This window comes from Anopheles funestus, unplaced genomic scaffold, assembly GCF_943734845.2.
Source record: "Anopheles funestus unplaced genomic scaffold, idAnoFuneDA-416_04 scaffold_11_ctg1, whole genome shotgun sequence".
Taxonomy (NCBI): Eukaryota; Metazoa; Arthropoda; class Insecta; order Diptera; family Culicidae; genus Anopheles; species Anopheles funestus.
In genome coordinates, this window is record NW_026045231.1 from 250,090 (window position 1) to 322,178 (window position 72,089).

The window sequence follows — 72,089 nt, forward strand, 5'->3', positions numbered from 1 at the left end:
CCAGTACGTTACGGGCGGCCACGAGGAAATAGCTAAAGCAAGGCATAGAATTGTAGCGAAAAATACCTCGGTTTTGTTATTGAAATATAATACTATTTTATTTAAATATCTCACGGGAAAATCCTGCAACTATTAGCCCAAAGTGAGGTCAACATATTGTAATCGGTGGTTTGTAAATAAATAATGATTTTAATACAAATAAATGAAGAAAAGTGAATGCGCTTTTGCACGCTACGACCACCGCGTACGCTGCGGACGCGTTGCTTTCCACATGGACTCATTCACCGGCATTAAACATTCACCCGCAAGGATCGTGCAAGCGCCCGTACACTGCGAGGGCTAGCGTTGCTTTCCACATGGACGCCGTGAGGATCCCACATGGATTCCGACAGGATTCCACATGGACTCGAAAGCTTCCATATTCATCCGCCAGGATCGTGCATGCGCCCGTACGCTGCGAGCAATCCCGATGCGTTCCACATGGATTCCACATCGACCCGCGTCACGCCCTTAGGATCGTGCAGGCGCTCGTACGCTGTGTACACACATGGTGTCTTTGAATGTGTTAGTGTGTATCGATGCGCGATCCCAACGCGCATTCTCGCTTTAGCAGGATGATCGTTAGTGAGGTAGAGGGAGAAAGGGCTAATTGGGATCGACAGCGTACCGTGTATATGCGTATGTGCACGTTTTTTATCTCACTTCGCCTGTAGGCCAGAACATAGCGGCAATAGTATTAATTAGCAGGCGTGGTTGAATTGCACATTGGGATTAGCCGAGACACCTTAGCCAAGACACCTTAGCCAAGACACCTTAGCCAAGACACATAAGCCAAGACACCTTAGCCAAGACACATTAGCCGAGACACATTAGCCAAGACACCTTAGCCAAGACACCTTAGCCAAGACACCTTTGCCGAGACACATTAGCCAAGACACCTTAGCCAAGACACATTAGCCAAGACACATTAGCCAAGACACCTTAGCCAAGACACCTTAGCCAAGACACCTTAGCCAAGACACCTTAGCCGAGACACATTAGCCAAGACGCCTTAGCCAAGAATCATTAGCCAAGACACCTTAGCCAAGACACCTTAGCCAAGACACATTAGCCGAGACACATTAGCCAAGACACCTTAGCCAAGACACATTAGCCAAGACACCTTAGCTAAGACACATTACCCAAGACACATTAGCCGAGACTCCTTAGCCAAGACACCTTAGCCAAAACACCTTAGCCAAGACACCTTAGCCGAGACACATTAGCCGAGACACCTTCGCCAAGACACCTTAGCCAAGACACCTTAGCCAAGACACCTTAGCCAAGACACCTTAGCCAAGACACATTAGCCAAGACACATTAGCCGAGACACATTAGCCAAGACACCTTAGCCAAGACACCTTAGCCGAGACACCTTAGCCAAGACACCTTAGCCAAGACACATTAGCCGAGACACATTAGCCAAGACACATTAGCCGAGACACATTAGCCAAGACACCTTAGCCAAGACACCTTAGCCAAGACACCTAAGCAAAGAAACCTTAACCAAGACACCTTAGCCAAGACACCTTAGCCAAGACACATTAGCCAAAACACCTTAGCCGAGACACATTAGCCGAGACACCTTAGCCAAGACACCTTAGCCAAGACACATTAGCCGAGACACATTAGCCAAGACACCTTAGCCAAGACACATTAGCCAAGACACCTTAGCCAAGACACCTTAGCCAAGACACATTAGCTAAGACACATTAGCCAAGACACATTAGCCGAGACACATTAGCCAAGACACCTTAGCCAAGACACATTAGCCAAGACACATTAGCCAAGACACCTTAGCCAAGACACATTAGCCAAGGCACCTTAGCCAAGACAACTTGGCCAAGACACCTTAGCCAAGACACCTTAGTCAAGACACCTTAGCCAAGACACACTAGCCAAGGCACATTAGCCGAGACACATTAGCCAAGACACATTAGCCGAGACACCTTAGCCAAGACACCTTAGCCAAGACACCTTAGCTAAGACACATTAGCCGAGACACATTAGCCAAGACACCTTAGCCAAGACACATCAGCCAAGACACATTAGCCGAGACACCTTCGCCAAGACACCTTAGCCAAGACACCTTAGCCAAGACACATTAGCCAAGACACGCTAGCCGAGACACATTAGCCAAGACACCTTAGCCAAGACACATTAGCCGAGACACATAAGCCAAGACACCTTAGCCAAGACACCTTAGCCAAGACACATTAGCCAAGACACCTTAGCCAAGACACCTTAGCCAAGACACCTTAGCCAAGACACCTTAGCCAAGACACCTTAGCCAAGACACCTTAGCCAAGACACCTTAGCCAAGACACATCAGCCAAGACACATTAGCCGAGACACATTAGCCAAGACACATTAGCCAAGACACCTTAGCCAAGACACATTAGCCAAAACACTTTAGCCGAGACACATTAGCCAAGACACCTTAGCCAAGACACATTAGCCAAGACACCTTAGCCAAGACACATTAGCCAAGACACCTTAGCCAAGACACCTTAGCCAAGACACCTTAGCCAAGACACCTTAGCCAAGACACCTTAGCCAAGACACATTAGCCGAGACACATTAGCCAAGACACCTTAGCCAAGACACCTTAGCCAAGACACATTAGCCAAGACACATTAGCCAAGACACATTAGCCAAGACACATTAGCCGAGACACATTAGCCAAGACACATTAGCCAAGACACCTTAGCCAAGACACCTTAGCCAAGACACCTTAGCCAAGACACATAAGCCAAGACACATTAGCCAAAACACATTAGCCAAGACACCTTAGCCAAGACACATTAGCCAAGACACATTAGCCGAGACACATTAGCCAAGACACCTTAGCCAAGACACCTTAGCCAAGACACCTTAGCCAAGACTCCTTAGCCAAGACACCTTAGCCAAGACACATTAGCCGAGACACATAAGCCAAGACACATTAGCTTATACAGATTAGCCAAGACACCTAAGCCAAGACACCTTAGCCAAGACACCTTAGCCAAGACACCTTAGCCAAGACACATTAGCCAAGACACCTTAGCCGAGATACATTAGCCAAGACACCTTAGCCAAGACACCTTAGCCAAGACACCTTAGCCAAGACACATTAGCCGAGACACATAAGCCAAGACACATTAGCTAATACAGATTAGCCAAGACACCTAAGCCAAGACACCTTAGCCAAGACACCTTAGCCAAGACACCTTAGCCAAGACACATTAGCCAAGACACATTAGCCAAGACACCTTAGCCGAGACACCTTAGCCAAGACACCTTAGCCAAGACACTTTAGCCAAGACACATTAGCCAAGACACATTAGCCAAGACACCTTAGCCAAGACACCTTAGCCAAGACACTTTAGCCAAGACACCTTAGCCAAGACACATTAGCCAAGACACATTAGCCGAGACACATTAGCCAAGACACCTTAGCCAAGACACCTTAGCCAAGACACCTTAGCCAAGACACCTTAGCCAAGACACCTTAGCCAAGACACATTAGCCGAGACACATTAGCCAAGACACATTAGCCAATACAGATTAGCTAAGACACCTAAGCTAAGACACCTTAGCCAAGACACCTTAGCCAAGACACATTAGCCAAGACACCTTAGCCGAGATACATTAGCCAAGACACTTTAGCCAAGACACCTTAGCCAAGACACATTAGGCAAGACACATTAGCCGAGACACATTAGCCAAGACACCTTAGCCGAGACACCTTAGCCAAGACACCTTAGCCAAGACACTTTAGCCAAGACACATTAGCCGAGACACATTAGTCAAGACACCTTAGCCAAGACACCTTAGCCAAGACACTTTAGCCGAGACACTTTAGCCAAGACACATTAGCCAAGACACATTAGCCGAGACACATTAGCCAAGACACCTTAGCCAAGACACATTAGCCAAGACACCTTAGCCAAGACACATTAGCCAAGACACATTAGCCAAGACACCTTAGCCAAGACACCTTAGCCAAGACACCTAAGCCAAGACACCTTAGCCAAGACACCTTAAGAAAGACACATTAGCCAAGACACCTTAGCCAAGACACATTAGCCAAGACACATTAGCCGAGACACATTAGCCAAGACACCTTAGCCAAGACACCTTAGCCAAGACACATTAGCCAAGACACATTAGCCAAGACACATTAGCCAAGACACATTAGCCAAGACACCTTAGCCAAGACACCTTAGCCAAGACACCTTAGCCAAGACATCTTAGCCAAGACACCTTAGCCAAGACACCTTAGCCAAGACACATTAGCCAAGACACCTTAGCCAAGACACATTAGCCAAGACACCTTAGCCAAGACACATTAGCCAAGACACATTAGCCGAGACACTTTAGCCAAGACACCTTAGCCAAGACACCTTAGCCAAGACACCTTAGCCAAGACACATTAGCCAAGACACATTAGCCAAGACACCTTAGCCAAGACACATTAGCCAAGACACCTTAGCCAAGACACCTTAGCCAAGACACATTAGCCAAGACACATTAGCCGAGACACATTAGCCAAGACACCTTAGCCAAGACACCTTAGCCAAGACACATTAGCCAAGACACCTTAGCCAAGACACCTTAGCCAAGACACATTAGCCAAGATACCTTAGCCAAGACACATTAGCCAAGACACATTAGCCGAGACACATTAGCCAAGACACCTTAGCCAAGACACCTTAGCCAAGACACCTTAGCCAAGACACCTTAGCCAAGACACATTAGCCAAGACACCTTAGCCAAGACACCTTAGCCAAGACACCTTAGCCAAGACACATCAGCCAAGACACATTAGCCGAGACACATTAGCCAAGACACATTAGCCAAGACACATTAGCCGAGACACCTTAGCCAAGACACCTTAGCCAAGACACATTAGCCAAGACACCTTAGCCAAGACACCTTAGCCAAGACACATTAGCCAAGGCACATTAGCCGAGACACCTTAGCCAAGACACATTAGCCGAGACACATTAGCCAAGACACATTAGCCAATACAGATTAGCTAAGACACCTAAGCTAAGACACCTTAGCCAAGACACCTTAGCCAAGACACATTAGCCAAGACACCTTAGCCGAGATACATTAGCCAAGACACTTTAGCCAAGACACCTTAGCCAAGACACATTAGGCAAGACACATTAGCCGAGACACATTAGCCAAGACTCCTTAGCCGAGACACCTTAGCCAAGACACATTAGCCAAAACACTTTAGCCGAGACACATTAGCCAAGACACCTTAGCCAAGACACCTTAGCCAAGACACATTAGCCAAGACACCTTAGCCAAGACACATTAGCCAAGACACATTAGCCGAGACACATTAGCCAAGACACATTAGCCAAGACACCTTAGCCAAGACACATTAGCCAAAACACTTTAGCCGAGACACATTAGCCAAGACACCTTAGCCAAGACACATTAGCCAAGACACCTTAGCCAAGACACATTAGCCAAGACACCTTAGCCAAGACACCTTAGCCAAGACACCTTAGCCAAGACACCTTAGCCAAGACACCTTAGCCAAGACACATTAGCCGAGACACATAAGCCAAGACACATTAGCTTATACAGATTAGCCAAGACACCTAAGCCAAGACACCTTAGCCAAGACACCTTAGCCAAGACACCTTAGCCAAGACACATTAGCCAAGACACCTTAGCCGAGATACATTAGCCAAGACACCTTAGCCAAGACACCTTAGCCAAGACACCTTAGCCAAGACACATTAGCCGAGACTCATAAGCCAAGACACATTAGCTAATACAGATTAGCCAAGACACCTTAGCCAAGACACCTTAGCCAAGACACATAAGCCAAGACACCTTAGCCAAGACACCTTAGCCAAGACACGCTAGCCGAGACACATTAGCCAAGACACCTTAGCCAAGACACATTAGCCAAGACACCTTAGCCAAGACACATTAGCCAAGACACATCCCAGTCATGCAAAAGCGAGTTCATGCGGTCGAGTTTCTTTTGTTCTCATGGTCCCTAACGGGTCTGTTCGGAATCCACCGCGGAGTCCCGGAGGAAGACATTTAGCGACCACACGCACACACTCAAACCGGGTTGGTATATAAAGCCCCGCGTAGCCACGCCCGCTTCAGTCGCCCGCGAGCGTTCGTAGCGTGTGGACCTACGCCGGATTTTAGCAAAAAAAATGAATGAATTCCAGAAAATAAAAACGCCATGGGGGTTCCTCAAATTCACTCTCTCGTGAGAGCGTGAGAGAATCTTTTTTCCCCATACAACTTCCTTGGAGCTTTTGCTGAAATGATAGAGAACATTGGATTAGAAATTGGTGTAGAAGAAAGTCATGCTTACATTTGCGCCATCCGACCAGTCGTCGAGGGGGTACGTTGTGTACCGTATATAAATGAAGCTGAATGGGAATGGATTTCACTGCACGTATGATGCAAAAAATAATTCTTTCGTGCTTTTAGATATTTTTGGGGAAAAATATTGCATGACAGGTTTGTTTTCTACCATACGGCCGTTCCGATAAAAAATATTAGGCGCTGTTTGGACCTTTTTAACTACCTTCAAGGTGTGGTTTTTTGGAAAATTTCTTTAAACACACAGAAATACGAGGTAGCTGCTACACGTGCTAATTTTTTCCCATGAGCATTCACACAGACGACAGGTAACTAGCACTGTTCGTTGTCGCTACGCGCCTATACATGCGGAAGGTGTTACTGGTTGTTGTAGCCAGGTAATGAACACAGGATGCTATGTAGGTGCGACTAGGGGAAACCGAATACCTCTGGTGAGAATTGAGTCATACCACAAAGCATTGCTTGGCCAAGAAATGCTTACCGGCTAAACATAGGTAAAGAATATGAATGTAAAAGGATGCGTCGATTAGGTGTCGCACGATGGGACTACAGGCAGTGAACGATCAATTTAAAAGCTGTTCAGAAGTCCTAAATTTTTCATAACAGTTGTTCATAAGTAGGTCAACACTGTCCTTTACACTTTTATCCAAATCGTATGTTTGAATGAATTTAAAAATTAAATTTGTGACGCTGAAGCAATCCCCGATATATTTAATCAAAATAACATAGTTAATCATTTGTATAAAAATCTATAAAAATCTTTGAAAGATGCAAAATGTTATTCTTTACAACTTTGTAGAACATCATTTTCGTCTAGCTCTTCAACTTTTTTAGTTATTCGATAAAAACCAAAGCCAGTACGTTACGGGCGGCCACGAGGAAATAGCTAAAGCAAGGCATAGAATTGTAGCGAAAAATACCTCGGTTTTGTAATTGAAATATAATACTATTTTATTTAAATATCTCACGGGAAAATCCTGCAACTATTAGCCCAAAGTAAGGTCAACATATTGTAATCGGTGGTTTGTAAATAAATAATGATTTTAATACAAATAAATGAAGAAAAGTGAATGCGCTTTTGCACGCTACGACCACCGCGTACGCTGCGGACGCGTTGCTTTCCACATGGACTCATTCACCGGCATTAAACATTCACCCGCAAGGATCGTGCAAGCGCCCGTACACTGCGAGGGCTAGCGTTGCTTTCCACATGGACGCCGTGAGGATCCCACATGGATTCCGACAGGATTCCACATGGACTCGAAAGCTTCCATATTCATCCGCCAGGATCGTGCATGCGCCCGTACGCTGCGAGCAATCCCGATGCGTTCCACATGGATTCCACATCGACCCGCGTCACGCCCCTAGGATCGTGCAGGCGCTCGTACGCTGTGTACACACATGGTGTCTTTGAATGTGTTAGTGTGTATCGATGCGCGATCCCAACGCGCATTCTCGCTTTAGCAGGATGATCGTTAGTGAGGTAGAGGGAGAAAGGGCTAATTGGGATCGACAGCGTACCGTGTATATGCGTATGTGCACGTTTTTTATCTCACTTCGCCTGTAGGCCAGAACATAGCGGCAATAGTATTAATTAGCAGGCGTGGTTGAATTGCACATTGGGATTAGCCGAGACACCTTAGCCAAGACACCTTAGCCAAGACACCTTAGCCAAGACACATTAGCCAAGACACCTTAGCCAAGACACATTAGCCGAGACACATTAGCCAAGACACCTTAGCCAAGACACCTTAGCCAAGACACCTTTGCCGAGACACATTAGCCAAGACACCTTAGCCAAGACACATTAGCCAAGACACATTAGCCAAGACACCTTAGCCAAGACACCTTAGCCAAGACACCTTAGCCGAGACACATTAGCCAAGACGCCTTAGCCAAGAATCATTAGCCAAGACACCTTAGCCAAGACACCTTAGCCAAGACACATTAGCCGAGACACATTAGCCAAGACACCTTAGCCAAGACACATTAGCCAAGACACATTAGCTAAGACACATTACCCAAGACAAATTAGCCGAGACTCCTTAGCCAAGACACCTTAGCCAAAACACCTTAGCCAAGACACCTTAGCCGAGACACATTAGCCGAACACCTTCGCCAAGACACCTTAGCCAAGACACCTTAGCCAAGACACCTTAGCCAAGACACCTTAGCCAAGACACATAAGCCAAGACACATTAGCCGAGACACATTAGCCAAGACACCTTAGCCAAGACACCTTAGCCGAGACACCTTAGCCAAGACACCTTAGCCAAGACACATTAGCCGAGACACATTAGCCAAGACACATTAGCCGAGACACATTAGCCAAGACACCTTAGCCAAGACACCTTAGCCAAGACACCTAAGCAAAGAAACCTTAACCAAGACACCTTAGCCAAGACACCTTAGCCAAGACACATTAGCCAAAACACCTTAGCCGAGACACATTAGCCGAGACACCTTAGCCAAGACACCTTAGCCAAGACACATTAGCCGAGACACATTAGCCAAGACACCTTAGCCAAGACACATTAGCCAAGACACCTTAGCCAAGACACCTTAGCCAAGACACATTAGCCAAGACACATTAGCCAAGACACCTTAGCCAAGACATCTTGGCCAAGACACCTTAGCCAAGACACCTTAGCCAAGAAACATAAGCAAAGACACATTAGCCAAGACACATTAGCCGAGACACATTACCCGAGACACCTTAGCCAAGACACATTAGCCAAGACACATTAGCCAAGACACATTAGCCAAGACACCTTAGCCAAGACACCTTAGCCAAGACACCTTAGCCAAGGCACATTAGCCGAGACACCTTAGCCAAGACACATTAGCCGAGACACCTTAGCCAAGACACCTTAGCCAAGACACCTTAGCTAAGACACATTAGCCAAGACACATTAGCCGAGACACATTAGCCAAGACACCTTAGCCAAGACACATTAGCCAAGACACATTAGCCAAGACACCTTAGCCAAGACACATTAGCCAAGACACCTTAGCCAAGACAACTTGGCCAAGACACCTTAGCCAAGACACCTTAGTCAAGACACCTTAGCCAAGACACACTAGCCAAGGCACATTAGCCGAGACACATTAGCCAAGACACATTAGCCGAGACACCTTAGCCAAGACACCTTAGCCAAGACACCTTAGCTAAGACACATTAGCCGAGACACATTAGCCAAGACACCTTAGCCAAGACACATCAGCCAAGACACATTAGCCGAGACACATTAGCCAAGACACATTAGCCAAGACACCTTAGCCAAGACACATTAGCCAAGACACGCTAGCCGAGACACATTAGCCAAGACACCTTAGCCAAGACACATTAGCCGAGACACATAAGCCAAGACACCTTAGCCAAGACACCTTAGCCAAGACACATTAGCCAAGACACCTTAGCCAAGACACCTTAGCCAAGACACCTTAGCCAAGACACCTTAGCCAAGACACCTTAGCCAAGACACATCAGCCAAGACACATTAGCCGAGACACATTAGCCAAGACACATTAGCCAAGACACCTTAGCCAAGACACCTTAGCCAAAACACTTTAGCCGAGACACATTAGCCAAGACACCTTAGCCAAGACACATTAGCCAAGACACCTTAGCCAAGACACATTAGCCAAGACACCTTAGCCAAGACACATTAGCCGAGACACATAAGCCAAGACACATTAGCTAATACAGATTAGCCAAGACACCTAAGCCAAGACACCTTAGCCAAGACACCTTCGCCAAGACACCTTAGCCAAGACACATTAGCCAAGACACATTAGCCAAGACACCTTAGCCAAGACACCTTAGCCAAGACACATTAGCCAAGACACATTAGCCAAGACACCTTAGCCGAGACACCTTAGCCAAGACACCTTAGCCAAGACACTTTAGCCAAGACACATTAGCCGAGACACATTAGTCAAGACACCTTAGCCAAGACACCTTAGCCAAGACACTTTAGCCGAGACACTTTAGCCAAGACACATTAGCCAAGACACATTAGCCGAGACACATTAGCCAAGACACCTTAGCCAAGACACATTAGCCAAGACACCTTAGCCAAGACACCTTAGCCAAGACACATTAGCCAAGACACATTAGCCAAGACACCTTAGCCGAGACACCTTAGCCAAGACACCTTAGCCAAGACACTTTAGCCAAGACACATTAGCCAAGACACATTAGCCAAGACACCTTAGCCAAGACACCTTAGCCAAGACACATTAGCCAAGACACATTAGCCAAGACACCTTAGCCAAGACACATTAGCCGAGACACATTAGCCAAGACACCTTAGCCAAGACACCTTAGCCAAGACACCTTAGCCAAGACACCTTAGCCAAGACACATTAGCCGAGACACATTAGCCAAGACACATTAGCCAATACAGATTAGCTAAGACACCTAAGCTAAGACACCTTAGCCAAGACACCTTAGCCAAGACACATTAGCCAAGACACCTTAGCCGAGATACATTAGCCAAGACACTTTAGCCAAGACACATTAGCCAAGACACATTAGGCAAGACACATTAGCCGAGACAGATTAGCCAAGACACCTTAGCCGAGACACCTTAGCCAAGACACCTTAGCCAAGACACTTTAGCCAAGACACATTAGCCGAGACACATTAGTCAAGACACCTTAGCCAAGACACCTTAGCCAAGACACTTTAGCCGAGACACTTTAGCCAAGACACATTAGCCAAGACACATTAGCCGAGACACATTAGCCAAGACACCTTAGCCAAGACACATTAGCCAAGACACCTTAGCCAAGACACATTAGCCAAGACACATTAGCCAAGACACCTTAGCCAAGACACCTTAGCCAAGACACATTAGCCGAGACACATTAGCCAAGACACCTAAGCCAAGACACCTTAGCCAAGACACCTTAGCCAAGACACATTAGCCAAGACACCTTAGCCAAGACACATTAGCCAAGACACATTAGCCGAGACACATTAGCCAAGACACCTTAGCCAAGACACCTTAGCCAAGACACATTAGCCAAGACACATTAGCCAAGACACCTTAGCCAAGACACATTAGCCAAGACACCTTAGCCAAGACATCTTAGCCAAGACACCTTAGCCAAGACACCTTAGCCAAGACACATTAGCCAAGACACCTTAGCCAAGACACATTAGCCAAGACACCTTAGCCAAGACACATTAGCCAAGACACATTAGCCGAGACACTTTAGCCAAGACACCTTAGCCGAGACACCTTAGCCAAGACACCTTAGCCAAGACACATTAGTCAAGACACATTAGCCAAGACACCTTAGCCAAGACACATTAGCCAAGACACCTTAGCCAAGACACCTTAGCCAAGACACATTAGCCAAGACACATTAGCCGAGACACATTAGCCAAGACACCTTAGCCAAGACACCTTAGCCAAGACACATTAGCCAAGACACCTTAGCCAAGACACCTTAGCCAAGACACATTAGCCAAGATACCTTAGCCAAGACACATTAGCCAAGACACATTAGCCGAGACACATTAGCCAAGACACCTTAGCCAAGACACCTTAGCCAAGACACCTTAGCCAAGACACCTTAGCCAAGACACATTAGCCAAGACACCTTAGCCAAGACACCTTAGCCAAGACACCTTTGCCAAGACACATCAGCCAAGACACATTAGCCGAGACACATTAGCCAAGACACATTAGCCAAGACACCTTAGCCAAGACACATTAGCCAAGACACACTAGCCGAGACACATTAGCCAAGACACCTTAGCCAAGACACATTAGCCAAGACACCTTAGCCAAGACACATTAGCCGAGACACCTTAGCCAAGACACATTAGCCAATACAGATTAGCTAAGACACCTAAGCTAAGACACCTTAGCCAAGACACCTTAGCCAAGACACATTAGCCAAGACACATTAGCCAAGACACCTTAGCCAAGACACATTAGCCAAGACACCTTAGCCAAGACACCTTAGCCAAGACACATTAGCCGAGACACATTAGCCAAGACACCTTAGCCAAGACACCTTAGCCAAGACACCTTAGCCAAGACACCTTAGCCAAGACACATTAGCCAAGACACCTTAGCCAAGACACCTTAGCCGAGACACATTAGCCAAGACACCTTAGCCAAGACACATTAGCCAAGACACATTAGCCGAGACACATTAGCCAAGACACCTTAGCCAAGACACCTTAGCCAAGACACATTAGCCGAGACACATTAGCCAAGACACCTTAGCCAAGACACCTTAGCCAAGACACCTTAGCCAAGACACCTTAGCCAAGACACATTAGCCAAGACACCTTAGCCAAGACACCTTAGCCTAGACACATTAGCCAAGACACCTTAGCCAAGACACCTTAGCCGAGACACATTAGCCAAGACACCTTAGCCAATACACCTTAGCCAAGACACCTTAGCCAAGACACATAAGCAAAGACACATAAGCCAAGACACATTAGCCGAGACACATTAGCCAGGACACCTTAGCCAAGACACATTAGCCGAGACACATTAGCCAAGACACCTTAGCCAAGACACCTTAGCCAAGACACATTAGCCAAGGCACATTAGCCGAGACACATTAGCTGAGACACATTAGCCAAGACACCTTAGCCAAGACACATTAGCCGAGACACATTAGCCAAGACACCTTAGCCAAGACACCTTAGACAAGACACATTAGCCGAGACACATTAGCCAAGACACCTTAGCCAAGACACATTAGCCAAGACACATTAGCCAAGACACATTAGCCGAGACACCTTAGCCAAGACACCTTAGCCAAGACACATTAGCCGAGACACATTAGCCAAGACACCTTAGCCAAGACACATTAACCAAGACACATTAACCAAGACACTTTAGCCAAGACACATTAGCCAAGACACATTAGCCAAGACACATTAGCCAAGACACCTTAGCCAAGACACCTTAGCCGAGACACATTAGCCAAGACACCTTAGCCAGGACACCTTAGCCAAGACACCTTAGCCAAGACACATTACCCAAGACACCTTAGCCAAGACACCTTTGCCAAGATACATTAGCCGAGACACATTAGCCAAGACACCTAAGTCAAGACACCTTAGCCAAGACACCTTAGCCAAGACACATTAGCCAAGACACCTTAGCCAAGACACCTTAGCCAAGACACCTTAGCCAAGACACCTTAGCCAAGACACATTAGCCGAGACACATTAGCTAAGACACCTTAAACAAGATATGTACATTAGCCAAGACACCTTAGCCAAGACACCTTAGCCAAGACACCTTAGCCAAGACACCTTAGCCAAGACACCTTAGCCGAGACACCTTAGCCAAGACACCTTAGCCAAGACACATTAGCCGAGACACATTAGCCAAGACACCTTAGCCAAGACACCTTAGCCAAAACACCTTAGCCAAGACACATTAGCCAAGACACCTTAGCCAAGACACATTAGCCAAGACACCTTAGCCGAGACACATTAGCCAAGACACCTTAGCCAAGACACCTTAGCCAAGACACCTTAGCCAAGACACATAAGCCAAGACACCTTAGCCAAGACACCTTAGCCAAGACACCTTAGCCAAGACACCTTAGCCAAGACACCTTAGCCAAGACACCTTAGCCAAGACACATTAGCCGAGACACATTAGCCAAGACACTTTAGCCAAGACACCTTAGCCAAGACACATTAGCCAAGACACCTTAGCCAAGACACATTAGCCAAGACACATAAGCCAAGACACATTAGCCAAGACACCTTAGCCAAGACACCTTAGCCAAGACACCTTAGCCAAGACACCTTAGCCGAGACACCTTAGCCAAGACACATTAGCCAAGACACCTTAGCCAAGACACCTTAGCCAAGACACCTTAGCCAAGACACATAAGCCAAGACACCTTAGCCAAGACACATTAGCCAAGACACATTAGCCGAGACACATTAGCCAAGACACCTTAGCCAAGACACCTTAGCCAAGACACCTTAGCCAAGACACATAAGCCAAGACACCTTAGCCAAGACACCTTAGCCAAGACACATTAGCCAAGACACCTTAGCCAAGACACATTAGCCAAGACACATAAGCCGAGACACATTAGCCAAGACACCTTAGCCAAGACACCTTAGCCAAGACACCTTAGCCAAGACACCTTAGCCAAGACACCTTAGCCAAGACACATTAGCCAAGACACCTTAGCCAAGACACCTTAGCCAAGACACCTTAGCCAAGACACATTAGCCAAGACACATTAGCCAAGACACCTTAGCCAAGACACATTAGCCAAGACACCTTAGCCAAGACACCTTAGCCAAGACACCTTAGCCAAGACACATTAGCCAAGACACCTTAGCCAAGACACCTTAGCCAAGACACATTAGCCGAGACACATAAGCCAAGACACATTAGCAAAGACACCTTAGCCAAGACACCTTAGCCAAGACACATTAGCCGTGACTAATAAGCCAAGACACCTTAGCCAAGACACCTTAGCCAAGACACCTTAGCCAAGACACATTAGCCAAGACACCTTAGCCAAGACACCTTAGCCAAGACACATTAGCCAAGACACCATAGCCAAGACACATTAGCCGAGACACATTAGCCAAGACACTTTAGCCAAGACACATAAGCCAAGACACATTAGCCAAGACTCCTAAGCCAAGACACCTTAGCCAAGACACCTTAGCCAAGACACATTAGCCAAGACACCTTAGCCAAGACACATAAGCTAAGGCACATTAGCCAAGACACCTTAGCCGAGACACATAAGCCAAGACACCTTAGCCAAGACACATTAGCCAAGACACATTAGCCAAGACACATAAGCCAAGACACCTTAGCCAAGGCACCTTAGTTAAGACACATAAGCCAAGACACCTTAGCCAAGAAACCTTAGCCAAGACACATTAGCCGAGACACATTAGCCAAGACACATTAGCCAAGACACATTAGCCAAGACGCCTTAGCCAAGACACCTTAGCCAAGACACATTAGCCGAGACACATTAGCCAAGACACCTTAGCCAAGACACATTAGCCAAGACACATTAGCCGAGACACATTAGCCAAGACACCTTAACCAAGACACATTAGCCGAGACACATTAGCCAAGACACCTTAGCCAAGACACCTTAGCCAAGACACATTAGCCAAGACACCTTAGCCGAGACACATTAGCCAAGACACCTTAGCCAAGACACCTTAGCCAAGACACATAAGCCAAGACACATTAGCCAAGACACATTAGCCGAGACACATTAGCCAAGACACCTTAGCCAAGACACATTAGCCAAGACACATTAGCCAAGACACTTTAGCCGAGACACTTTAGCCAAGACACCTTAGCCGAGACACATTAGCCAAGACACCTTAGCCAAGACACCTTAGCCAAGACACATAAGCCAAGACACATTAGCCAAGACACATTAGCCGAGACACATTAGCCAAGACACCTTAGCCAAGACACATTAGCCAAGACACATTAGCCAAGACACTTTAGATGAGACACTTTAGCCAAGACACCTTAGCCAAGACACATTAGCCAAGACACTTTAGCCGAGACACCTTAGCCAAGACACATTAGCCAAGACACCTTAGCCAAGAGAAAGGAGATGTGGCGCTCTTATCCGAACCATATCGAATTCCAAGAGGGTGCAGCAACTGGGCATTCGATCCCTCTGGCACTGCCGCAGTCTGGGCGTGCGGAGCGTTACCGATCCAAAGTTTAGTTTCCTGCTGCTTCGACGGCTTCGTTATCGCGACAGTAAATAACGTCACCTTCTGTAGCTGCTACGCTCCGCTTAGCTGGGATGATGAAAAGTTTGCACAGATGCTAAGTAGGCTGACAGATGAACTAGGTGACTTGAAACCGGTAGTAGTTGCTGGAGATTTCAACGCTTGGGCCACTGAATGGGGCAGTAAGCTAACAAACAACAGGGGAAATGCGGTTTTGGAGTTCCTAGCGAGGTTCGACCTGGTGGTCGCAAATGTGGGCTCCACTCCAACCGTCGAGAGAAATGACAGAACATCTGTTATAGATGTGACGTTCTGTAGCCCGTCTCTGGCAAGCGCGATGAACTGGAGAGTGAGCGATGCATTCACTCTTAGTGACCACAGGGTGATACGCTACAAGGCCGTTAGCCAGCGCGCCATATGCGCGCGGTTCACGTGGTTTACCACATGGAAAAGGCATCATTTTGATGATGCCAAATTCCACGACGCCCTGCGCATGGGTGGTTTTGCAGACTGTACCTCGGCCGCTGATATCGTCTCTGCAGCTACCACAGCCTGTGATGCCACCATGCCGCGGAAAATACCAGGATCGCGTCAGAAACGGTCAGCTTACTGGTGGAATAGCACCATTGCTAGATTGCGTGCCCGTTGCATCGAAGCTCGAAGGATATTGCAACGCTCAACCACGACGTTACGCAGAGAAGAGTTGAAAGCTGTCTACATCTCTTCTAGGTCGAACCTTAAGCGTGAGATCAAGTCCAGCAAGCGACGGTGTTTTAATGCTCTTTGTGAAGAGGCAAATAGCAATCCCTTCGGGGCGTACCGTCAATTATTGGGCAAGCTTTCGGGACACGATCTCCCCCGAGAAAGATGTCCCCATAAACTAAAAAGCATAGTTGAAGAGCTCTTTCCCTGCCACGAGAAACCGATCTTGAGTGAAACCTTTCGTTCTCCAGAAGTGATTCCCGATTCGGTAACCATCGACGAAATATTGAAGGCAACGGATAGGCTGAAACTGGGCAAGGCTCCTGGCCCCGATGGTATTCCGGTCGAAGCGACCGTGGCCGCTATCAAAGTACATCCAGAAGTTTTCCGGAACGTTTTCCAACGTTGCTTCAATACTGGCCACTTCCCCTCGGTGTGGAAGAGACAGAGGCTCGTCCTCCTCCCGAAACCCGGGAAACCACCTGGTGCCTCGTCGGCGCTAAGGCCATTAGGGGTTATTGACAGCTTCGCTAAAGTATTAGAGATACTGATACTAAACCGCTTAGTGGTCCTCACGGAAGGAAGCAGTGGTCTGTCGGACAGGCAGTTTGGGTTCCGGAAGAAGCGGTCTACTGGAGACGCGGTTGCTGCAGTGCTGGAGAGGGCGCGCAACGCTTTCGCGAGGAAGCGAACGGGAAATCGCTACTGCGCAGTTATCACGCTAGACGTGAAGAACACGTTTAACAGCGCCAGTTGGGAAGCCATAGCACTCGCTCTGGACAACATGATGGTACCCCCGTACCTCTGCAGGCTGCTCAGGAGCTATCTAGAGCAACGAGTGCTTATGTACGACACCGAACGAGGCATTCAGTCAATGGACATCAAGGCTGGAGTTCCACAAGGTTCGATCCTCGGTCCAACTTTGTGGAACGTAATGTACGACGGAGTTCTGCGCCTCAAACTACCTCCAGGAGCGGAGTTGACTGGTTTCGCCGATGATATCGCTTTAACGGTCCTTGGCGAATCTATAGAAGAGATCGAGTTCCTCGCCTCCGACTCTGTAGGTATAGTAGAGTCATGGATGCGAAGCGTTAAACTAGGCATTGCGCATAACAAGACGGAGTTCCTGTTGATCAGCAGCCATAAGGTGATTAAAACAGCGCGCTTTCGCGTGGGCACGGAGCTCATTGCTTCCGTACGGCAACTGAAGTACCTGGGAGTGGTCATCGACGATCGTCTTAGCTTCCGGAAGCATCTCGAGTACGCCTGCAGCAATGCCACCAAGGCTGCAAATACGTTGATGTCGATCATGCCAAACACTGGTGGTCCCAAGAGTAGTAGCAGACGACTTCTCGCCGATGTAGCTACTACACGCCTGAGATACAATGCCGGAAACTGGGCGCATATTCTGGCGGTTAAGGCGAATCAGCGTGTTGTAAATAGGGTGTACCGGTTGCTAGCGCTGAGAGTGATCTGCGCCTATAGGACAACTTCGTACTCGGCGGCATGTGTGGTGGCTAATATGATGCCTATTTGCATCATCTTGGCAGAAGACTGTGAGTGTTCCGGAGGTAGCGGCATTATCGGAGCGAGAATGTCCAGGTCCTCCGCTAGGACTATATCCAGGGCGAAGTGGCAGGCAGAATGGGACCTCTCCACCAAAGGACGTTGGACACATGCACTAATCCCGAACTTAGCGGTATGGATTGATAGGAAGCATGGAGAAGTGAATTTCTTTGTGACCCAATTCCTTACTGGCCATGGGTGCTTCAGGAGTTACCTTCACAAGTACCAGCACACGAGTTCCTCGAGGTGCCCAGTATGCGTGACCGTAGATGAAACAGCCGAACACGTGCTCTTCCACTGCCCAAGATTTGTCGACGAACGGCATGAAGCCAGTGAAAAGTGTGGTTCAACAATCAACAAAGGCAACCTGGTCGAGCTAATGATCGAGGACTGCAGAAAGTGGGATGCCGTGGCATTAGCTATGCGATTGATCGCCACAAAACTTCAGCACGCCTGGAGGGTGGACCAAAGACTTGGCCGAGTGTGAAGGGAGTTACGTTTTGCTTCACGTGCTTTATGTGTCAGTGTGTGTTTGAGTGTCGGTGAGTACTTGTGGATACTGCAAGTCTTGAACTGAACCCTGAATGTACGTCTCGTCCCGTTGAATAGTCTATGGTGTTAAGTTAAAGAGTGGACTAAGTCCATTGTAGAGCCCCACCCGTGAAGTTATACCGCGAGGTGATCCCGTGGGTGGTGGCAGCAACACTACGTGGCCAAGGAGAGTTTTTTTACTGGGTAAAAATCCCATGTCACCGTTGGTGGTGTCTAAGAAGATTTTATCTCTCCTTGAAAAAAAAAAAAAAAAAAACCTTAGCCAAGACACATTAGCCAAGACACATTAGCCGAGACACATTAGCCAAAACACCTTAGCCAAGACACCTCAGCCAAGACACCTTAGCCAAGAAACATTAGCCAAGACACATTAGCCGAGACATCTTAGCCAAGACACCTTAGCCAAGACACCTTAGCCAAGACACATTAGCCAAGACACCTAAGCCAAGACACCTTAGCCAAGACACCTTAGCCAAGACACCTTAGCCAAGACACATTAGCCAAGACACCGTAGCCAAGACACATAAGCCAAGACACCTTAGCCAAGACACATTAGCCAAGACACCTTAGCCAAAACACCTTAGCCAAGACACCTTAACCAAGACACCTTAGCCAAGACACCTTAGCCAAGACACATTAGCCAAAACACATAAGAAAAGACACATCAGCCAAGACACCTTAGCCAAGACACCTTAGCCAAGACACCTTAGCCAAGACACATAAGCTAAGGCACATTAGCCAAGACACCTTAGCCAAGACACATTAGCCAAGACACCTTAGCCAAGACACATTAGCCAAGACACATTAGCCGAGACACATTATCCAAGACACCTTAGCCAGGACACCTTAGTTAAGACACCTTAGCCAAGAAACATTAGCCAAGACACATTAGCCGAGACACATTAGCCAAGACACATTAGCCGAGACACATTAGCCAAGACACCTTAGCCAAGACACCTTAGCCAAGACACATTAGCCGAGACACATTAGCCGAGACACCTTAGCCAAGACACATTAGCCAAGACACATTAGCCAAGACACATTAGCCAAGACACATTAGCCAAGACACATAAGCCGAGACACCTTAGCCAAGACACATTAGCCAAGACACCTTAGCTAAGACACCTTAGCCAAGACACCTTAGCCAAGACACATTAGCCAAGACACCTTAGCCAAGACACCTTAGCCAAGACACCTTAGCCAAGACACCTTAGCCAAGATACATTAGCCAAGACACATTAGCCAAGACACATTAGCCGAGACACATTAGCCAAGACACCTTAGCTAAGACACCTTAGCCAAGACACCTTAGCCAAGACACCTTAGCCAAGACACCTTAGCCAAGACACCTCAGCCAAGACACCTTAGCCAAGACACCTTAGCCAAGACACCTTAGCCAAGACACATTATCCAAGACACATTAGCCAAGACACATTAGCCAAGACACATTAGCCAAGACACCTTAGCCAAGACACCTTAGCCAAGACACCTTAGCCAAGACACATAAGCCAAGACACCTTAGCCAAGACAACTTGGTCAAGACACCTTAGCCAAGACACCTTAGCCAAGACACATAAGTCAAGACACATTAGCCAAGACACATAAGCCGAGACACATTAGCCGAGACACCTTAGCCAAGACACCTTAGCCAAGACACCTTAGCCAAGACACATTAGCCGAGATACATTAGCCAAGACACATTAGCCAAGACACCTTAGCCAAGACACCTTAGCCAAAACACCTTAGCCAAGACACCTTAGCCAAGACACATTAGCCAAGACACATTAGCCAAGACACCTTAGCCGAGACACATTAGCCAAGACACCTTAGCCAAGACACCTTAGCCAAGACACATTAGCCAAGACACATTAGCCGAGACACATTAGCCAAGACACATTAGCCGAGACACCTTAGCCAAGACACCTTAGCCAAGACACTTTAGCCAAGACACATTAGCCAAGACACATAAGCTAAGACACATAAGCCAAGACACATTAGCCAAGACACATTAGCCGAGACACATTAGCCAAGACACCTTAGCCAAGACACCTGAGCTAAGACACCTTAGCCAAGACACCTTAGCCAAGACACCTTAGCCAAGACACCTTAGCCAAGACACATTAGCCAAGACACCTTAGCCAAGACACCTTAGCTAAGACACCTTAGCCAAGACACCTTAGCCAAGACACCTTAGCCAAGACACCTTAGCCAAGACACCTCAGCCAAGACACCTTAGCCAAGACACCTTAGCCAAGACACCTTAGCCAAGACACATTATCCAAGACACATTAGCCAAGACACATTAGCCAAGACACATTAGCCAAGACACCTTAGCCAAGACACCTTAGCCAAGACACCTTAGCCAAGACACATTAGCCAAGACACCTTAGCCAAGACAACTTGGCCAAGATACCTTAGCCAAGACACCTTAGCCAAGACACATAAGTCAAGACACATTAGCCAAGACACATAAGCCGAGACACATTAGCCGAGACACCTTAGCCAAGACACCTTAGCCAAGACACATTAGCCAAGACACATTAGCCGAGACACCGTAGCCAAGACACATTAGCCAAGACACCTTAGCCAAAACACCTTAGCCAAGACACCTTAGCCAAGACACATTAGCCAAGACACATTAGCCAAGACACCTTAGCCGAGACACATTAGCCAAGACACTTTAGCCAAGACACCTTAGCCAAGACACATTAGCCAAGACACATTAGCCGAGACACATTAGCCAAGACACATTAGCCGAGACACCTTAGCCAAGACACCTTAGCCAAGACACTTTAGCCAAGACACATTAGCCAAGACACATAAGCCAAGACACATAAGCCAAGACACATTAGCCAAGACACATTAGCCGAGACACATTAGCCAAGACACCTTAGCCAAGACACCTTAGCTAAGACACCTTAGCCAAGACACCTTAGCCAAGACACCTTAGCCAAGACACATTAGCCAAGACACATTAGCCAAGACACATTAGCCAAGACACCTTAGCCAAGACACCTTAGCCAAGACACATTAGCCGAGACACCTTAGCCGAGACACATTAGCCAAGACACCTTAGCCAAGAATCATAAGCCAAAACACCTTAGCCAAGACACCTTAGCCAAGACACATTAGCCAAGACACATTAGCCAAGACACCTTAGCCAAGACACATTAGTCAAGACACATTAGCCGAGACACATTAGCCAAGACACCTTAGCCAAGACACATTAGCCAAGACACATTAGCCGAGACACATTAGCCAAGACACCTTAGACAAGACACCTTAGCCGAGACACATTAGCCAAGACACCTTAGCCAAGACACCTTAGCCAAGACACCTTAGCCAAGACACATTAGCCAAGACACCTTAGCCAAGACACCTTAGCCAAGACACATTAGCCAAGACACCTTAGCCAAGACACATTAGCCAAGACACATTAGCCGAGACACCTTAGCCAAGACACCTTAGCCAAGACACCTTAGCCAAGACACCTTAGCCAAGACACCTTAGCCAAGACACATTAGCCGAGACACATTAGCCAAGACACCTTAGCCAAGACACCTTAGCCAAGACACCTTTGCCGAGACACATTAGCCAAGACACCTTAGCCAAGACACATTAGCCAAGACACATTAGCCAAGACACCTTAGCCAAGACACCTTAGCCAAGACACCTTAGCCAAGACACCTTAGCCGAGACACATTAGCCAAGACGCCTTAGCCAAGAATCATTAGCCAAGACACCTTAGCCAAGACACCTTAGCCAAGACACATTAGCCGAGACACATTAGCCAAGACACCTTAGCCAAGACACATTAGCCAAGACACCTTAGCTAAGACACATTACCCAAGACACATTAGCCGAGACTCCTTAGCCAAGACACCTTAGCCAAAACACCTTAGCCAAGACACCTTAGCCGAGACACATTAGCCGAGACACCTTAGCCAAGACACATTAGCCAAGACACCTTAGCCGAGACACATTAGCCAAGACACCTTAGCCAAGACACCTTAGCCAAGACACCTAAGCAAAGAAACCTTAGCCAAGACACCTTAGCCAAGACACATTAGCCAAGACACATTAGCCGAGACACATTAACCAAGACACCTTAGCCAAGAATCATTAGCCAAGACACATTAGCCAAGACACCTTAGCCAAGACAGATTAGCCAAGACACATTAGCCGAGACACATTAGCCAAGACACATTAGCCAAGACACCTTAGCCAAGACACCTTAGCCAAGACACCTTAGCCAAGACACCTTAGCCGAGACACATTAGCCAAGACACATTAGCCAAGACACCTTAGCCAAGACACCTTAGCCAAGACACATTAGCCAAGACACCTAAGCTAAGACACCTTAGCCAAGACACCTTAGCCAAGACACATTAGCCAAGACACCTTAGCCAAGACACCTTAGCCAAGACACATTAGCCGAGACACATTAGCCAAGACACATTAGCCAAGTCACATTAGCCAAGACACCTTAGCCAAGACACCTTAGCCAAGACACCTTAGCCAAGACACATTAGCCAAGACACATTAGCCGAGACACCTTAGCCAAGACACCTTAGCCAAGACACCTTAGCCAAGACACCTTAGCCAAGACACATTAGCCGAGACACCTTAGCCAAGACACATTAGCCAAGACACATTAGCCGAAACACATTAGCCAAGACACCTTAGCCAAGACACATTAGCCAAGACACATTAGCCAAGACACATTAGCCAAGACACATTAGCCAAGACACATTAGCCGAGACACATTAGCCAAGACACATTAGCCAAGACACATTAGCCGAGACACATTAGCCAAGACACATTAGCCAAGACACATTAGCCAAGACACCTTAGCCAAGACACATTAGCCGAGACACATTAGCCAAGACACCTCAGCCAAGACACCTTAGCCAAGACACCTTAGCCAAGACACCTTAGCCAAGACACATTAGCCGAGACACCTTAGCCAAGACACATTAGCCAAGACACATTAGCCGAAACACATTAGCCAAGACACCTTAGCCAAGACACATTAGCCAAGACACATTAGCCAAGACACATTAGCCAAGACACATTAGCCAATACACATTAGCCGAGACACATTAGCCAAGACACATTAGCCAAGACACATTAGCCGAGACACATTAGCCAAGACACCTTAGCCAAGACACATTAGCCAAGACACCTTAGCCAAGACACATTAGCCAAGACACCTTAGCCAAGACACATTAGCCAAGACACATTAGCCGAGACAAATTAGCCAAGACACCTTAACCAAGACACATTAGCCAAGACACATTAGCCAAGACACATTAGCCGAGACACATTAGCCAAGAAACCTAAGCCAAGACACATTAGCCGAGACACATTAGCCAAGACACCTCAGCCAAGACACATTAGCCGAGACACATTAGCCAAGACACATTAGCCAAGACACCTTAGCCAAGACACATTAGCCAAGACACATTAGCCGAGACACATTAGCCAAGACACCTTAGCCAAGACACCTTAGCCAAGACACCTTAGCCAAAACACATTAGCCGAGACACATTAGCCAAGACACATTAGCCAAGACACATTAGCCAAGACACCTTAGCCAAGACACCTTAGCCAAGACACCTTAGCCAAGACACATTAGCCAAGACACATTAGCCGAGACACCTTAGCCAAGACACATTAGCCAAGACACCTTAGCCAAGACACATTAACCGAGACACATTAGCCAAGACACCTTAGCCAAGACACCTTAGCCAAGACACCTTAGCCAAGACACATTAGCCGAGACACATTAGCCAAGACACCTCAGCCAAGACACCTTAGCCAAGACACCTTAGCCAAGACACCTTAGCCAAGACACATTAGCCGAGACTCCTTAGCCAAGACACATTAGCCAAGACACATTAGCCGAAACACATTAGCCAAGACACCTTAGCCAAGACACATTAGCCAAGACACATTAGCCAAGACACATTAGCCAAGACACATTAGCCAAGACACATTAGCCGAGACACATTAGCCAAGACACATTAGCCAAGACACATTAGCCGAGACACATTAGCCAAGACACCTTAGCCAAGACACATTAGCCAAGACACCTTAGCCAAGACACATTAGCCAAGACACCTTAGCCAAGACACATTAGCCAAGACACATTAGCCGAGACAAATTAGCCAAGACACCTTAACCAAGACACATTAGCCAAGACACATTAGCCAAGACACATTAGCCGAGACACATTAGCCAAGAAACCTAAGCCAAGACACATTAGCCGAGACACATTAGCCAAGACACCTCAGCCAAGACACATTAGCCGAGACACATTAGCCAAGACACATTAGCCAAGACACCTTAGCCAAGACACATTAGCCAAGACACATTAGCCGAGACACATTAGCCAAGACACCTTAGCCAAGACACCTTAGCCAAGACACCTTAGCCAAAACACATTAGCCGAGACACATTAGCCAAGACACCTTAGCCAAGACACCTTAGCCAAGACACCTTAGCCAAGCCACATTAGCCAAGACACCTTAGCCAAGACACCTTAGCCAAGACACCTTAGCCAAGACACCTTAACAAGACACATTAGCCGAGACACCTTAGCCAAGACACATTAGCCGAGACACCTTAGCCAAGACACATTAGCCAGGACACCTCAGCCAAGACACATTAGCCAAGACACATTAGCCGAGACACATTAGCCAAGACACCTTAGCCAAGACACATTAGCCAAGACACCTTAGCCAAGACACATTAGCCAAGACACATTAGCCGAGACACCTTAGCCAAGACACCTTAGCCAAGACACATTAGCTGAGACACATTAGCCAAGACACCTTAGCCAAGACACATTAGCCAAGACACCTTAGCCAAGACACATTAGCCAAGACACCTTAGCCAAGACACATTAGCCAAGACACATTAGCCGAGACACATTAGCCAAGACACATTAGCCGAGACACCTTAGCCAAGACACATTAGCCAAGACACCTTAGCCAAGACACATTAGCCAAGACACATTAGCCGAGACACATTAGCCAAGACACATTAGCCGAGACACATTAGCCAAAACACATTAGCCAAGACACATTAGCCGAGACACCTTAGCCAAGACACCTTAGCCAAGACACATTAGCCAAGACACATTAGCCGAAACACATTAGCCAAGACACCTTAGCCAAGACACATTAGCCAAGACACCTTAGCCAAGACACATTAGCCAAGACACATTAGCCGAGACACATTAGCCAAGACACTTTAGCCGAGACACTTTAGCCAAGACACATTAGCCAAGACACATTAGCCGAGACACATTAATCAAGACACCTTAGCCAAGACACATTAGCCAAGACACATTAGCCGAGACACATAAGCCAAGACACCTTAGCCAAGACACCTTAGCCAAGACACATTAGCCTAGACACATTAGCCAAGACACATTAGCCAAGACACATTAGCCGAGACACATTAGCCAAGACACCTTAGCCAAGACACATTAGCCGAGACACATTAGCCAAGACACATTAGCCAAGACACCTTAGCCAAGACACCTTAGCCAAGACACCTTAGCCAAGACACATTAGCCAAGACACCTTAGCCAAGACACCTTAGCCAAGACACCTTAGCCAAGACACATTAGCCGAGACACATTAGCCAAGACACCTTAGCAAAGACACCTTAGCCAAGACACCTTAGCCAAGACACATTAGCCGAGACACATTAGCCAAGACACCTTAGCCAAGACACCTTAGCCAAGACACCTTAGCCAAGCCACATTAGCCAAGACACATTAGCCAAGACACCTTAGCCAAGACACCTTAGCCAAGACAACTTAGCCAAGACACCTTAGCCAAGACACCTTAGCCAAGACACCTTAGCCAAGAAACATTAGCCAAGACACATTAGCCGATACACATTAGCCGAGACACCTTAGCCAAGACACATTAGCCAAGACACATTAGCCAAGACACCTTAGCCAAGACACCTTAGCCAAGACACCTTAGCCAAGACACCTTAGCCAAAATACCTTAGCCAAGACACATTAGCCAAGACACCTTAGCCAAGACACCTTAGCCAAGACACCTTAGCCAAGACACCTTAGCCAAGAAACCTTAGCCAAGACACATTAGCCAAGACACCTTAGCCAAGACACCTTAGCCAAGACACATTAGCCAAGACACATTAGCCAAGACACATTAGCCGAGACACATTAGCCAAGACACATTAGCCAAGACACCTTAGCCAAGACACCTTAGCCAAGACACATTAGCCAAGACACCTTAGCCAAGACACCTTAGCCAAGACACCTTAGCCAAGACACCTTAGCCAAGACACCTTAGCCAAAACACCTTAGCCAAGACACATTAGCCGAGACACATTAATCAAGACACCTTAGCCAAGACACATTAGCCAAGACACATTAGCCGAGACACATTAGCCAAGACACCTTAGCCAAGACACATTAGCCAAGACACATTAGCCAAGACACATTAGCCGAGACACATTGGCCAAGACACCTTATCCAAGACACCTTAGCCAAGACACCTTAGCCAAGACACCTTAGCCAAGACACATTAGCCAAGACACCTTAGCCAAGACACCTTAGCCAAGACACCTTAGCCAAGAAACCTTAGCCAAGACACATTAGCCAAGACACCTTAGCCAAGACACCTTAGCCAAGACACATTAGCCAAGACACATTAGCCAAGACACATTAGCTGAGACACATTAGCCAAGACACATTAGCCAAGACACCTTAGCCAAGACACATTAGCCAAGACACATTAGCCAAGACACCTTAGCCAAGACACATTAGCCAAGACACCTTAGCCAAGACACATTAGCCAAGACACCTTAGTTAAGACACCTTAGCCAAGACGCATAAGCTAAGGCACATTAGCCAAGACACATTAGCCGGGACACATTAGCCAAGACACCTTAGCCAAGACACATTAGCCAAGACACATTAGCCGAGACACATTAGCCAAGACACCTTAGCCAAGACACCTTAGCCAAGACACCTTAGCCAAGACACCTTAGCCAAGACACCTTAGCTAAGACACATTAGCCGAGACACTTTAGCCAAGACACCTTACCCAAGACACATTAGCCAAGACACTTTAGCCGAGACACTTTAGCCAAGACACATTAGCCAAGACACATTAGCCGAGACACATTAGCCAAGACACCTTAGCCAAGACACATTAGCCAAGACACTTTAGCCGAGACACTTTAGCCAAGACACATTAGCCAAGACACATTAGCCAAGACACCTTAGCCAAGACAAATTAGCCAAGACACATTAGCCGAGACACCTAAGCCAAGACACCTTAGCCAAGACACCTTAGCCAAGACACCTTAGCCAAGACACCTTAGCCAAGACACATTAGCCAAGACACCTTAGCCAAGACACCTTAGCCAAGACACATTAGCCGAGACACCTTAGCCAAGACACCTTAGCCAAGACACCTCAGCCAAGACACATTAGCCAAGACACCTCAGCCAAGACACATTAGCCAAGACACCTTAGCCAAGACACATTAGCCAAGACACATAAGCCGAGACACATAAGCCAAGACACCTTAGCCAAGACACATTAGCCAAGACACATTAGCCAAGACACCTTAGCCAAGACACATTAGCCAAGACACCTTAGCCAAGACAACTTGGCCAAGACACCTTAGCCAAGACACCTTAGCCAAGACACATAAGCCAAGACACATTAGCCAAGACACATTAGCCGAGACACATTAGCCAAGACACCTTAGCCAAGACACCTTAGCCAAGACACATTAGCCAAGACACCTTAGCCAAGACACCTTAGCCAAGACACCTTAGCCAAGACACCTTAGCCAAGACACATTAGCCAAGACACATTAGCCGAGACACATTAGCCAAGACACATTAGCCAAGACACATTAGCCAAGACACCTTAGCCAAGACACCTTAGCCAAGACACCTTAGCCAAGACACCTTAGCCAAGACACCTTAGCCAAGACACACTAGCCAAGACACCTTAGCCGAGACACCTTAGCCAAGACACATTAGCCAAGACACATTAGCCGAGACACCTTAGCCAAGACACCTTAGCCAAGACACATTAGCCAAGACACCTTAGCCAAGACACCTTAGCCAAGACACATTAGCCAAGACACCTTAGCCAAGACACCTTAGCCAAGACACCTTAGCCAAGACACATTAGCCGAGACACATTAGCCAAGACACCTTAGCCAAGACACCTCAGCCAAGACACCTTAGCCAAGACACCTTAGCCAAGACACCTTAGCCAAGACACATTAGCCAAGACACATTAGCCAAGACACCTTAGCCAAGACACATTAGCCAAGACACCTTAGCCAAGACAACTTGGCCAAGACACCTTATCCAAGACACATTAGCCGAGACACTTTAGCCAAGACACCTTAGCCAAGACACATAAGCCGAGACACATTAGCCAAGACACATTAGCCGAGACACCTTAGCCAAGACACCTTAGCCAAGACACATAAGCCGAGACACATTAGCCAAGACACCTTAGCCAAGACACATTAGCCAAGACACATTAGCCAAGACACCTTAGCCAAGACACATTAGCCAAGACACCTTAGCCAAGACAACTTGGCCAAGACACCTTAGCCAAGACACCTTAGCCAAGACACATTAGCCAAGACACATTAGCCAAGACACCTTAGCCAAGACACATTAGCCAAGACACATTAGCCGAGACACATTAGCCAAGACACCTTAGCCAAGACACATTAGCCAAGACACCTTAGCCAAGACACCTTAGCCAAGACACCTTAGCCAAGACACCTTAGCCAAGACACATTAGCCAAGACACCTTAGCCAAGACACCTTAGCCAAGACACCTTAGCCAAGACACATTAGCCAAGACACATTAGCCAAGACACCTTAGCCGAGACACATTAGCCAAGACACATTAGCCAAGACACCTTAGCCAAGACACCTTAGCCAAGACACCTTAGCCAAGACACGTAAGCCAAGACACATTAGCCGAGACACATTAGCCAAGACACATTAGCCAAGACACCTTAGCCAAGACACATTAGCCAAGACACCTTAGCCAAGACACATCAGCCAAGACACATTAGCCGAGACACATTAGCCAAGACACATTAGCCAAGACACCTTAGCCAAGACACATTAGCCAAGACACACTAGCCGAGACACATTAGCCAAGACACCTTAGCCAAGACACATTAGCCGAGACACATAAGCCAAGACACCTTAGCCAAGACACCTTAGCCAAGACACATTAGCCAAGACACCTTAGCCAAGACACCTTAGCCAAGACACCTTAGCCAAGACACCTTAGCCAAGACACCTTAGCCAAGACACATCAGCCAAGACACATTAGCCGAGACACATTAGCCAAGACACATTAGCCAAGACACATTAGCCAAGACACTTTAGCCAAGACACTTTAGCCAAGACACATTAGCCAAGACACATTAGCCGAGACACATTAGCCAAGACACCTTAGCCAAGACACATTAGCCAAGACACATTAGCCAAAACATATTAGCCAAGACACCTTAGCCAAGACACATTAGCCAAGACACCTTAGCCAAGACACCTTAGTCAAGACACCTTAGCCAAGACACACTAGCCAAGACACCTTAGCCAAGACACCTTAGCCAAGACACCTTAGCCAAGACACATTAGCCAAAACACATTAGCCGAGACACATTAGCCAAGACACCTTAGCCAAGACACATTAGCCAAGACACATTAGCCAAGACACCTAAGCCAAGACACCTTAGCCAAGACACCTTAGCCAAGACACATTAGCCAAGACACATTAGCCAAGACACCTTAGCCAAGACACCTTAGCCAAGACACCTTAGCCAAGACACCTTAGCCAAGACACATTAGCCAAGACACCTTAGCCAAGACACATTAGCCAAGACACCTTAGCCAAGACACCTTAGCCAAGACACATTAGCTAAGACACATTAGCCGAGACACATTAGCCAAGACACCTTAGCCAAGATACATTAGCCAAGACACTTTAGCCGAGACACTTTAGCCGAGACACATTAGCCAAGACACATTAGCCAAGACACATTAGCCAAGACACCTTAGCCAAGACACATTAGCCAAGACACACTAGCCGAGACACATTAGCCAAGACACCTTAGCCAAGACACATTAGCCGAGACACATAAGCCAAGACACCTTAGCCAAGACACCTTAGCCAAGACACATTAGCCAAGACACCTTAGCCAAGACACCTTAGCCAAGACACCTTAGCCAAGACACCTTAGCCAAGACACCTTAGCCAAGACACATCAGCCAAGACACATTAGCCGAGACACATTAGCCAAGACACATTAGCCAAGACACATTAGCCAAGACACTTTAGCCAAGACACTTTAGCCAAGACACATTAGCCAAGACACATTAGCCGAGACACATTAGCCAAGACACCTTAGCCAAGACACATTAGCCAAGACACATTAGCCAAAACATATTAGCCAAGACACCTTAGCCAAGACACATTAGCCAAGACACCTTAGCCAAGACACCTTAGTCAAGACACCTTAGCCAAGACACACTAGCCAAGACACCTTAGCCAAGACACCTTAGCCAAGACACATTAGCCAAAACACATTAGCCGAGACACATTAGCCAAGACACCTTAGCCAAGACACATTAGCCAAGACACATTAGCCAAGACACCTAAGCCAAGACACCTTAGCCAAGACACCTTAGCCAAGACACATTAGCCAAGACACATTAGCCAAGACACCTTAGCCGAGACACATTAGCCAAGACACCTTAGCCAAGACACATTAGCCAAGACACATTAGCCGAGACACATTAGCCAAGACACCTTAGCCAAGATACATTAGCCAAGACACTTTAGCCGAGACACTTTAGCCGAGACACATTAGCCAAGACACATTAGCCGAGACACATTAGCCAAGACACCGTAGCCAAGACACCTTAGCCAAGACACCTTAGCCAAGACACATTAGCCAAGACACATTAGCCAAGACACCTTAGCCGAGACACATTAGCCAAGACACCTTAGCCAAGACACATTAGCCAAGACACATTAGCCGAGACACATTAGCCAAGACACCTTAGCCAAGACACCTTAGCCAAGACACCTTAGCCAAGACACCTTAGCCAAGACACCTTAGCCAAGACACATTAGCCAAGACACATTAGCCAAGACACATTAGCCAATACAGATTAGCCAAGACACCTAAGCCAAGACACCTTAGCCAAGACACCTTAGCCAAGACACATTAGCCAAGACACCTTAGCCAAGACACATTAGCCAAGACACCTTAGCCAAGACACCTTAGCCAAGACACCTTAGCCAAGACACATTAGCCAAGACACCTTAGCCAAGACACCGTAGCCAAGACACCTTAGCCAAGACACCTTAGCCAAGACACATTAGCCAAGACACATTAGCCAAGACACCTTAGCCGAGACACATTAGCCAAGACACCTTAGCCAAGACACATTAGCCAAGACACATTAGCCGAGACACATTAGCCAAGACACCTTAGCCAAGACACCTTAGCCAAGACACCTTAGCCAAGACACCTTAGCCAAGACACCTTAGACAAGACACCTTAGCCAAGACACATTAGCCAAGAAACATTAGCCGAGACGCATTAGCCAAGACACATTAGCCAAGACACCTTAGCCAAGACACCTTAGCCAAGACACCTTAGCCAAGACACATTAGCCAAGACACCTTAGCCAAGACACATTAGCCAAGACACATTAGCCGAGACACATTAGCCAAGACACCTTAGCCAAGACACCTTAGTCAAGACACCTTAGCCAAGACACATTAGCCAAGACACCTTAGCCAAGACACCTTAGCCAAGACACCTTAGCCAAGACACCTTAGCCAAGACACATTAGCCAAGACACATTAGCCAAGACACCTTAGCCAAGACACCTTAGCCAAGACACATTAGCCAAGACACATTAGCCAAGACACCTTAGCCAAGACACATTAGCCAAGACACATTAGCCGAGACACATTAGCCAAGACACCTTAGCCAAGACACATTAGCCAAGACACATTTGCCGAGACACATTAGCCAAGACACCTTAGCCAAGACACCTTAGTCAAGACACCTTAGCCAAGACACATTAGCCAAGACACCTTAGCCAAGACACCTTAGCCAAGACACATTAGCCAAGACACATTAGCCAAGACACCTTAGCCAAGACACATTAGCCAAGACACATTAGCCAAGACACCTTAGCCTAGACACATTAGCCAAGACACATTAGCCGAGACACATTAGCCAAGACACCTTAGCCAAGACACCTTAGTCAAGACACCTTAGCCAAGACACATTAGCCAAGACACCTTAGCCAAGATACCTTAGCCAAGACACCTTAGCCAAGACACCTTAGCCAAGACACATTAGCCAAGACACATTAGCCAAGACACCTTAGCCAAGACACCTTCGCCAAGACACATTAGCCAAGACACATTAGCCAAGACACCTTAGCCAAGACACATTAGCCAAGACACATTAGCCGAGACACATTAGCCGAGACACATTAGCCAAGACACCTTAGCCAAGACACCTTAGCCAAGACACCTTAGCCAAGACACCTTAGCCAAGACACATTAGCCGAGACACATTAGCCAAGACACATTAGCCGAGACACATTAGCCAAGACACATTAGCCAATACAGATTAGCCAAGACACCTAAGCCAAGACCCCTTAGCCAAGACACCTTAGCCAAGACACCTTAGCCAAGACACATTAGCCAAGACACCTTAGCCGAGATACATTAGCCAAGACACTTTAGCCAAGACACCTTAGCCAAGACACCTTAGCCAAGACACATAAGCCGAGACACATTAGCCAAGACACCTTAGCCAAGACACCTTAGCCAAGACACCTTAGCCAAGACACCTTAGCCAAGACACCTTAGCCAAGACACCTTAGCCAAGACACATTAACCAAGACACATTAGCCAAGACACATTAGCCAAGACACATTAGCCGAGACACATTAGCCAAGACACCTTAGCCAAGACACATTAGCCAAGACACCTTAGCCAAGACACCTTAGCCAAGACACATTAGCCAAGACTAGTGATGTGCGGGTCGACCCGAACCTACCGGGTCGGAGCCATCCATAAGCGACCCGAACCTATTCGGGTCGACCCGTAGATACAAGTAGGTTCAGTAGGTGCAACGATTCCGGTAGGTGCAAGCTACCATAAGCGACTCCGACCCGTGGGTGCAGCGAGTTCGGGTCGGGCTCGGGTCGAAGTAGGTTCAGTAGGTCCAGTAGGTGCGACGATTCCGATAGGTGCAAGCTACCATAAGCGACTCCGTCCCGTGGGTGCAGCGAGTTCGGGTCGGGCTCGGGTCGGACTCGGGTCGAAGTAGGTTCTTCGATTCCGGTGCGTTAACACTAGAACCGCTGATGGGACTTTTTTGCCCCATCGCACTCGAAAAAGGTCGCTGTGTTTTGAATTGTTTTAATATTCATTGAGTTACTAATAAAGCTGAATTATTCCTAATTATGATGCTTAGTAATTATTTAACCACCAAAAACCCTTAGATAATGATAATCTAATGATGTCTAGATAATGATGTCTAAGTATGTATACATAACGTATGGGACAAAATTGTTCCATATGGCGGTTGAAAAGTCCGGCGGTTCTAGTGTTAAGCAAAGCAAACTATATGTCAAACCAAAAAAACATTTTTTCTTATATTTGTCGGTTTAGAGCAGTATGTTTTAAAAATGATATTATGTTATGTAAAATAATAGAATAGTTATAATAATAATAATAATAATAATAATAATAATAATAATAAATAAATAAAACAACAATAGACAAAATAATAGAATCGTCTGTATGAAAATCCATCGTTGAGATGGCAACGTTTTTATTATTGGCAATTTTTTATTGTGATGTTTTTATTAGTATTTCAGTAGGCAGGCGTATTTGATGTAATTTTTTATCTTTTTATTTTTCTCTATCAATGCTCTCCCTGCTTTCTACTATTCCGTTGTTGACTACGTTTTCGAAAGGTTTTTGACCCTGGCGTGAATACAAAGAAAAACAAAGAGCAAATTCTTATAAGAACGTCTCAATTTGTCCTCCTGTATTTGTTGTTTCCTTTCGTATACTCATCCATGGGATGTTTAGTCTTCCTTTATTTCTTCCTTCCTTCTACCTTGTTCGCTAGGAGCTAGATAACGTTCTTCCACGAAGGGTTTACTTCAACTAACTTGGAGAAGTTACTTTGCCTTCCTTATATACGAAAATTTGATGTCGATGCGCGTTGAAAACTGATGCTAGCGAAAAACACGATTTGTGTAGCAAAAATTTGTATAAAAGGAGGATGTTGACGTCATTTCGGGTAATAGCAAACATACTTTAAACCGTGTAGCACCAACATCAAATATACAGTCTAATGTTGTAGTGTAAATACGGGTACAAAAAAGTGTTTGAAAATACTACTGAAACTAGTGAAAGCTTTCTGAAATCAATAAGTTTGAAAACGTGAATCTCGTGATTATTCGTGACATCGCTAGTGTTGAAATTAACTATCCAGTGTTAGATAATTTTGAGGTAAGTTTGATTTTAAATCCAGTTGTTCCTCCTGATTTCAATCATGACTTCAAACAATTAATTTTTCATTGTTTCATATAATTCATTCTAGATCTACATATTAAACATCAAGCTCACATTTGCGTCAGTTAAACGGCACTTACTGACGATGCCTCCTACAACAAGTGATGTATGGCAACATTTTGAGAGAGCACAGAATACAGCTGAGTGCAGATATTGCCATGTGGTATTATCATACCGCGGCGGATCAACTTCCAATTTAAAGCGCCATATTGAAAGGAAGCATGTAACGGTACCAATGAACAGAACAGAAGCATTGGGTAACAACGTGGAAAATTCAAACAACATACCATCGGCTACATCTGGAGAATATGGTGGCATACATCGTTACTTCGCAAGCAGCAGGCCTCTAACCGCCGAGGTGAAGCGTGACTTAGACGAAACGCTGTTAATAATGATTTGTAAGGAATACTACCCGTACAGCATAGTCGAAGATAAGTATTTTAAACTTTTCGTAAAAAAATTGTATCCTGCGTATGATTTGCCAAGCAGAAAATGTTTAACAAACGCGTTATTACCAACAATTTATGAAAAAACTTTGCTTTCCGTAAAAAATAACCTCATTCAGGCCAAAGCTGTTTCTCTTACAGCTGATGGATGGAGCAATGTAAACCAAGTTAGTTTTTTTGCAATTACCGCTCACTATATTGACGAGAATTTTCAATTAAGAACGTATTTATTAGAATGTTCAGAATTTACCACATCACATACGGCTCAAAACATAGCAGTTTGGATTAAAAAAGTAACAGAGAAATTCAATATTCAAAACAAAATAGTATGTTTAGTTACAGACAACGCTTCCAACATGAAGAAAGCCGCTTCAGAATTAGAATTGCCTCACTTTTCTTGTTTTGCACATTCGTTAAATTTAGTCGTACAAGACGCCATTGAAAATAGCATAAAGAGCACAATAGATGAAGTTAGACGAATTACAACTCATTTCAAACATAGCGCTTTAGCATCACAAAAATTGCATGAAATACAACTAAATTTAAAATTACCTGAATTAAAATTAAAGCAAGACGTTGCAACCCGGTGGAATTCCACTTTTGATATGTTAGAGCGATTCCTTAAAAATAAAATTCCACTTGTTTCATGTTTGGCAAGTTTGAAGTTCCAATCTAGTCTTAGAGACAATGATTGGTTGATGATGGAACAGGCAATATCAGTTCTACAATTTTTTGATTTAGCGACGAAGGAGGTAATGAGCGAACGAAGCGTTTCCCTTTATAAAGTGGGCATTATTATTAGAACTCTTAGTTTTGAAATGGCCAGAGCAGTAGAAGAAACAAATTTAAGAACAGAAGTAGCTAAACTAGTTAGGATTTTAGATTCTAATTTACGAGAAAGATTTGTTAATTATAACAACACATTAGTAGATGAAGCTATAATCCTTGATCCAAGGTTTAAGGAAAAACAATTTTTAGGTGAAAAATATGATGCGACAATTGCTTCTCTCAAACAGAAGCTAGTACCAGAAAACTCTGTACAAAACGAACCTTTAAGGGCTAATAATGAAGATAAATTTAAAGGATTACTGTGGCGTAAATGGCGCGAGCTAGAAAGTAATAGGGAAACAACAATAAGTGAACAAACGACTGCTGTTGTCGAAATAGATCGTTATCTACAAGAAAAGGCAATGAATAGCATGGATGATCCGCTCATCTGGTGGAAAACTAAGCATAGTTTGTATCCCCAGCTGTACAAGATTGTACAAAAAACATTGTGCATACCTGCTACATCAGTGCCTTGTGAGCGCGTATTTTCTAAAGCAGGAGGAATTATAACGGAAAAGCGAAACAAATTGCTACCTAAAAAACTAAATGAAATGCTGTTTATCAAACAAAATTTATAATTTAAAGCTTAGTACTATAAACAATATAAAAATGTGAACTAAAACTAACTATGAACTTTTGTTATGAGTTACAACTAATTTTTAATTGAAGGGATTTTTCGTATAATCATTACAAATAAATCTGTGAATTATAATAAACTATGAATGAATTGTTCCTTTGTTGTCCGCTTGCATCACACAACTTTTCACCTACTGGCTCGGGTGAGTAAAAGAAACCAAAAATGATCAACCAATTATACAAATATTATGACAATCCCCAATGCGTATCCTTGAAAGTAAACCCTGCCCATTTTATTTCATTTGTCGGTACGGTAGAAATAACTATATATTTCATTTATTTACTGTATTTATTCATTTGTAAATTTTAGCACTGAAGATAACGCATACCAATAATTCGTACGAAGAAAAGCTTACAATAGAATGAAACACCAAAATATTGAAGGTTCATCATTCCATTTATATGACTGATATCAGTTTAAAATCTTAAGAAAGCCCTAAAACCTCGCGGCCATGGCAGTTGAGACTTTTTCTCAAACTTCTTCAGTCACTCAAAAAGAGTCTCTAAATCAAAATACCCTTGGCTCTTTGGGGTTTTTCTCAAATTTGGTCTCACAAACCAACATTCATGCTCATGGTCATATTGCTTTTCTTTTTGTCAACGACGACAAACAGTGTGTGACTAATGTTATTTATTTCATGTAGTTGTAATTTTTGTTTAATAGACTTTCATGTTCAATTGAATAGAAAATAATAATAGTATTTCTGTTTTAAACGTATACACACTTGTGTCACACATTGTTCAATAATAGTATAATTTATCTTTACAGTTATGTGAGTTTGAATGCTTCAATATGAATGTATAATACCAATGACACACGCAAAGTGTACTTTAATTTAAAGTGCATAGTGTACTTTAAAACGGTAATCTGTCAATGTGTAAAAAAAAACCCTATTTAACCCACCGGAATCGAAGAACCTACTTCGACCCGAGTCCGACCCGAACTCGCTGCACCCACGGGTCGGAGTCGCTTATGGTAGCTTGCACATACCGGAATCGTCGCACCTACTTCGACCCGAGTCCGACCCGAACTCGCTGCACCCACGGGTCGGAGTCGCTTATGGTAGCTTGCACCTATCGGAATCGTCGCACCTACTGGACCTACTGAACCTATTTCGACCCGAGTCCGACCCGAACTCGCTGCACCCACGGGTCGGAGTCGCTTATGGTAGCTTGCACCTACCGCAATCGTTGCACCTACTGAACCTACTTGTATCTACGGGTCGACCCGAACCCACTGCACCCACGGGTCGGAATCGATTCCGATTGGCCCGCACCCGACTCCGGGTCGGGTCATGAAATGAATCGTATGGCACATCACTAGCCAAGACACATTAGCCAAGACACATTAGCCGAGACACATTAGCCAAGACACCTTAGCCAAGACACATTAGCCAAGAAACATTAGCCGAGACACATTAGCCAAGACACATTAGCCAAGACACATTAGCCAAGACACCTTAGCCAAGACACATAAGCCAAGACACATTAGCCAAAACACATTAGCCAAGACACCTTAGCAAAGACACCTTAGCCAAGACACCTTAGCCAAGAAACATTAGCCGAGACACATTAGCCAAGACACATTAGCCAAGACACATTAGCCAAGACACCTTAGCCAAGACACCTTAGCCAAGACACATTAGCCAAGACACATTAGCCGAGACACATTAGCCAAGACACATTAGCCAAGACACCTTAGCCAAGACACCTTAGCCAAGACACCTTAGCCAAGACACCTTAGCCAAGACACATAAGCCAAGACACATTAGCCAAAACACATTAGCCAAGACACCTTAGCCAAGACACATTAGCCAAAACACATTAGCCAAGACACATAAGCCAAGACACATTAGCCAAAACACATTAGCCAAGACACCTTAGCAAAGACACCTTAGCCAAGACACCTTAGCCAAGACACATTAGCCGAGACACATTAGCCAAGACACATTAGCCAAGACACCTTAGCCAAGACACCTTAGCCAAGACACCTTAGCCAAGACACCTTAGCCAAGACACATAAGCCAAGACACATTAGCCAAAACACATTAGCCAAGACACCTTAGCAAAGACACCTTAGCCAAGACACATTAGCCAAGAAACATTAGCCGAGACACATTAGCCAAGACACCTTAGCCAAGACACCTTAGCCAAGACACCTTAGCCAAGACACATTAGCCAAGACACATTAGCCAAGACACCTTAGCCAAGACACCTTTGCCAAGACTCCATAGCCAAGACACCTTAGCCAAGACACATTAGCCAAGACACATTAGCCAAGACACATTAGCCGAGACACATTAGCCAAGACACATTAGCCAAGACACCTTAGCCAAGACACCTTAGCCGAGACACATTAGCCAAGACACCTTAGCCAAGAAACCTTAGCCAAGACACCTTAGCCAAGACACATTAGCCAAGACACCTTAGCCAAGACACATAAGCCGAGACACATTAGCCAAGACACCTTAGCCAAGATACATTAGCCAAGACACATTAGCCAAGACACAAAAGCCAAGACACCTTAGCCAAGACACCTTAGCCAAGACACATTAGCCAAGACACATTAGCCTAGACACCTTAGCCAAGACACATTAACCAAGACACATTAGCTGAGACACATTAGCCAAGACACATTAGCCAAGACACATTAGCCAAGACACCTTAGCCAAGACACATTAGCCAAGAAACATTAGCCGAGACACATTAGCCAAGACACATTAGCCAAGACACATTAGCCAAGACACCTTAGCCAAGACACATAAGCCAAGACACATTAGCCAAAACACATTAGCCAAGACACCTTAGCAAAGACACCTTAGCCAAGACACCTTAGCCAAGAAACATTAGCCGAGACACATTAGCCAAGACACATTAGCCAAGACACATTAGCCAAGACACCTTAGCCAAGACACCTTAGCCAAGACACATTAGCCAAGACACATTAGCCGAGACACATTAGCCAAGACACATTAGCCAAGACACCTTAGCCAAGACACCTTAGCCAAGACACCTTAGCCAAGACACCTTAGCCAAGACACATAAGCCAAGACACATTAGCCAAAACACATTAGCCAAGACACCTTAGCCAAGACACATTAGCCAAAACACATTAGCCAAGACACATAAGCCAAGACACATTAGCCAAAACACATTAGCCAAGACACCTTAGCAAAGACACCTTAGCCAAGACACCTTAGCCAAGACACATTAGCCGAGACACATTAGCCAAGACACATTAGCCAAGACACCTTAGCCAAGACACCTTAGCCAAGACACCTTAGCCAAGACACCTTAGCCAAGACACATAAGCCAAGACACATTAGCCAAAACACATTAGCCAAGACACCTTAGCAAAGACACCTTAGCCAAGACACATTAGCCAAGAAACATTAGCCGAGACACATTAGCCAAGACACATTAGCCAAGACACATTAGCCAAGACACCTTAGCCAAGACACATAAGCCAAGACACATTAGCCAAAACACATTAGCCAAGACACCTTAGCAAAGACACCTTAGCCAAGACACATTAGCCAAGAAACATTAGCCGAGACACATTAGCCAAGACACATTAGCCAAGACACATTAGCCAAGACACCTTAGCCAAGACACCTTAGCCAAGACACCTTATCCAAGACACCTTAGCCAAGACACATTAGCTGAGACACATTAGCCAAGACACATTAGCCGAGACACATTAGCCAAGACACCTTAGCCAAGACACCTTAGCCAAGACACATTAGCCAAGACACATTAGCCAAGACACCTTAGCCAAGACACTTTAGCCAAGACACCTTAGCCAAGACACATTAGCCAAGACACCTTAGCCAAGACACCTTAGCCAAGACACCTTAGCCAAGACACCTTAGCCAAGACACCTTAGCCAAGACACCTTAGCTAAGACACATTAGCCGAGACACATTAGCCAAGACACATTAGCCAAGACACCTTAGCCAAGACACCTTAGCCAAGACACCTTAGCCAAGACACATAAGCCAAGACACATTAGCCGAGACACATTAGCCAAGACACATTAGCCAAGACACCTTAGCCAAGACACATTAGCCAAGACACCTTAGCCAAGACACATCAGCCAAGACACATTAGCCGAGACACATTAGCCAAGACACATTAGCCAAGACACCTTAGCCAAGACACATAAGCCAAGACACATTAGCCAAAACACATTAGCCAAGACACCTTAGCCAAGACACATTAGCCAAGACACATTAGCCGAGACACATTAGCCAAGACACCTTAGCCAAGACACCTTAGCCAAGACACCTTAGCCAAGACTCCTTAGCCAAGACACCTTAGCCAAGACACATTAGCCGAGACACATAAGCCAAGACACATTAGCTAATACAGATTAGCCAAGACACCTTAGCCAAGACACCTTAGCCAAGACACCTTAGCCAAGACACCTTAGCCAAGACACCTTAGCCAAGACACGCTAGCCGAGACACATTAGCCAAGACACCTTAGCCAAGACACCTTAGCCAAGACACCTTAGCCAAGACACATTAGCCAAGACACATCCCAGTCATGCAAAAGCGAGTTCATGCGGTCGAGTTTCTTTTGTTCTCATGGTCCCTAACGGGTCTGTTCGGAATCCACCGCGGAGTCCCGGAGGAAGACATTTAGCGACCACACGCACACACTCAAACCGGGTTGGTATATAAAGCCCCGCGTAGCCACGCCCGCTTCAGTCGCCCGCGAGCGTTCGTAGCGTGTGGACCTACGCCGGATTTTAGCAAAAAAAATGAATGAATTCCAGAAAATAAAAACGCCAGGGGGGTTCCTCAAATTCACTCTCTCGTGAGAGCGTGAGAGAATCTTTTTTCCCCATACAACTTCCTTGGAGCTTTTGCTGAAATGATAGAGAACAGTGGATTAGAAATTGGTGTAGAAGAAAGTCATGCTTACATTTGCGCCATCCGACCAGTCGTCGAGGGGGTACGTTGTGTACCGTATATAAATGAAGCTGAATGGGAATGGATTTCACTGCACGTATGATGCAAAAAATAATTCTTTCGTGCTTTTAGATATTTTTGGGGAAAAATATTGCATGACAGGTTTGTTTTCTACCATACGGCCGTTCCGATAAAAAATATTAGGCGCTGTTTGGACCTTTTTAACTACCTTCAAGGTGTGGTTTTTTGGAAAATTTCTTTAAACACACAGAAATACGAGGTAGCTGCTACACGTGCTAATTTTTTCCCATGAGCATTCACACAGACGACAGGTAACTAGCACTGTTCGTTGTCGCTACGCGCCTATACATGCGGAAGGTGTTACTGGTTGTTGTAGCCAGGTAATGAACACAGGATGCTATGTAGGTGCGACTAGGGGAAACCGAATACCTCTGGTGAGAATTGAGTCATACCACAAAGCATTGCTTGGCCAAGAAATGCTTACCGGCTAAACATAGGTAAAGAATATGAATGTAAAAGGATGCGTCGATTAGGTGTCGCACGATGGGACTACAGGCAGTGAACGATCAATTTAAAAGCTGTTCAGAAGTCCTAAATTTTTCATAACAGTTGTTCATAAGTAGGTCAACACTGTCCTTTACACTTTTATCCAAATCGTATGTTTGAATGAATTTAAAAATTAAATTTGTGACGCTGAAGCAATCCCCGATATATTTAATCAAAATAACATGGTTAATCATTTGTATAAAAATCTATAAAAATCTTTGAAAGATGCAAAATGTTATTCTTTACAACTTTGTAGAACATCATTTTCGTCTAGCTCTTCAACTTTTTTAGTTATTCGATAAAAACCAAAGCCAGTACGTTACGGGCGGCCACGAGGAAATAGCTAAAGCAAGGCATAGAATTGTAGCGAAAAATACCTCGGTTTTGTAATTGAAATATAATACTATTTTATTTAAATATCTCACGGGAAAATCCTGCAACTATTAGCCCAAAGTGAGGTCAACATATTGTAATCGGTGGTTTGTAAATAAATAATGATTTTAATACAAATAAATGAAGAAAAGTGAATGCGCTTTTGCACGCTACGACCACCGCGTACGCTGCGGACGCGTTGCTTTCCACATGGACTCATTCACCGGCATTAAACATTCACCCGCAAGGATCGTGCAAGCGCCCGTACACTGCGAGGGCTAGCGTTGCTTTCCACATGGACGCCGTGAGGATCCCACATGGATTCCGACAGGATTCCACATGGACTCGAAAGCTTCCATATTCATCCGCCAGGATCGTGCATGCGCCCGTACGCTGCGAGCAATCCCGATGCGTTCCACATGGATTCCACATCGACCCGCGTCACGCCCCTAGGATCGTGCAGGCGCTCGTACGCTGTGTACACACATGGTGTCTTTGAATGTGTTAGTGTGTATCGATGCGCGATCCCAACGCGCATTCTCGCTTTAGCAGGATGATCGTTAGTGAGGTAGAGGGAGAAAGGGCTAATTGGGATCGACAGCGTACCGTGTATATGCGTATGTGCACGTTTTTTATCTCACTTCGCCTGTAGGCCAGAACATAGCGGCAATAGTATTAATTAGCAGGCGTGGTTGAATTGCACATTGGGATTAGCCGAGACACCTTAGCCAAGACACCTTAGCCAAGACACCTTAGCCAAGACACATTAGCCAAGACACCTTAGCCAAGACACATTAGCCGAGACACATTAGCCAAGACACCTTAGCCAAGACACCTTAGCCAAGACACCTTTGCCGAGACACATTAGCCAAGACACCTTAGCCAAGACACATTAGCCAAGACACATTAGCCAAGACACCTTAGCCAAGACACCTTAGCCAAGACACATTAGCCAAGACACCTTAGCCAAGACACCTTAGCCAAGACACCTTAGCCAAAGCACATTAGCCGAGACACCTTAGCCAAGACACCTTAGCCGAGACAACTTAGCCAAGACACCTTAGCCAAGACACCTTAGCTAAGACACATTAGCCAAGACACATTAGCCGAGACACATTAGCCAAGACACATTAGCCAAGACACCTTAGCCAAGACACCTTAGCCAAGGCACATTAGCCGAGACACCTTAGCCAAGACACATTAGCCGAGACACCTTAGCAAAGACACCTTAGCCAAGACACCTTAGCTAAGACACATTAGCCAAGACACATTAGCCGAGACACATTAGCCAAGACACCTTAGCCAAGACACATTAGCCAAGACACATTAGCCAAGACACCTTAGCCAAGACACATTAGCCAAGACACCTTAGCCAAGACATCTTGGCCAAGACACCTTAGCCAAGACACCTTAGCCAAGAAACATAAGCCAAGACACATTAGCCAAGACACATTAGCCGAGACACATTAGCCGAGACACCTTAGCCAAGACACCCTAGCCAAGACACATTAGCCAAGACACCTTAGCCAAGACACCTTAGCCAAGACACCTTAGCCAAGGCACATTAGCCGAGACACCTTAGCCAAGACACATTAGCCGAGACACCTTAGCCAAGACACCTTAGCCAAGACACCTTAGCTAAGACACATTAGCCAAGACACATTAGCCGAGACACATTAGCCAAGACACCTTAGCCAAGACACATTAGCCAAGACACATTAGCCAAGACACCTTAGCCAAGACACATTAGCCAAGACACCTTAGCCAAGACAACTTGGCCAAGACACCTTAGCCAAGACACCTTAGTCAAAACACCTTAGCCAAGACACACTAGCCAAGGCACATTAGCCGAGACACATTAGCCAAGACACATTAGCCGAGACACCTTAGCCAAGACACCTTAGCCAAGACACCTTAGCTAAGACACATTAGCCGAGACACATTAGCCAAGACACCTTAGCCAAGACACATCAGCCAAGACACATTAGCCGAGACACATCAGCCAAGACACATTAGCCAAGACACCTTAGCCAAGACACATTAGCCAAGACACGCTAGCCGAGACACATTAGCCAAGACACCTTAGCCAAGACACATTAGCCGAGACACATAAGCCAAGACACCTTAGCCAAGACACCTTAGCCAAGACACATTAGCCAAGACACCTTAGCCAAGACACCTTAGCCAAGACACCTTAGCCAAGACACCTTAGCCAAGACACCTTAGCCAAGACACATCAGCCAAGACACATTAGCCGAGACACATTAGCCAAGACACATTAGCCAAGACACCTTAGCCAAGACACATTAGCCAAAACACTTTAGCCGAGACACATTAGCCAAGACACCTTAGCCAAGACACATTAGCCAAGACACCTTAGCCAAGACACATTAGCCAAGACACCTTAGCCAAGACACCTTAGCCAAGACACCTTAGCCAAGACACCTTAGCCAAGACACATTAGCCGAGACACATTAGCCAAGACACCTTAGCCAAGACACCTTAGCCAAGACACCTAAGCCAAGACACATTAGCCAAGACACATTAGCCAAGACACATTAGCCGAGACACATTAGCCAAGACACATTAGCCAAGACACCTTAGCCAAGACACCTTAGCCAAGACACCTTAGCCAAGACACATAAGCCAAGACACATTAGCCAAAACACATTAGCCAAGACACCTTAGCCAAGACACATTAGCCAAGACACATTAGCCGAGACACATTAGCCGAGACACCATAGCCAAGACACCTTAGCCAAGACACCTTAGCCAAGACTCCTTAGCCAAGACACCTTAGCCAAGACACATTAGCCGAGACACATAAGCCAAGACACATTAGCTTATACAGATTAGCCAAGACACCTAACCCAAGACACCTTAGCCAAGACACCTTAGCCAAGACACCTTAGCCAAGACACATTAGCCAAGACACCTTAGCCGAGATACATTAGCCAAGTTACCTTAGCCAAGACACCTTAGCCAAGACACCTTAGCCAAGACACATTAGCCGAGACACATAAGCCAAGACACATTAGCTAATACAGATTAGCCAAGACACCTAAGCCAAGACACCTTAGCCAAGACACCTTAGCCAAGACACCTTAGCCAAGACACATTAGCCAAGACACATTAGCCAAGACACCTTAGCCGAGACACCTTAGCCAAGACACCTTAGCCAAGGCACTTTAGCCAAGACACATTAGCCAAGACACATTAGCCAAGACACCTTAGCCAAGACACATTAGCCAAGACACATTAGCCAAGACACCTTAGCCGAGACACCTTAGCCAAGACACCTTAGCCAAGACACTTTAGCCAAGACACATTAGCCAAGACACATTAGCCAAGACACCTTAGCCAAGACACCTTAGCCAAGACACTTTAGCCAAGACACCTTAGCCAAGACACATTAGCCAAGACACATTAGCCGAGACACATTAGCCAAGACACCTTAGCCAAGACACCTTAGCCAAGACACCTTAGCCAAGACACCTTAGCCAAGACACCTTAGCCAAGACACATTAGCCGAGACACATTAGCCAAGACACATTAGCCAATACAGATTAGCTAAGACACCTAAGCTAAGACACCTTAGCCAAGACACCTTAGCCAAGACACATTAGCCAAGACACCTTAGCCGAGATACATTAGCCAAGACACTTTAGCCAAGACACCTTAGCCAAGACACATTAGGCAAGACACATTAGCCAAGACACATTAGCCAAGACACCTTAGCCGAGACACCTTAGCCAAGACACCTTAGCCAAGACACCTTAGCCAAGACACATTAGCCGAGACACATTAGTCAAGACACCTTAGCCAAGACACCTTAGCCAAGACACTTTAGCCGAGACACTTTAGCCAAGACACATTAGCCAAGACACATTAGCCGAGACACATTAGCCAAGACACCTTAGCCAAGACACATTAGCCAAGACACCTTAGCCAAGACACATTAGCCAAGACACATTAGCCAAGACACCTTAGCCAAGACACCTTAGCCAAGACACATTAGCCAAGACACATTAGCCAAGACACCTAAGCCAAGACACCTTAGCCAAGACACCTTAGCCAAGACACATTAGCCAAGACACCTTAGCCAAGACACATTAGCCAAGACACCTTAGCCGAGACACATTAGCCAAGACACCTTAGCCAAGACACCTTAGCCAAGACACATTAGCCAAGACACATTAGCCAAGACACATTAGCCAAGACACCTTAGCCAAGACACCTTAGCCAAGACATCTTAGCCAAGACACCTTAGCCAAGACACCTTAGCCAAGACACATTAGCCAAGACACCTTAGCCAAGACACATTAGCCAAGACACCTTAGCCAAGACACATTAGCCAAGACACATTAGCCGAGACACTTTAGCCAAGACACCTTAGCCAAGACACCTTAGCCAAGACACCTTAGAAAAGACACATTAGCCAAGACACATTAGCCAAGACACCTTAGCCAAGACACATTAGCCAAGACACCTTAGCCAAGACACCTTAGCCAAGACACATTAGCCAAGACACATTAGCCGAGACACATTAGCCAAGACACCTTAGCCAAGACACCTTAGCCAAGACACATTAGCCAAGACACCTTAGCCAAGACACCTTAGCCAAGACACATTAGCTAAGATACCTTAGCCAAGACACATTAGCCAAGACACATTAGCCGAGACACATTAGCCAAGACACCTTAGCCAAGACACCTTAGCCAAGACACCTTAGCCAAGACACCTTAGCCAAGACACATTAGCCAAGACACCTTAGCCAAGACACCTTAGCCAAGACACCTTAGCCAAGACACATCAGCCAAGACACATTAGCCGAGACACATTAGCCAAGACACATTAGCCAAGACACATTAGCCGAGACACCTTAGCCAAGACACCTTAGCCAAGACACATTAGCCAAGACACCTTAGCCAAGACACCTTAGCCAAGACACCTTAGCCAAGGCACATTAGCCGAGACACCTTAGCCAAGACACATTAGCCGAGACACATTAGCCAAGACACATTAGCCAATACAGATTAGCTAAGACACCTAAGCTAAGACACCTTAGCCAAGACACCTTAGCCAAGACACATTAGCCAAGACACCTTAGCCGAGATACATTAGCCAAGACACTTTAGCCAAGACACCTTAGCCAAGACACATTAGGCAAGACACATTAGCCGAGACACATTAGCCAAGACACCTTAGCCGAGACACCTTAGCCAAGACACATTAGCCAAAACACTTTAGCCGAGACACATTAGCCAAGACACCTTAGCCAAGACACCTTAGCCAAGACACATTAGCCAAGACACCTTAGCCAAGACACATTAGCCAAGACACATTAGCCGAGACACATTAGCCAAGACACATTAGCCAAGACACCTTAGCCAAGACACATTAGCCAAAACACTTTAGCCGAGACACATTAGCCAAGACACCTTAGCCAAGACACATTAGCCAAGACACCTTAGCCAAGACACATTAGCCAAGACACCTTAGCCAAGACACCTTAGCCAAGACACCTTAGCCAAGACACCTTAGCCAAGACACCTTAGCCAAGACACCTTAGCCAAGACACATTAGCCGAGACACATAAGCCAAGACACATTAGCTTATACAGATTAGCCAAGACACCTAAGCCAAGACACCTTAGCCAAGACACCTTAGCCAAGACACCTTAGCCAAGACACATTAGCCAAGACACCTTAGCCGAGATACATTAGCCAAGACACCTTAGCCAAGACACCTTAGCCAAGACACCTTAGCCAAGACACATTAGCCGAGACACATAAGCCAAGACACATTAGCTAATACAGATTAGCCAAGACACCTTAGCCAAGACACCTTAGCCAAGACACATAAGCCAAGACACCTTAGCCAAGACACATTAGCCAAGACACCTTAGCCGAGACACATTAGCCAAGACACCTTAGCCAAGACACATTAGCCGAGACACATGAGCCAAGACACATTAGCCAAGACACATCCCAGTCATGCAAAAGCGAGTTCATGCGGTCGAGTTTCTTTTGTTCTCATGGTCCCTAACGGGTCTGTTCGGAATCCACCGCGGAGTCCCGGAGGAAGACATTTAGCGACCACACGCACACACTCAAACCGGGTTGGTATATAAAGCCCCGCGTAGCCACGCCCGCTTCAGTCGCCCGCGAGCGTTCGTAGCGTGTGGACCTACGCCGGATTTTAGCAAAAAAAATTAATGAATTCCAGAAAATAAAAACGCCAGGGGGGTTCCTCAAATTCACTCTCTCGTGAGAGCGTGAGAGAATCTTTTTTCCCCATACAACTTCCTTGGAGCTTTTGCTGAAATGATAGAGAACATTGGATTAGAAATTGGTGTAGAAGAAAGTCATGCTTACATTTGCGCCATCCGACCAGTCGTCGAGGGGGTATGTTGTGTACCGTATATAAATGAAGCTGAATGGGAATGGATTTCACTGCACGTATGATGCAAAAAATAATTCTTTCGTGCTTTTAGATATTTTTGGGGAAAAATATTGCATGACAGGTTTGTTTTCTACCATACGGCCGTTCCGATAAAAAATATTAGGCGCTGTTTGGACCTTTTTAACTACCTTCAAGGTGTGGTTTTTTGGAAAATTTCTTTAAACACACAGAAATACGAGGTAGCTGCTACACGTGCTAATTTTTTCCCATGAGCATTCACACAGACGACAGGTAACTAGCACTGTTCGTTGTCGCTACGCGCCTATACATGCGGAAGGTGTTACTGGTTGTTGTAGCCAGGTAATGAACACAGGATGCTATGTAGGTGCGACTAGGGGAAACCGAATACCTCTGGTGAGAATTGAGTCATACCACAAAGCATTGCTTGGCCAAGAAATGCTTACCGGCTAAACATAGGTAAAGAATATGAATGTAAAAGGATGCGTCGATTAGGTGTCGCACGATGGGACTACAGGCAGTGAACGATCAATTTAAAAGCTGTTCAGAAGTCCTAAATTTTTCATAACAGTTGTTCATAAGTAGGTCAACACTGTCCTTTACACTTTTATCCAAATCGTATGTTTGAATGAATTTAAAAATTAAATTTGTGACGCTGAAGCAATCCCCGATATATTTAATCAAAATAACATGGTTAATCATTTGTATAAAAATCTATAAAAATCTTTGAAAGATGCAAAATGTTATTCTTTACAACTTTGTAGAACATCATTTTCGTCTAGCTCTTCAACTTTTTTAGTTATTCGATAAAAACCAAAGCCAGTACGTTACGGGCGGCCACGAGGAAATAGCTAAAGCAAGGCATAGAATTGTAGCGAAAAATACCTCGGTTTTGTAATTGAAATATAATACTATTTTATTTAAATATCTCACGGGAAAATCCTGCAACTATTAGCCCAAAGTGAGGTCAACATATTGTAATCGGTGGTTTGTAAATAAATAATGATTTTAATACAAATAAATGAAGAAAAGTGAATGCGCTTTTGCACGCTACGACCACCGCGTACGCTGCGGACGCGTTGCTTTCCACATGGACTCATTCACCGGCATTAAACATTCACCCGCAAGGATCGTGCAAGCGCCCGTACACTGCGAGGGCTAGCGTTGCTTTCCACATGGACGCCGTGAGGATCCCACATGGATTCCGACAGGATTCCACATGGACTCGAAAGCTTCCATATTCATCCGCCAGGATCGTGCATGCGCCCGTACGCTGCGAGCAATCCCGATGCGTTCCACATGGATTCCACATCGACCCGCGTCACGCCCCTAGGATCGTGCAGGCGCTCGTACGCTGTGTACACACATGGTGTCTTTGAATGTGTTAGTGTGTATCGATGCGCGATCCCAACGCGCATTCTCGCTTTAGCAGGATGATCGTTAGTGAGGTAGAGGGAGAAAGGGCTAATTGGGATCGACAGCGTACCGTGTATATGCGTATGTGCACGTTTTTTATCTCACTTCGCCTGTAGGCCAGAACATAGCGGCAATAGTATTAATTAGCAGGCGTGGTTGAATTGCACATTGGGATTAGCCGAGACACCTTAGCCAAGACACCTTAGCCAAGACACCTAAGCCAAGACACATAAGCCAAGACACCTTAGCCAAGACACATTAGCCGAGACACATTAGCCAAGACACCTTAGCCAAGACACCTTAGCCAAGACACCTTTGCCGAGACACATTAGCCAAGACACCTTAGCCAAGACACATTAGCCAAGACACATTAGCCAAGACACCTTAGCCAAGACACCTTAGCCAAGACACCTTAGCCGAGACACATTAGCCAAGACGCCTTAGCCAAGAATCATTAGCCAAGACACCTTAGCCAAGACACCTTAGCCAAGACACATTAGCCGAGACACATTAGCCAAGACACCTTAGCCAAGACACATTAGCCAAGACACCTTAGCTAAGACACATTACCCAAGACACATTAGCCGAGACTCCTTAGCCAAGACACCTTAGCCAAAACACCTTAGCCAAGACACCTTAGCCGAGACACATTAGCCGAGACACCTTCGCCAAGACACCTTAGCCAAGACACCTTAGCCAAGACACCTTAGCCAAGACACCTTAGCCAAGACACATTAGCCAAGACACATTAGCCGAGACACATTAGCCAAGACACCTTAGCCAAGACACCTTAGCCGAGACACCTTAGCCAAGACACCTTAGCCAAGACACATTAGCCGAGACACATTAGCCAAGACACATTAGCCGAGACACATTAGCCAAGACACCTTAGCCAAGACACCTTAGCCAAGACACCTAAGCAAAGAAACCTTAACCAAGACACCTTAGCCAAGACACCTTAGCCAAGACACATTAGCCAAAACACCTTAGCCGAGACACATTAGCCGAGACACCTTAGCCAAGACACCTTAGCCAAGACACATTAGCCGAGACACATTAGCCAAGACACCTTAGCCAAGACACATTAGCCAAGACACCTTAGCCAAGACACCTTAGCCAAGACACATTAGCCAAGACACATTAGCCAAGACACCTTAGCCAAGACATCTTGGCCAAGACACCTTAGCCAAGACACCTTAGCCAAGACACATTAGCCAAGACACATTAGCCAAGACACCTTAGCCAAGACACATTAGCCAAGACACCTTAGCCAAGACAACTTGGCCAAGACACCTTAGCCAAGACACCTTAGTCAAGACACCTTAGCCAAGACACACTAGCCAAGGCACATTAGCCGAGACACATTAGCCAAGACACATTAGCCGAGACACCTTAGCCAAGACACCTTAGCCAAGACACCTTAGCTAAGACACATTAGCCGAGACACATTAGCCAAGACACCTTAGCCAAGACACATCAGCCAAGACACATTAGCCGAGACACCTTCGCCAAGACACCTTAGCCAAGACACCTTAGCCAAGACACATTAGCCAAGACACGCTAGCCGAGACACATTAGCCAAGACACCTTAGCCAAGACACATTAGCCGAGACACATAAGCCAAGACACCTTAGCCAAGACACCTTAGCCAAGACACATTAGCCAAGACACCTTAGCCAAGACACCTTAGCCAAGACACCTTAGCCAAGACACCTTAGCCAAGACACCTTAGCCAAGACACATCAGCCAAGACACATTAGCCGAGACACATTAGCCAAGACACATTAGCCAAGACACCTTAGCCAAGACACATTAGCCAAAACACTTTAGCCGAGACACACTAGCCAAGACACCTTAGCCAAGACACATTAGCCAAGACACCTTAGCCAAGACACATTAGCCAAGACACCTTAGCCAAGACACCTTAGCCAAGACACCTTAGCCAAGACACCTTAGCCAAGACACCTTAGCCAAGACACATTAGCCGAGACACATTAGCCAAGACACCTTAGCCAAGACACCTTAGCCAAGACACATTAGCCAAGACACATTAGCCAAGACACATTAGCCAAGACACATTAGCCGAGACACATTAGCCAAGACACATTAGCCAAGACACCTTAGCCAAGACACCTTAGCCAAGACACCTTAGCCGAGACACATAAGCCAAGACACATTAGCCAAAACACATTAGCCAAGACACCTTAGCCAAGACACATTAGCCAAGACACATTAGCCGAGACACATTAGCCAAGACACCTTAGCCAAGACACCTTAGCCAAGACACCTTAGCCAAGACTCCTTAGCCAAGACACCTTAGCCAAGACACATTAGCCGAGACACATAAGCCAAGACACATTAGCTTATACAGATTAGCCAAGACACCTAAGCCAAGACACCTTAGCCAAGACACCTTAGCCAAGACACCTTAGCCAAGACACATTAGCCAAGACACATTAGCCGAGATACATTAGCCAAGACACCTTAGCCAAGACACCTTAGCCAAGACACCTTAGCCAAGACACATTAGCCGAGACACATAAGCCAAGACACATTAGCTAATACAGATTAGCCAAGACACCTAAGCCAAGACACCTTAGCCAAGACACCTTAGCCAAGACACCTTAGCCAAGACACATTAGCCAAGACACATTAGCCAAGACACCTTAGCCGAGACACCTTAGCCAAGACACCTTAGCCAAGACACTTTAGCCAAGACACATTAGCCAAGACACATTAGCCAAGACACCTTAGCCAAGACACCTTAGCCAAGACACTTTAGCCAAGACACCTTAGCCAAGACACATTAGCCAAGACACATTAGCCGAGACACATTAGCCAAGACACCTTAGCCAAGACACCTTAGCCAAGACACCTTAGCCAAGACACCTTAGCCAAGACACCTTAGCCAAGACACATTAGCCGAGACACATTAGCCAAGACACATTAGCCAATACAGATTAGCTAAGACACCTAAGCTAAGACACCTTAGCCAAGACACCTTAGCCAAGACACATTAGCCAAGACACCTTAGCCGAGATACATTAGCCAAGACACTTTAGCCAAGACACCTTAGCCAAGACACATTAGGCAAGACACATTAGCCGAGACACATTAGCCAAGACACCTTAGCCGAGACACCTTAGCCAAGACACCTTAGCCAAGACACTTTAGCCAAGACACATTAGCCGAGACACATTAGTCAAGACACCTTAGCCAAGACACCTTAGCCAAGACACTTTAGCCGAGACACTTTAGCCAAGACACATTAGCCAAGACACATTAGCCGAGACACATTAGCCAAGACACCTTAGCCAAGACACATTAGCCAAGACACCTAAGCCAAGACACCTTAGCCAAGACACCTTAAGAAAGACACATTAGCCAAGACACCTTAGCCAAGACACATTAGCCAAGACACATTAGCCGAGACACATTAGCCAAGACACCTTAGCCAAGACACCTTAGCCAAGACACATTAGCCAAGACACATTAGCCAAGACACATTAGCCAAGACACATTAGCCAAGACACCTTAGCCAAGACACCTTAGCCAAGACACCTTAGCCAAGACACCTTAGCCAAGACATCTTAGCCAAGACACCTTAGCCAAGACACATTAGCCAAGACACCTTAGCCAAGACACATTAGCCAAGACACCTTAGCCAAGACACCTTAGCCAAGACACATTAGCCAAGACACATTAGCCGAGACACATTAGCCAAGACACCTTAGCCAAGACACCTTAGCCAAGACACATTAGCCAAGACACCTTAGCCAAGACACCTTAGCCAAGACACCTTAGCCAAGACACCTTAGCCAAGACACATTAGCCAAGACACCTTAGCCAAGACACCTTAGCCAAGACACCTTAGCCAAGACACATCAGCCAAGACACATTAGCCGAGACACATTAGCCAAGACACATTAGCCAAGACACATTAGCCGAGACACCTTAGCCAAGACACCTTAGCCAAGACACATTAGCCAAGACACCTTAGCCAAGACACCTTAGCCAAGACACCTTAGCCAAGGCACATTAGCCGAGACACCTTAGCCAAGACACATTAGCCGAGACACATTAGCCAAGACACATTAGCCAATACAGATTAGCTAAGACACCTAAGCTAAGACACCTTAGCCAAGACACCTTAGCCAAGACACATTAGCCAAGACACCTTAGCCGAGATACATTAGCCAAGACACTTTAGCCAAGACACCTTAGCCAAGACACATTAGGCAAGACACATTATCCGAGACACATTAGCCAAGACTCCTTAGCCGAGACACCTTAGCCAAGACACATTAGCCAAAACACTTTAGCCGAGACACATTAGCCAAGACACCTTAGCCAAGACACCTTAGCCAAGACACATTAGCCAAGACACCTTAGCCAAGACACATTAGCCAAGACACATTAGCCGAGACACATTAGCCAAGACACATTAGCCAAGACACCTTAGCCAAGACACATTAGCCAAAACACTTTAGCCGAGACACATTAGCCAAGACACCTTAGCCAAGACACATTAGCCAAGACACCTTAGCCAAGACACATTAGCCAAGACACCTTAGCCAAAACACCTTAGCCAAGACACCTTAGCCAAGACACCTTAGCCAAGACACCTTAGCCAAGACACCTTAGCCGAGACACATAAGCCAAGACACATTAGCTTATACAGATTAGCCAAGACACCTAAGCCAAGACACCTTAGCCAAGACACCTTAGCCAAGACACCTTAGCCAAGACACATTAGCCAAGACACCTTAGCCGAGATACATTAGCCAAGACACCTTAGCCAAGACACCTTAGCCAAGACACATTAGCCGAGACACATTAGCCAAGACACCTTAGCCAAGACACCTTAGACAAGACACATTAGCCGAGACACATTAGCCAAGACACCTTAGCCAAGACACATTAGCCAAGACACATTAGCCAAGACACATTAGCCGAGACACCTTAGCCAAGACACCTTAGCCAAGACACATTAGCCGAGACACATTAGCCAAGACACCTTAGCCAAGACACATTAGCCAAGACACCTTAGCCAAGACACATTAGCCAAGACACATTAGCCAAGACACCTTAGCCAAGACACCTTAGCCAAGACACCTTAGCCGAGACACATTAGCCAAGACACCTTAGCCAGGACACCTTAGCCAAGACACCTTAGCCAAGACACATTACCCAAGACACCTTAGCCAAGACACCTTTGCCAAGATACATTAGCCGAGACACATTAGCCAAGACACCTAAGTCAAGACACCTTAGCCAAGACACCTTAGCCAAGACACCTTAGCCAAGACACCTTAGCCAAAACACCTTAGCCAAGACACATTAGCCAAGACACCTTAGCCAAGACACATTAGCCAAGACACCTTAGCCGAGACACATTAGCCAAGACACCTTAGCCAAGACACCTTAGCCAAGACACCTTAGCCAAGACACATAAGCCAAGACACCTTAGCCAAGACACCTTAGCCAAGACACCTTAGCCAAGACACCTTAGCCAAGACACATTAGCCAAGACACCTTAGCCAAGACACATTAGCCAAGACACATTAGCCAAGACACTTTAGCCAAGACACCTTAGCCAAGACACATTAGCCAAGACACCTTAGCCAAGACACATTAGCCAAGACACATAAGCCAAGACACATTAGCCAAGACACCTTAGCCAAGACACCTTAGCCAAGACACCTTAGCCAAGACACCTTAGCCGAGACACCTTAGCCAAGACACATTAGCCAAGACACCTTAGCCAAGACACCTTAGCCAAGACACCTTAGCCAAGACACATAAGCCAAGACACCTTAGCCAAGACACATTAGCCAAGACACATTAGCCGAGACACATTAGCCAAGACACCTTAGCCAAGACACCTTAGCCAAGACAAATAAGCCAAGACACCTTAGCCAAGACACCTTAGCCAAGACACCTTAGCCAAGACACCTTAGCCAAGACACATTAGCCAAGACACATAAGCCGAGACACATTAGCCAAGACACCTTAGCCAAGACACCTTAGCCAAGACACCTTAGCCAAGACACCTTAGCCAAGACACCTTAGCCAAGACACATTAGCCAAGACACCTTAGCCAAGACACCTTAGCCAAGACACATTAGCCAAGACACATTAGCCAAGACACATTAGCCAAGACACCTTAGCCAAGACACATTAGCCAAGACACCTTAGCCAAGACACCTTAGCCAAGACACCTTAGCCAAGACACATTAGCCAAGACACCTTAGCCAAGACACCTTAGCCAAGACACATTAGCCGAGACACATAAGCCAAGACACATTAGCAAAGACACCTTAGCCAAGACACCTTAGCCAAGACACATTAGCCGTGACTAATAAGCCAAGACACCTTAGCCAAGACACCTTAGCCAAGACACATTAGCCAAGACACCTTAGCCAAGACACCTTAGCCAAGACACATTAGCCAAGACACCATAGCCAAGACACATTAGCCGAGACACATTAGCCAAGACACTTTAGCCAAGACACATAAGCCAAGACACATTAGCCAAGACACCTAAGCCAAGACACCTTAGCCAAGACACCTTAGCCAAGACACCTTAGCCAAGACACCTTAGCCAAGACACATAAGCTAAGGCACATTAGCCAAGACACCTTAGCCGAGACACATAAGCCAAGACACATAAGCCAAGACACTGTAGCCAAGACACATTAGCCAAGACACATAAGCCAAGACACCTTAGCCAAGGCACCTTAGTTAAGACACATAAGCCAAGACACCTTAGCCAAGAAACCTTAGCCAAGACACATTAGCCGAGACACATTAGCCAAGACACATTAGCCAAGACACATTAGCCAAGACGCCTTAGCCAAGACACCTTAGCCAAGACACATTAGCCGAGACACATTAGCCAAGACACCTTAGCCAAGACACATTAGCCAAGACACATTAGCCGAGACACATTAGCCAAGACACCTTAACCAAGACACATTAGCCGAGACACATTAGCCAAGACACCTTAGCCAAGACACCTTAGCCAAGACACATTAGCCAAGACACCTTAGCCGAGACACATTAGCCAAGACACCTTAGCCAAGACACCTTAGCCAAGACACATAAGCCAAGACACATTAGCCAAGACACATTAGCCGAGACACATTAGCCAAGACACCTTAGCCAAGACACATTAGCCAAGACACATTAGCCAAGACACATTAGCCAAGACACTTTAGCCGAGACACTTTAGCCAAGACACCTTAGCCGAGACACATTAGCCAAGACACCTTAGCCAAGACACCTTAGCCAAGACACATAAGCCACGACACATTAGCCAAGACACATTAGCCGAGACACATTAGCCAAGACACCTTAGCCAAGACACATTAGCCAAGACACATTAGCCAAGACACTTTAGCCGAGACACTTTAGCCAAGACACCTTAGCCAAGACACATTAGCCAAGACACTTTAGCCGAGACACCTTAGCCAAGACACATTAGCCAAGACACCTTAGCCAAGAGAAAGGAGATGTGGCGCTCTTATCCGAACCATATCGAATTCCAAGAGGGTGCAGCAACTGGGCATTCGATCCCTCTGGCACTGCCGCAGTCTGGGCGTGCGGAGCGTTACCGATCCAAAGTATAGTTTCCTGCTGCTTCGACGGCTTCGTTATCGCGACAGTAAATAACCTCACCTTCTGTAGCTGCTACGCTCCGCCTAGCTGGGATGATGAAAAGTTTGCACAGATGCTAAGTAGGCTGACAGATGAACTAGGTGACTTGAAACCGGTAGTAGTTGCTGGAGATTTCAACGCTTGGGCCACTGAATGGGGCAGTAAGCTAACAAACAACAGGGGAAATGCGGTTTTGGAGTTCCTAGCGAGGTTCGACCTGGTGGTCGCAAATGTGGGCTCCACTCCAACCGTCGAGAGAAATGACAGAACATCTGTTATAGATGTGACGTTCTGTAGCCCGTCTCTGGCAAGCGCGATGAACTGGAGAGTGAGCGATGCATTCACTCTTAGTGACCACAGGGTGATACGCTACAAGGCCGTTAGCCAGCGCGCCATATGCGCGCGGTTCACGTGGTTTACCACATGGAAAAGGCATCATTTTGATGATGCCAAATTCCACGACGCCCTGCGCATGGGTGGTTTTGCAGACTGCACCTCGGCCGCTGATATCGTCTCTGCAGCTACCACAGCCTGTGATGCCACCATGCCGCGGAAAATACCAGGATCGCGTCAGAAACGGTCAGCTTACTGGTGGAATAGCACCATTGCTAGATTGCGTGCCCGTTGCATCGAAGCTCGAAGGATATTGCAACGCTCAACCACGACGTTACGCAGAGAAGAGTTGAAAGCTGTCTACATCTCTTCTAGGTCGAACCTTAAGCGTGAGATCAAGTCCAGCAAGCGACGGTGTTTTAATGCTCTTTGTGAAGAGGCAAATAGCAATCCCTTCGGGGCGTACCGTCAATTATTGGGCAAGCTTTCGGGACACGATCTCCCCCGAGAAAGATGTCCCCATAAACTAAAAAGCATAGTTGAAGAGCTCTTTCCCTGCCACGAGAAACCGATCTTGAGTGAAACCTTTCGTTCTCCAGAAGTGATTCCCGATTCGGTAACCATCGACGAAATATTGAAGGCAACGGATAGGCTGAAACTGGGCAAGGCTCCTGGCCCCGATGGTATTCCGGTCGAAGCGACCGTGGCCGCTATCAAAGTACATCCAGAAGTTTTCCTGAACGTTTTCCAACGTTGCTTCAATACTGGCCACTTCCCCTCGGTGTGGAAGAGACAGAGGCTCGTCCTCCTCCCGAAACCCGGGAAACCACCTGGTGCCTCGTCGGCGCTAAGGCCATTAGGGGTTATTGACAGCTTCGCTAAAGTATTAGAGATACTGATACTAAACCGCTTAGTGGTCCTCACGGAAGGAAGCAGTGGTCTGTCGGACAGGCAGTTTGGGTTCCGGAAGAAGCGGTCTACTGGAGACGCGGTTGCTGCAGTGCTGGAGAGGGCGCGCAACGCTTTCGCGAGGAAGCGAACGGGAAATCGCTACTGCGCAGTTATCACGCTAGACGTGAAGAACACGTTTAACAGCGCCAGTTGGGAAGCCATAGCACTCGCTCTGGACAACATGATGGTACCCCCGTACCTCTGCAGGCTGCTCAGGAGCTATCTAGAGCAACGAGTGCTTATGTACGACACCGAACGAGGCATTCAGTCAATGGACATCAAGGCTGGAGTTCCACAAGGTTCGATCCTCGGTCCAACTTTGTGGAACGTAATGTACGACGGAGTTCTGCGCCTCAAACTACCTCCAGGAGCGGAGTTGACTGGTTTCGCCGATGATATCGCTTTAACGGTCCTTGGCGAATCTATAGAAGAGATCGAGTTCCTCGCCTCCGACTCTGTAGGTATAGTAGAGTCATGGATGCGAAGCGTTAAACTAGGCATTGCGTATAACAAGACGGAGTTCCTGTTGATCAGCAGCCATAAGGTGATTAAAACAGCGCGCTTTCGCGTGGGCACGGAGCTCATTGCTTCCGTACGGCAACTGAAGTACCTGGGAGTGGTCATCGACGATCGTCTTAGCTTCCGGAAGCATCTCGAGTACGCCTGCAGCAATGCCACCAAGGCTGCAAATACGTTGATGTCGATCATGCCAAACACTGGTGGTCCCAAGAGTAGTAGCAGACGACTTCTCGCCGATGTAGCTACTACACGCCTGAGATACAATGCCGGAAACTGGGCGCATATTCTGGCGGTTAAGGCGAATCAGCGTGTTGTAAATAGGGTGTACCGGTTGCTAGCGCTGAGAGTGATCTGCGCCTATAGGACAACTTCGTACTCGGCGGCATGTGTGGTGGCTAATATGATGCCTATTTGCATCATCTTGGCAGAAGACTGTGAGTGTTCCGGAGGTAGCGGCATTATCGGAGCGAGAATGTCCAGGTCCTCCGCTAGGACTATATCCAGGGCGAAGTGGCAGGCAGAATGGGACCTCTCCACCAAAGGACGTTGGACACATGCACTAATCCCGAACTTAGCGGTATGGATTGATAGGAATCATGGAGAAGTGAATTTCTTTGTGACCCAATTCCTTACTGGCCATGGGTGCTTCAGGAGTTACCTTCACAAGTACCAGCACACGAGTTCCTCGAGGTGCCCAGTATGCGTGACCGTAGATGAAACAGCCGAACACGTGCTCTTCCACTGCCCAAGATTTGTCGACGAACGGCATGAAGCCAGTGAAAAGTGTGGTTCAACAATCAACAAAGGCAACCTGGTCGAGCTAATGATCGAGGACTGCAGAAAGTGGGATGCCGTGGCATTAGCTATGCGATTGATCGCCACAAAACTTCAGCACGCCTGGAGGGTGGACCAAAGACTTGGCCGAGTGTGAAGGGAGTTACGTTTTGCTTCACGTGCTTTATATGTCAGTGTGTGTTTGAGTGTCGGTGAGTACTTGTGGATACTGCAAGTCTTGAACTGAACCCTGAATGTACGTCTCGTCCCGTTGAATAGTCTATGGTGTTAAGTTAAAGAGTGGACTAAGTCCATTGTAGAGCCCCACCCGTGAAGTTATACCGCGAGGTGATCCCGTGGGTGGTGGCAGCAACACTACGTGGCCAAGGAGAGTTTTTTTACTGGGTAAAAATCCCATGTCACCGTTGGTGGTGTCTAAGAAGATTTTATCTCTCCTTGAAAAAAAAAAAAAAAAAAAACCTTAGCCAAGACACATTAGCCAAGACACATTAGCCGAGACACATTAGCCAAAACACCTTAGCCAAGACACCTCAGCCAAGACACCTTAGCCAAGAAACATTAGCCAAGACACATTAGCCGAGACATCTTAGCCAAGACACCTTAGCCAAGACACCTTAGCCAAGACACATTAGCCGAGACACCTTAGCCAAGACACCTTAGCCAAGACACCTTAGCCAAGACACCTTAGCCAAGACACATTAGCCAAGACACCGTAGCCAAGACACATAAGCCAAGACACCTTAGCCAAGACACATTAGCCAAGACACCTTAGCCAAAACACCTTAGCCAAGACACCTTAACCAAGACACCTTAGCCAAGACACCTTAGCCAAGACACATTAGCCAAAACACATAAGAAAAGACACATCAGCCAAGACACCTTAGCCAAGACACCTTAGCCAAGACACATAAGCTAAGGCACATTAGCCAAGACACCTTAGCCAAGACACATAAGCCAAGACAGATTAGCCAAGACACATTAGCCAAGACACATTAGCCGAGACACATTATCCAAGACACCTTAGCCAGGACACCTTAGTTAAGACACCTTAGCCAAGAAACATTAGCCAAGACACATTAGCCGAGACACATTAGCCAAGACACATTAGCCGAGACACATTAGCCAAGACACCTTAGCCAAGACACCTTAGCCAAGACACATTAGCCGAGACACATTAGCCGAGACACCTTAGCCAAGACACATTAGCCAAGACACATTAGCCAAGACACATTAGCCAAGACACATTAGCCAAGACACATTAGCCAAGACACATAAGCCGAGACACCTTAGCCAAGACACATTAGCCAAGACACCTTAGCTAAGACACCTTAGCCAAGACACCTTAGCCAAGACACATTAGCCAAGACACCTTAGCCAAGACACCTTAGCCAAGATACATTAGCCAAGACACATTAGCCAAGACACATTAGCCGAGACACATTAGCCAAGACACCTTAGCTAAGACACCTTAGCCAAGACACCTTAGCCAAGACACCTTAGCCAAGACACCTTAGCCAAGACACCTCAGCCAAGACACCTTAGCCAAGACACCTTAGCCAAGACACCTTAGCCAAGACACATTATCCAAGACACATTAGCCAAGACACATTAGCCAAGACACATTAGCCAAGACACCTTAGCCAAGACACCTTAGCCAAGACACCTTAGCCAAGACACATAAGCCAAGACACCTTAGCCAAGACAACTTGGCCAAGACACCTTAGCCAAGACACCTTAGCCAAGACACATAAGTCAAGACACATTAGCCAAGACACATAAGCCGAGACACATTAGCCGAGACACCTTAGCCAAGACACCTTAGCCAAGACACCTTAGCCAAGACACATTAGCCGAGATACATTAGCCAAGACACATTAGCCAAGACACCTTAGCCAAGACACCTTAGCCAAAACACCTTAGCCAAGACACCTTAGCCAAGACACATTAGCCAAGACACATTAGCCAAGACACCTTAGCCGAGACACATTAGCCAAGACACTTTAGCCAAGACACCTTAGCCAAGACACATTAGCCAAGACACATTAGCCGAGACACATTAGCCAAGACACATTAGCCGAGACACCTTAGCCAAGACACCTTAGCCAAGACACCTTAGCCAAGACACATTAGCCAAGACACATAAGCTAAGACACATAAGCCAAGACACATTAGCCAAGACACATTAGCCGAGACACATTAGCCAAGACACCTTAGCCAAGACACCTGAGCTAAGACACCTTAGCCAAGACACCTTAGCCAAGACACCTTAGCCAAGACACCTTAGCTAAGACACCTTAGCCAAGACACCTTAGCCAAGACACCTTAGCCAAGACACCTTAGCCAAGACACCTCAGCCAAGACACCTTAGCCAAGACACCTTAGCCAAGACACCTTAGCCGAGACACATTATCCAAGACACATTAGCCAAGACACATTAGCCAAGACACATTAGCCAAGACACCTTAGCCAAGACACCTTAGCCAAGACACCTTAGCCAAGACACATTAGCCAAGACACCTTAGCCAAGACAACTTGGCCAAGACACCTTAGCCAAGACACCTTAGCCAAGACACATAAGTCAAGACACATTAGCCAAGACACATAAGCCGAGACACATTAGCCGAGACACCTTAGCCAAGACACATTAGCCAAGACACATTAGCCAAGACACATTAGCCGAGACACATTAGCCAAGACACCTTAGCCAAGACACCTTAGCCAAAACACCTTAGCCAAGACACCTTAGCCAAGACACATTAGCCAAGACACATTAGCCAAGACACCTTAGCCGAGACACATTAGCCAAGACACTTTAGCCAAGACACCTTAGCCAAGACACATTAGCCAAGACACATTAGCCGAGACACATTAGCCAAGACACATTAGCCGAGACACCTTAGCCAAGACACCTTAGCCAAGACACTTTAGCCACGACACATTAGCCAAGACACATAAGCCAAGACACATAAGCCAAGACACATTAGCCAAGACACATTAGCCGAGACACATTAGCCAAGACACCTTAGCCAAGACACCTTAGCTAAGACACCTTAGCCAAGACACCTTAGCCAAGACACATTAGCCAAGACACATTAGCCAAGACACCTTAGCCAAGACACATTAGCCAAGACACATTAGCCAAGACACATTAGCCAAGACACCTTAGCCAAGACACCTTAGCCAAGACACATTAGCCGAGACACCTTAGCCGAGACACATTAGCCAAGACACCTTAGCAAAGAATCATAAGCCAAAACACCTTAGCCAAGACACCTTAGCCAAGACACATTAGCCAAGACACATTAGCCAAGACACCTTAGCCAAGACACATTAGTCAAGACACATTAGCCGAGACACATTAGCCAAGACACCTTAGCCAAGACACATTAGCCGAGACACATTAGCCGAGACACATTAGCCAAGACACCTTAGACAAGACACCTTAGCCGAGACACATTAGCCAAGACACCTTAGCCAAGACACCTTAGCCAAGACACATTAGCCAAGACACCTTAGCCAAGACACCTTAGCCAAGACACATTAGCCAAGACACCTTAGCCAAGACACATTAGCCAAGACACATTAGCCGAGACACCTTAGCCAAGACACCTTAGCCAAGACACCTTAGCCAAGACACCTTAGCCAAGACACCTTAGCCAAGACACATTAGCCGAGACACATTAGCCAAGACACCTTAGCCAAGACACCTTAGCCAAGACACCTTTGCCGAGACACATTAGCCAAGACACCTTAGCCAAGACACATTAGCCAAGACACATTAGCCAAGACACCTTAGCCAAGACACCTTAGCCAAGACACCTTAGCCAAGACACCTTAGCCGAGACACATTAGCCAAGACGCCTTAGCCAAGAATCATTAGCCAAGACACCTTAGCCAAGACACCTTAGCCAAGACACATTAGCCGAGACACATTAGCCAAGACACCTTAGCCAAGACACATTAGCCAAGACACCTTAGCTAAGACACATTACCCAAGACACATTAGCCGAGACTCCTTAGCCAAGACACCTTAGCCAAAACACCTTAGCCAAGACACCTTAGCCGAGACACATTAGCCGAGACACCTTAGCCAAGACACATTAGCCAAGACACCTTAGCCAAGACACATTAGCCAAGACACCTTAGCCAAGACACATTAGCCAAGACACATTAGCCGAGACACATTAGCCAAGACACCTTAGCCAAGACACCTTAGCCGAGACACCTTAGCCAAGACACCTTAGCCAAGACACATTAGCCGAGACACATTAGCCAAGACACATTAGCCGAGACACATTAGCCAAGACACCTTAGCCAAGACACCTTAGCCAAGACACCTAAGCAAAGAAACCTTAGCCAAGACACCTTAGCCAAGACACATTAGCCAAGACACATTAGCCGAGACACATTAACCAAGACACCTTAGCCAAGAATCATTAGCCAAGACACATTAGCCAAGACACCTTAGCCAAGACAGATTAGCCAAGACACATTAGCCGAGACACATTAGCCGAGACACATAAGCCAAGACACCTTAGCCAAGACACCTTAGCCAAGACACCTTAGCCAAGACACCTTAGCCGAGACACATTAGCCGAGACACATTAGCCAAGACACCTTAGCCAAGACACCTTAGCCAAGACACATTAGCCAAGACACCTAAGCTAAGACACCTTAGCCAAGACACCTTAGCCAAGACACATTAGCCAAGACACCTTAGCCAAGACACATTAGCCAAGACACATTAGCCGAGACACATTAGCCAAGACACATTAGCCAAGACACATTAGCCAAGACACCTTAGCCAAGACACCTTAGCCAAGACACCTTAGCCAAGACACATTAGCCAAGACACATTAGCCGAGACACCTTAGCCAAGACACCTTAGCCAAGACACCTTAGCCAAGACACCTTAGCCAAGACACATTAGCCAAGACACCTTAGCCAAGACACATTAGCCGAGACACATTAGCCGAAACACATTAGCCAAGACACCTTAGCCAAGACACATTAGCCAAGACACATTAGCCAAGACACATTAGCCAAGACACATTAGCCAAGACACATTAGCCGAGACACATTAGCCAAGACACATTAGCCAAGACACATTAGCCGAGACACATTAGCCAAGACACCTTAGCCAAGACACATTAGCCAAGACACCTTAGCCAAGACACATTAGCCGAGACACATTAGCCAAGACACCTCAGCCAAGACACCTTAGCCAAGACACCTTAGCCAAGACACCTTAGCCAAGACACATTAGCCGAGACACCTTAGCCAAGACACATTAGCCAAGACACATTAGCCGAAACACATTAGCCAAGACACCTTAGCCAAGACACATTAGCCAAGACACATTAGCCAAGACACATTAGCCAAGACACATTAGCCAAGACACATTAGCCGAGACACATTAGCCAAGACACATTAGCCAAGACACATTAGCCGAGACACATTAGCCAAGACACCTTAGCCAAGACACATTAGCCAAGACACCTTAGCCAAGACACATTAGCCAAGACACCTTAGCCAAGACACATTAGCCAAGACACATTAGCCGAGACAAATTAGCCAAGACACCTTAACCAAGACACATTAGCCAAGACACATTAGCCAAGACACATTAGCCGAGACACATTAGCCAAGAAACCTAAGCCAAGACACATTAGCCGAGGCACATTAGCCAAGACACCTCAGCCAAGACACATTAGCCGAGACACATTAGCCAAGACACATTAGCCAAGACACCTTAGCCAAGACACATTAGCCAAGACACATTAGCCGAGACACATTAGCCAAGACACCTTAGCCAAGACACATAAGCCAAGACACCTTAGCCAAAACACATTAGCCGAGACACATTAGCCAAGACACATTAGCCAAGACACATTAGCCAAGACACCTTAGCCAAGACACCTTAGCCAAGACACCTTAGCCAAGACACATTAGCCGAGACACATTAGCCGAGACACCTTAGCCAAGACACATTAGCCAAGACACCTTAGCCAAGACACATTAGCCGAGACACATTAGCCAAGACACCTTAGCCAAGACACCTTAGCCAAGACACCTTAGCCAAGACACATTAGCCGAGACACATTAGCCAAGACACCTCAGCCAAGACACCTTAGCCAAGACACCTTAGCCAAGACACCTTAGCCAAGACACATTAGCCGAGACACCTTAGCCAAGACACATTAGCCAAGACACATTAGCCGAAACACATTAGCCAAGACACCTTAGCCAAGACACATTAGCCAAGACACATTAGCCAAGACACATTAGCCAAGACACATTAGCCAAGACACATTAGCCGAGACACATTAGCCAAGACACATTAGCCAAGACACATTAGCCGAGACACATTAGCCAAGACACCTTAGCCAAGACACATTAGCCAAGACACCTTAGCCAAGACACATTAGCCAAGACACCTTAGCCAAGACACATTAGCCAAGACACATTAGCCGAGACAAATTAGCCAAGACACCTTAACCAAGACACATTAGCCAAGACACATTAGCCAAGACACATTAGCCGAGACACATTAGCCAAGAAACCTAAGCCAAGACACATTAGCCGAGACACATTAGCCAAGACACCTTAGCCAAGACAAATTAGCCGAGACACATTAGCCAAGACACATTAGCCAAGACACCTTAGCCAAGACACATTAGCCAAGACACATTAGCCGAGACACATTAGCCAAGACACCTTAGCCAAGACACCTTAGCCAAGACACCTTAGCCAAAACACATTAGCCGAGACACATTAGCCAAGACACCTTAGCCAAGACACCTTAGCCAAGACACCTTAGCCAAGCCACATTAGCCAAGACACCTTAGCCAAGACACCTTAGCCAAGACACCTTAGCCAAGACACCTTAACAAGACACATTAGCCGAGACACCTTAGCCAAGACACATTAGCCGAGACACCTTAGCCAAGACACATTAGCCAGGACACCTCAGCCAAGACACATTAGCCAAGACACATTAGCCAAGACACATTAGCCAAGACACCTTAGCCAAGACACATTAGCCAAGACACCTTAGCCAAGACACATTAGCCAAGACACATTAGCCGAGACACCTTAGCCAAGACACCTTAGCCAAGACACATTAGCTGAGACACATTAGCCAAGACACCTTAGCCAAGACACATTAGCCAAGACACCTTAGCCAAGACACATTAGCCAAGACACCTTAGCCAAGACACATTAGCCAAGACACATTAGCCGAGACACATTAGCCAAGACACATTAGCCGAGACACCTTAGCCAAGACACATTAGCCAAGACACCTTAGCCAAGACACATTAGCCAAGACACATTAGCCGAGACACATTAGCCAAGACACATTAGCCGAGACACATTAGCCAAAACACATTAGCCAAGACACATTAGCCGAGACACCTTAGCCAAGACACCTTAGCCAAGACACATTAGCCAAGACACATTAGCCGAAACACATTAGCCAAGACACCTTAGCCAAGACACATTAGCCAAGACACCTTAGCCAAGACACATTAGCCAAGACACATTAGCCGAGACACATTAGCCAAGACACTTTAGCCGAGACACTTTAGCCAAGACACATTAGCCAAGACACATTAGCCGAGACACATTAATCAAGACACCTTAGCCAAGACACATTAGCCAAGACACATTAGCCGAGACACATAAGCCAAGACACCTTAGCCAAGACACCTTAGCCAAGACACATTAGCCTAGACACATTAGCCAAGACACATTAGCCAAGACACATTAGCCGAGACACATTAGCCAAGACACCTTAGCCAAGACACATTAGCCGAGACACATTAGCCAAGACACATTAGCCAAGACACCTTAGCCAAGACACCTTAGCCAAGACACCTTAGCCAAGACACATTAGCCAAGACACCTTAGCCAAGACACCTTAGCCAAGACACCTTAGCCAAGACACATTAGCCGAGACACATTAGCCAAGACACCTTAGCAAAGACACCTTAGCCAAGACACCTTAGCCAAGACACATTAGCCGAGACACATTAGCCAAGACACCTTAGCCAAGACACCTTAGCCAAGACACCTTAGCCAAGCCACATTAGCCAAGACACATTAGCCAAGACACCTTAGCCAAGACACCTTAGCCAAGACACCTTAGCCAAGACACCTTAGCCAAGACACCTTAGCCAAGACACCTTAGCCAAGAAACATTAGCCAAGACACATTAGCCGAGACACATTAGCCGAGACACCTTAGCCAAGACACATTAGCCAAGACACATTAGCCAAGACACCTTAGCCAAGACACCTTAGCCAAGACACCTTAGCCAAGACACCTTAGCCAAAATACCTTAGCCAAGACACATTAGCCAAGACACCTTAGCCAAGACACCTTAGCCAAGACACCTTAGCCAAGACACCTTAGCCAAGAAACCTTAGCCAAGACACATTAGCCAAGACACCTTAGCCAAGACACCTTAGCCAAGACACATTAGCCAAGACACATTAGCCAAGACACATTAGCCGAGACACATTAGCCAAGACACATTAGCCAAGACACCTTAGCCAAGACACCTTAGCCAAGACACATTAGCCAAGACACCTTAGCCAAGACACCTTAGCCAAGACACCTTAGCCAAGACACCTTAGCCAAGACACCTTAGCCAAAACACCTTAGCCAAGACACATTAGCCGAGACACATTAATCAAGACACCTTAGCCAAGACACATTAGCCAAGACACATTAGCCAAGACACATTAGCCAAGACACCTTAGCCAAGACACATTAGCCAAGACACATTAGCCAAGACACATTAGCCGAGACACATTGGCCAAGACACCTTAGCCAAGACACCTTAGCCAAGACACCTTAGCCAAGACACCTTAGCCAAGACACATTAGCCAAGACACCTTAGCCAAGACACCTTAGCCAAGACACCTTAGCCAAGAAACCTTAGCCAAGACACATTAGCCAAGACACCTTAGCCAAGACACCTTAGCCAAGACACATTAGCCAAGACACATTAGCCAAGACACATTAGCCGAGACACATTAGCCAAGACACATTAGCCAAGACACCTTAGCCAAGACACATTAGCCAAGACACATTAGCCAAGACACCTTAGCCAAGACACATTAGCCAAGACACCTTAGCCAAGACACATTAGCCAAGACACCTTAGTTAAGACACCTTAGCCAAGACGCATAAGCTAAGGCACATTAGCCAAGACACATTAGCCGAGACACATTAGCCAAGACACCTTAGCCAAGACACATTAGCCAAGACACATTAGCCGAGACACATTAGCCAAGACACCTTAGCCAAGACACCTTAGTTAAGACACCTTAGCCAAAACACCTTAGCCAAGAAACATTAGCCAAGACACATTAGCTGAGACACATTAGCCAAGACACATTAGCCAAGACACATTAGCCAAGACACATTAGCCAAGACACATTAGCCAAGACACATTAGCCAAGACACCTTAGCCAAGACACCTTAGCCAAGACACCTTAGCCAAGACACCTTAGCCAAGACACATTAGCCGAGACACATTAGCCAAGACACCTTAGCCAAGACACCTTAGCCAAGACACCTTAGCCAAGACACATTAGCCAAGACACCTTAGCCAAGACACCTTAGCCAAGAAACATTAGCCAAGACACATTAGCCAAGACACATTAGCCGAGACACATAAGCCAAGACACCTTAGCCAAGACACCTTAGCCAAGACACATTAGCCTAGACACATTAGCCAAGACACATTAGCCAAGACACATTAGCCGAGACACATTAGCCAAGACACCTTAGCCAAGACACATTAGCCGAGACACATTAGCCAAGACACATTAGCCAAGACACCTTAGCCAAGACACCTTAGCCAAGACACCTTAGCCAAGACACATTAGCCAAGACACCTTAGCCAAGACACCTTAGCCAAGACACCTTAGCCAAGACACATTAGCCGAGACACATTAGCCAAGACACCTTAGCAAAGACACCTTAGCCAAGACACCTTAGCCAAGACACATTAGCCGAGACACATTAGCCAAGACACCTTAGCCAAGACACCTTAGCCAAGACACCTTAGCCAAGCCACATTAGCCAAGACACATTAGCCAAGACACCTTAGCCAAGACACCTTAGCCAAGACAACTTAGCCAAGACACCTTAGCCAAGACACCTTAGCCAAGACACCTTAGCCAAGAAACATTAGCCAAGACACATTAGCCGAGACACATTAGCCGAGACACCTTAGCCAAGACACATTAGCCAAGACACATTAGCCAAGACACCTTAGCCAAGACACCTTAGCCAAGACACCTTAGCCAAGACACCTTAGCCAAAATACCTTAGCCAAGACACATTAGCCAAGACACCTTAGCCAAGACACCTTAGCCAAGACACCTTAGCCAAGACACCTTAGCCAAGAAACCTTAGCCAAGACACATTAGCCAAGACACCTTAGCCAAGACACCTTAGCCAAGACACATTAGCCAAGACACATTAGCCAAGACACATTAGCCGAGACACATTAGCCAAGACACATTAGCCAAGACACCTTAGCCAAGACACCTTAGCCAAGACACATTAGCCAAGACACCTTAGCCAAGACACCT

The 72,089-nt window shown here is 46.4% G+C and overlaps 1 protein-coding gene across 1 annotated transcript; it reads left to right on the forward strand.

The window, feature by feature from the left end:
- The first annotated feature begins 35,500 nt into the window (after positions 1-35,500).
- On the forward strand, positions 35,501-38,427 carry LOC125774258 (E3 SUMO-protein ligase ZBED1-like). Its single transcript, XM_049444526.1, has one exon. The coding sequence runs from the start codon at positions 35,704-35,706 to the stop codon at positions 37,468-37,470; it is 1,767 nt and encodes a 588-aa protein (XP_049300483.1). The 5' UTR covers positions 35,501-35,703; the 3' UTR covers positions 37,471-38,427.
- Positions 38,428-72,089: the final 33,662 nt, after the last annotated feature.

What these genes read in the sequence shown, in the direction of transcription:
- LOC125774258 (XM_049444526.1), top strand. Translation starts at nt 35,704, where the DNA reads ATGCCTCCTACAACAAGTGATGTATGGCAACATTTTGAGAGAGCACAG.